Source organism: Podarcis raffonei, chromosome 10 (assembly GCF_027172205.1).
Source record: "Podarcis raffonei isolate rPodRaf1 chromosome 10, rPodRaf1.pri, whole genome shotgun sequence".
NCBI lineage: Eukaryota > Metazoa > Chordata > Lepidosauria > Squamata > Lacertidae > Podarcis > Podarcis raffonei.
This window is the reverse complement of record NC_070611.1, coordinates 40,443,149-40,505,509: the sequence shown is the minus strand read 5'-3', so window position 1 is coordinate 40,505,509 and position 62,361 is coordinate 40,443,149. Positions and strand designations below refer to the sequence as shown.

The 62,361-nt window shown below is 42.2% G+C and overlaps 1 long non-coding RNA gene across 1 annotated transcript; it reads left to right on the top strand.

Moving 5' to 3' along the window:
* Positions 1-13,718: 13,718 nt before the first annotated feature.
* Positions 13,719-56,184, top strand: LOC128422633 (uncharacterized). Its single transcript, XR_008332543.1, has 4 exons — positions 13,719-13,774; positions 36,717-36,885; positions 53,269-53,379; positions 55,834-56,184. It is a non-coding gene; the product is annotated as an uncharacterized LOC128422633 (long non-coding RNA).
* Positions 56,185-62,361: the final 6,177 nt, after the last annotated feature.

The following is a 62,361-nucleotide window of genomic DNA, read 5'->3' as shown; positions in this document are numbered from 1 at the left end:
TTATTGCATGCATATATATATATATATATATATATATATATATATATATGCGCATGCATGCAATAATCATTTCAGCAGGTCCAATAAACAGCAAACTTAACATTTCTGCCATAAGGCAAGCATGCAAAACGACAATGACAAACACTAAAATTTCCAGCGTGACCAAATACCTAGGTAGAACCAAGCACAATACATTTGAACCAGATTAAACAACCAACAGCCTTTAGCTCGTTTTACACTTAGAGCAGCCTACTCATGCTCCTTCTGTCTTTCACACAAAGAGGGCTCCATTTTGTGCCAATGGACTTTCACTCTGGCCTTTGAGTAACTTAACATCTTTTGCCCCACACTCCCCAACCCATCTAGGTGCTCACCCTGAGTGGTATGAATTGTTGCCCACAAGCATCTGATAATATCTTCACTGAAACAGATTGGTATTTTTTCTGTTTTATAAGTTCAAGAAAATTAAAATGCCTAGCGCCATTTTGAGGTTTTCCTGCTTGTGTGTATCTTTGATGCTTCTCTGCTTTATCTACAAGACAGCTGAGAACCTTCACTGTGATAAGACTTCAGAATTTTTTTTGAGGCAAATTGAGAATTTAATATCTGTTAAGAGGAGGCATGCCCCATAAAGAGAGGCAGTTAATAGCACTGTATAAGGCACTAGTAGAGACTCATCTGGAGCACCCATATCTGCACTTGATTCGCATGACTGAAGTAAAGCCTGCCCTTGCCTCGGAGGCACATGTAATGCCCATAACAGCTTGCTGCTCAAATCTGATTGCTCAATTGTGTGGCTTGATTGATTTTGCTGCCCACAATGTGGATGGAAAATGTTACTCACCGCATTAGGTGATAAAAATGGATCTGGCCCTGTGAAAGAGCAATCAGAGAATTATTATTATTTTCCTCGTGGCAGCTCTAATATGCGTTGAACCATATTTCTCTGCAAGCTCCAATTTTTGTTCATGTGACTCACCCTTAGTCACCTGTGTCCTAGAATGGCGCGACCAAACTGCAATATGTGGAGAGAAAGATCCCCTAGAGTGATAAGAGAAATGGTGACCCTGTTCAACAAGACAGAGTAAAAGGAGCTTGACCTACATAGGCTAGCAAACAGAAGCCTGAAAGAAGGCATAATTGGATTCCAGAAATGAATGGGGGAATCAGAGAGTGGAAGTAGCACATCTATTTCAGTTAAAGGAAATCAGAAGAAGAAGAATAAGTGTGCTTGTGTGCGCGTGTGCACATGGTGTTTCTTAATACATTCAATTAGGAGGCCAAAGGAAGGATTTTGACCCCTAGCAATGAAATTCTTGAACTGCCTGTTTTCGAAATTCATTACAAATAGCCGAGTTAACAATTTGGATTTTTTCCACTCTGCTGTTTATATTATTGGGAAGAAAGAAAAATATTCGGTTTGCTGGGTCTGATAATGTAAACTCAAATTACTGTTTAGCTATAGCTGTTCATAACATCAGTGTAAACTAACCAGGGTGGAATGAGGATCAGGAAACCTGTGGGGAGATACCACATATCCTCTTAAAGCAGCAACAGTTGCAGGAAAAACAGGATGTTTGGGTAGCTTTAGGTATGCCCTGGGTTGAAATAGTGTGGTAGCTAGTGAGCTATTTTATGAGGAAATGCTTCAGAAGCAAATAAGAGTATAAATGAAAGGTCAAGATCTGCCCTCCAATATATCAAAAATCCAGTAAAACTCAGATTTCTATGTGGGTAAAGGTAAAGGGACCCCTGACCATTAGGTCCAGTCGCAGACGACTCTGCAGTTGCGGCGCTCATCTCGCTTTACTGGCCGAGAGAGCCGGCGTACAGCTTCCGGGTCATGTCGCCAGCAGAGCAGCGCACAGAAACGCTGTTTACCTTCCCACCAGAGCGGTACTTATTTATCTACTTGCACTTTGACGTGCTTTTGAACTGCTAGGTTGGCAGGAGCAGGGACTGAGTAACGGGAGCTCACCCCGTCGCGGGGATTTGAACTGCCCACCTTCTGATCAGCAAGCCCTAGGCTCTGTGGTTTAACCCACAGCGCCACTTAAAAGAGCAAAGGGTGACATTTTATATGCAAGCAGTGGGTATTATTTCAAACACTTCTATAAAAATCAGCCCATATCATTAAACATACACAAAATAATTCCTTATGATTATGAGAGTATTGCTGATGATTGATAATTACAGGGTTGGATCAAAAGAGATCCTCCGCTTTTCTTTATTCCTGTGCCCAGCTAAATCTGTTCTGAAGGGCTTGAGTGACAGTAGGTCAAGCAGGAGACTGAAGAGGAACCTGGTGAAAATCACTCCCTGCCTTTCTGTGAGTGGGATTGCTAGATTGCCAGCCCTACTGTGAATGGAAAGCATCAAGGGGGATGTGTGTCAAAGGCAGTGTATTAAACAACCATCTAGATTTCATAGACAGGATAATTTCCATCAGGTTTGGAGATAGTTTCTTACACATTCTCACACATCTCTGCATGGAAATTGCTACATGTTTGTTATTATCAATATTATTATTGTTGGTATTATTTCAATATACTAGCCACTTGACACACAAAGGGGTCCCCTATAGAGCCCCTATAGCTAATGATTTACATCAAACTTGCCATATCTGACACTCTCCAACCTAGCCTGTGTTTCTTTCATGTCTTGAGCTCACACCTTGATCTGCCCATCCTTTAATCTCGTTCCCTCATACACTCTCTGGCTACATGACTTCCAATCCCTGAAATCAAACAAGCTGTAGGGTCTTTTTTCAACAGCAGATATTGCCTGTGTGCCATCTGTACCACCCACTTTGATTCCCATGCAGGTCAGGTTTAATAAGTTAACCTCATAGCCCCCAAACAAACCAACATGCAAGATGTATAGTTTTTATCAATAACAACCTGTTTGCTTCACAGCTACTGTTGGGAACAGGACACTGGACTAGATGGACCTCTGGTCTTGATTCAACAGGAATCTTATTATGTTCTTATTATGTCCTTAATGGAATAATGCCTGAGCAGAATTCAGAGTGCCATAGTGATTATTGGTGGGTTGTGAGTAAAGATCCTGCAGTTTATCAGCTTTCTAAACCCCATGGAAAGAACACGAGTTTATTGGTCAGATTCTAAATACTAGTTCATTTAGCACCACTAACAGGAAGCCACTACAGCTTTCAAGGTACCAGTCATGTTTGACCCCACTTTTAAGCTTGAAGGATGATCTGTACAAGAAGTCTTCATCATCCTACCAGGCTAGACTCTTCTGATTCAGAACACTCATTCCTCAGCAGTTTCTGTCTCCCCCACACTGTAAGAGTGTAAAGGAGTGGCTTGCCTTGTGTGTGTGTGTGTGTGTGTGTGTGTGTGTGTGTGTGTGTGAGCTCCAGCGACTGCCACTTTCCAGGAGGGGGGTTAGGTAGTGGTGAGTTTGGGGCTGTGTGGGTGTACCTGCAGAAAGCCAACCCACCACTTCTGCCAGTTTGTGTGGGCAGTCCCAATCTCTCTGCTGCCGTGCCCTCCCACACTTAGGATGCAGCAGAAACACCAGTGCTAGGAGGTTATTACTGCAGCCCCAATCCTTTGGGTGAGCCACTCCTGGTGGCCAGTGGTTGCATAACAAGGCAGTGTTCATCAGTATGCGGCTGATACCCAGCTCTACCTCTCTTTTAAATCAGAACCAATGAAGGTGGTGAAGTGCCTGGAGGCAGTTGGAGGGTGGATGGTGGCTAACAGATTGAGGTCGAATCCTGACGACAGAAGTACTGTTTTGGGGAGGACAGAGGACAGGTGGGTATTGATGACTGCCTGGTCCTGAAAGGGGTAACTGTGTCCCTGAAGGAGCAGGTGTGCAACCTGGGAGTCATTTTGGACTCACAGCTGTCCATGGAGGCGCAGGTCAATTCTGTGTCCAGGGCAGCTGTTTACCAGCTGAAGGAGCGCCTCCACTCCCATCGTTTAGCCCAGACACTGAGGTCCAGCTTTGAGGGCTTTGAGGGCCTTCTGGCGTTTCCCTCACTGAGATAAGTGAGGTTACAGGGCCTTCTCGGTAGTGGCGCCCACCCTGTGGAACGCCCTCCCACCAGATGTCAAGGAAATAAACAACTATCTGAAGGCAGCCCTGTTTAGGGAAGTTTTTAATGTTTGAAGTTTTATTCTGTTTAATATTTTGTTGGAGCCGTCCAGAGTAGCTGGGGAAACCCAGCCAGATTGGGGGTTGTTGTTGTTATTATTATTATTATTGGACCATCAAGGGCACAGGCATATCCTAGCCCACATCCCTGGGAGCTCAAAACCCACTAGTGTGAAGAAGACCTATATAGCAATATCCTCAAGACACCGACAATCAGTGGCGTAGCGTGGGTTGTCAGCACCCGGGGCAAGGCAAGTAATTTGCGCCCCTAACCCGTGGATTTGCGCCCCCTAACCCGTGGATTTGCGCCCCCTAACCCTAACCCCCAGATGTTGCGCCCGGTGCAGCCAGCCCCCCCTGCACCCCCCACGCTACGCCACTGCCGACAATACTGAAATACATTCATATATCCTTGTCATAACCCCTTGCAAAATGGTCTTTCTTTTTTTCTTTTTCATAGCCATCAAAAATTAAATGAGTTTCCTTTATTTCTTTATTTATAGATGCTTAAGCACATGCATGCCTTAAAGATTCTGTCATGTTTGACCTTTCCAGCTAACGCACCCTTTTGCCAAATCATTTTATTATCACATGCTGTAAACTAAATGGTGGGACAGTAAGGTTAATAGCAATGATTCAGACTATTTAAGTGTCCTGGAACTTGGAAGACATGCTGAATGTTACATCTCAGAGTAATTTGAATGGACTAGCACAACGGGGGTTGTGGAGTGATGAAACTTACCGACAGTCCATAATATGAAACCAAAACCATATTCAGAAACTCTCAGATAGGGATCAGCTGAGAGACAGCACTATGGGTCAAGTGGTGCCTCAGTGTGGAGTGTCACAGCTCAGTGACAGAGCATGCAGCAGGGCCCATGATCAATCTCTGGCCTCTTCGGTTAAAAGGGTATCAGGTAGCAGGACTGGGAAAAGCCTCTGCCTATGACCTTGGAGAATCACAGCCTGTCATAGGCAGTACTGGGCAAAGTGAACCAATGATCTGACCTACTATAGTCTCCTGAACGTATTATTCACAAAATGCACAGTTTGCATGCATTGTTACTCAAATAATTCATCTTTAGAGGACATTTGGTACATATTTTTTTAGCTGTACTACAAAATTTCAAGAAGTGCAAAAAATAAAAATAAAGAATTACTGTGTAGTATTCTGCAAAGTGTGAATTGGGTTGGTCACTTAAAAATAAGAACTAGGCAAAATCTTTGAGGATTCCTAGTACTTTATATGCTCCACTGAGGACCAGAGATGCTGCCCTGCAGCCAGGGATGGTGGAGAAATTCAATTCAGTTCATAGTCAAAGGCAAACTTACTTAATTCATGCTTTGCAAAACAAGACGCAAACCAAAACGCAGTCGTTCCTCAAAACTTACCCTTCATTGAATTTTGCAGTGCAGTTCTCCAGCCTAGTAATGTCTACAAAAATGCACAGACTTCATAGACTTCATGTAAATAACATTTAAAAATGTGTTTTCGTAGGGAAAATTGCTTAGAAGAGATTTGCACTAAACGGCTGATGAATTTTCACGATGACTTCTCTTTTAAAAAAATTGGAAACCGATGCAGAAATATGAAGAACTGAACTTAAAATGGAAAATGAAGAAAAAACAAATTCAACACATTCACCAGCATCTATTTTTGTTTCAATAAGCACAGTGGGAACTTTCCCCCCATTGTAAATAGCAGGTGAATAGCGGCCTCTGTTCACACCATAGTCCAGGTCAAACTTGCCCTCAACTGACTACAGTGGTACCTCGGGTTAAGTACTTAATTCGTTCCGGAGGTCTGTTCTTAACCTGAAACTGATCTTAACCTGAGGTACCACTTTAGCTAATGGGGCCTCCTGTTGCCGCTGTGCCGCCGGAGCATGATTTCTGTTTTTATCCTGAAGCAAAGTTCTTAACCTGAAGCACTATTTATGGGTTAGCGGAGTCTGTAACCTGAAGCGTATGTAACCTGAAGCGTATGTAACCTGAGGTACCACTGTATTAGGGCTCATCCACACTTCTGCTTGTCCCATGCTTAGAAAGCAGAGATCTCAGTGGTTTCTCCCTTGCTCTGCTCCTGGATGGAGTATAAATAAATTATTGTTGTTGTTATTATTATTCCCAGGTTAAAGCCACTCTTTAGCTCTAAATTGGAGCAAATGTAAATCCACGGAAAACCCGAATTGCCATTTGCTCCAACTGAGTACCTGGTTTTCTCCAGGGGAAAGCAGCGGAACAAGAGGAGGTGTGGCTAAGCCCTTATTGAAAGACCTCTGTCAAACTATATGACAAATGTCAGATTTGTTGGCCTTCAGAGCCAAGCCCCAAACTCATGTATCTTAAAGGGTGCATACCAATGGCAGGTTTTAATGCTTCCTGTCTTGGTCTCGTTCTGTTCTTCAGGGATGCTTAGCAGGGAGAAACATACTCAGAGAAGTGAGACAGACTTCATGTCCAGTGAGACAGATCTAGTCCAGTGCTATCTGCTCTGATTGTCCAAGGCCTTTTCCATCACCCAAGATCCTTTTAAGTGGAGGTTCTGGGGACTGATGCAGGCATTTCCTGCTTGCAAAGCATTTGCTCTTCCACTGAGTTAGGTCCACTTCCATTTCACCCCGTTCACGGTAATTGAGTCCTATCTGACACCCACCACACTTTTAGTCTAACTCTGATTTTTATTTTTATTTAATGGAAGCAGGATGGAACCAGATGTGGGTAGTGGGTGGGTTGAAATACCACAGCACAGTTGATCACTTTGTTTGAGATCAGGAACCAGCCCTATTTTGCCCCTTGACAGAAAGTGTCCTCTTCTCCTCATCTTGGGGGGAGGCTGACAACGCAGGCCGGTCCTTGAATGCATGGCTTGCGTGACCTTTCCTCACACAGCAAGATAACTTCTCTTCTTCTGTGTTGTCTTTCTACTGAATTTGCCACCAGTCAATCCATTCATTGCTCCCCTGGCACAAGATGTATATTTTCATTGAGGCTGATATCAGGAGTTAAGTAAAGGAACATAATGAGGGAAACAAACTCTTTGAACTCTGCTTTCCTGTTGCGTACTTTGCCCAACACACTGTGGCACCGTATCCCTGGAAGGAAAACTGCCAAGCTCTTTTCATCTCTTAATTGCAACACAGTTGTCCTTTGCATTGGGGTTGCGCTAATGAGAGAACCATTTATCTCACATTTCATGATAGCCGTGTGTGTGTGTGTGTTTTATTTGAAGTGTGAAATGGGAACACTAAGAGTGTTTATTTAGCGGGGAGAAAATGCCAGACGGTTGGACTTTGCTTAAGACAAACTGGGTTCAGCCTGTGATTGCAGGTCGGAATGCCCTGGGCAAAATACCACCCTGTAATGCTAGCCAGCTCATATTTACAAATATCATGTATTTACCTTCACCCTGACCCGATTCTCTGATTTGCAGTGTGGATGGGAGGGGAGGTCTAATTTGTTTGTTTGCTTTGGCTTGGCTCCCAAAGCCTCTACAACAGGCAATTTGAAAGTCTAACAGAAAAGAGGCCCAGATAAAAATAAAAAGGAATTTCTATTAATGGTTGACCATTAACCATTAAGTGAGCCTTTAATACTGACCACGTAATGCCTTCTTTTTTCTGTTCCTCCTTTTTAAGGTCTCTGAAATCCAGTACTGGGTGCCTATAAAGGACAGTAGGTCAATGTGCGTGAGTGCGTGCATGCGTGCGTGCACACACACAGATTGAGAACATGTGGGCAAGTAGTTAATCTACAGCTGCTCCTGAGACTCTGGGCTGTGTCGGTTCTGTCCCAAGAATGCAACTGTTTAAAAAAGAATAACAGTAGCATCATACAACTGAGGCCTGATGTTGCTGTCTGTAGGCATGGATTTATCAGGCTCAGTCTGAGCAACTTTCAACTATATATATACAGTGGTACCTTGGTTTAAGAACAGTTTAGTTTATGAACAACTTGGATTAAGAACGCTGCAATCCCGGAAGTAGGTGTTTTGGTTTGTAAACTTTGCCTTGGCATAAGAACATGTTTTGCTTCCTGTTGAGTGTGTTCCATTTGTAAATTGAGTCCCCCACTAGTATGGGAAAGTACGCCTTGGGTTAAGAACATTTTGGTTTAAGAACAGACTTCTGGAACGGATTAAGTTTGTAAACCAAGGTACCACTGTAATATATATTACAGGATTGCCCCAGCTCAGAATGCCGATGGATGATGATTGTGTGTTTAAATATACCATCCCATCAAACCCTCCTGCATGCAATCTAGCCTGTCAGGGAGGAGGTGATAAGAGACTCTGATGTGCTAATGCTGCAAGGGTAGGGATTTTATTTTATTTTATTTATTTTACATGGAAGGGAGACATTCAAATGTATTCCTCACTTGCATTCTAAAGCGGCAGATTCAGAGAATAACTGCACTGTGTTCAATTTCAGAGTCTTTTGCTGGCATGTTTTTACAGCAGTATGCCAAGGGACCGTCCTGAGGGCCAGACACCCTGCTGGGGTTCCCCACCCCTGCCATAGAGACTAGACCACCTGCCTGGGTACTGAGGCCATTGTCAGAGGCCCGTGCCTCGGTCTCACTGCTATCAAAGGTGCAACTTGTGGTGTCCAGAAAAAGGGCTTCTCCAGTAGTCCTTGGAAATTTTTAGTCTCCAGTGAAGCTTGCCCAACACCATGGCCAATATCTTTTCTTCAGCAAACAGAGATCTACTTATTTTCCCAGGTCTTTTAGATTGTTTGTTTTATGCTGACACTTTCTTTGCTGTTCTGGTTGTTACTTTTTTATTTTATTGGTTCTACCATTCATGGGTTTCTAATCTTTTCCTGTAAGCCACCCTCAGAATTCTTGCTGGATCGAAAATGTCAAATTGCTTATGTACATAAAATGAACTGAAATGTGAAATGGAACAGGAGATAGGGAAGAGGAAAAAGTAAATGGTTGTGTTTCAAAGTAAGTGTAGTATGTTTTAAAGACTGCAATCCTATATATGCTCACGTGAGCTTAAGTCCCCTGCAACTCAATGAAAGGTACTACTGAGTAGACATTTTTAGGATTGTGCTGTAATTAGAATATGCTTTTAGTGCTCTTTTTTTAAAAAAATACAGTAAATAACAGGTAAACATAATAATGGACATGCGAGCTAATGAAAGTGGTATGAAGGTAATTTGTATTTATACCTTGTCTATACAAATAATGGTTTAACTGTGCAATTCTAATCTCCAACAATGAGCGAATATGATCTTTTTAAAATGCTCTGATTGCCTTCTATTTTATGCTAGTTCATAAAGCTCGAATTCCCCAGAGACTTACCCCCAGAGTACAGGGTGGGTGGGATGAATACTTCTCACATATTTATTCCTCTTTCTACTCCTCTGAAGCTGAGATTTTAAAGGTATTTATGCACACTAACAATCGCTTGTTATTCACCTTGCTTTGGTGGTGGATTTCAGTGTGATTTTCTCTTTTCGCAAGCAATGAAAGCATTAAATCAAACACACCTCTCTGGCAGTGTTATTTTCTCCTGCATCTGCTGATAACCGAGCAAACACAGTTTCGAGGCTGTTTTTTTCTCCCAATCTCATTAGAAAGAAAGAGGGCCTCTCCCTCCCCACCCCGATTCCTGGAGTACATTAACTTGACCAACACATCACTATCTTCCCAGCAAATTCCCCAAGAGGCTTCTGAGGATAAAGTTAGCCATTAGTCGTTTCATACTCCCCAGGCTCTCCTTTATGCAGATAGCATGAAAGCTCAGTCAGGCATGAAAGCCTTTATCTGTGCACTAAAATTAAATAGTGTTTCACTTCTTGGGGATATAGCTGGCACTGTACACGATGGCTATTTGCTATGCTGCAGTGGTTGGCTCTGAAAGGGTGGTTGTCCCCTCCATCCCCACCCTGGCCAATGTATAACCTATCTGGCTGGCTGATGCTGTGTCAATCAGTTTTTGATAATGAAGGTTTGTCATCAAGTTAGGTCAGGAGATTGGGTGATAAGTGAGATGCTGCTACAGCATCTCCTGTTCTTTTAAAGTTTACCCTGCCCATCCCCAAGCTCCAAGATGGGAGCTACTTTCCCCTGGAGTGATCCCATGCTGCTCTGGTAAGACTGTGTGCGAGAATTAGACAAGCACATTGTCAGGGACATGAGCATGGATCTTTCCCACCCAATCTCAGCACTCTCCAAAAGTATGCCAGTTGTCTGGGAAAGAGTGGCAGGGTTCTCGTGCTTTGCAGGCAGGAAGTCCCAGATCCAGTCTCTAGAATCTTCAGTTAAAAGGACTGTATAGCAGGAGAACCATTGTTCATCAGAGTAGACAACCCTTGGGCTGGATGAACAAATAGTCTGAGCTGGAACACCACAGTTTCCTCTGCCTGTTCTGTCCATGTGGTCATTTAATTGTGAATGGCAATAAAGAGATGGATGCATGAGTGGATTTAAATGGGACCCAATGCCATTTAAGATCAATTCACAGTTAACATAGACCAGTGATCAAGGAGAACCCCAACAGTCTCTGTGTCCCAAGGCCTGGTGAGGCTGTCCTGCCGAAGGACCTCAGGGCCCACCTCAACAGCAAGCTGCTCAATTCATGGCAAGCCTGCTCAATTCCAGGATGAGCTGAAGAGAGCAGTTGCCCAGGCACTGTTGCTCCAGCAACCACCCCACCAGTACCTAAGGCGGGTGACTGCCTTGGGAGCTGTCTTAACTTCTAGTCTGCCATTTAGCAAAGTTGTTACCTCCCAGACTCTTATACTGTCTAAATGGCTCCTGCTTGATCACTGGCCTACCTGCCAAGGTGTGGCAGATGAGTGAGTCAATTGAAGCCAGATAACACCCACCTACCCAATTTTGCATCTACTTCTGCTTCATTGAGTGTGCAAAAGCCTTTGACTGTTTCGCCCACAGCAAACTATGGCAAGTTCTTAAAGAAATGGGAGTGCCTGATCACCTCATCTGTCTCCTGAGAAATCTCTATGTGGGACAAGAAGCTACAGTTAGAACTGGATATGGAACAACTGATTGGTTCAAATTGGGAAAGGAGTATGACAAGGCTGTATATTGTCCCCCTGCTTATTTAACTTATATACAGAATTCATCATGCGAAAGGCTGGGCTGGATGAATCCCAAGCCGGAATTAAGATTGCTGGAAGAAATATCAACAACCTCAGATATGCAGATGACACAACCTTGATGGCAGAAAGTGAGGAGGAATTAAATAACCTTTTAATGAGGGTGAAAGAGGAGAGTGCAAAATATGGTCTGAAGCTCAACATCAAAAAAACGAAGATCATGGCCACTGGTCCCATCACCTCCTGGCAAATAGAAGGGGAAGAAATGGAGGCAGTGAGAGATTTTACTTTCTTGGGCTCCATGATCACTGCAGATGGTGACAGCAGTCACGAAATTAAAAGACGCTTGCTTCTTGGGAGAAAAGCGATGACAAACCTAGACAGCATCTTAAAAAGCAGAGACATCACCTTGCCAACAAAGGTCCGTATAGTAAAAGCCATGGTTTTCCCAGTAGTGATGTATGGAAGTGAGAACTGGACCATAAAGAAGGCTGATCGCCAAAGAATTGATGCTTTTGAATTATGGTGCTGGAGGAGACTCTTGAGAGTCCCATGGGCTGCAAGAAGATCAAACCTCTCCATTCTTAAGGAAATCAGCCCTGAGTGCTCACTGGAAGGACAGATTGTGAAGCTGAGGCTCCAGTACTTTGGCCACCTCATGAGAAGAGAAGACTCCCTGGAAAAGACCCTCATGTTGAGAAAGATGGAGGGCACAAGGAGAAGGGGACGACAGAGGACGAGATAGTTGGACACTGTTCTCGAAGCTACAAACATGAGTTTGACCAAACTGCGGGAAGCAGTGGAAGACAGGAGTGCCTGGCGTGCTCTGGTCCATGGGGTCATGAAGAGTTGGACACAACTAAATGACTAAATGACTAAACGACTAAACAACAACAACAACACCCAATTTTGCAAAACATGCAATAATTTCTTCCTGGCTTCCACAGGGTGACTCTTAGGGCAACAGCCTTAATAGGAGGGGGCACAAGGTGAAGATGAGCTGCCTATCTAGCCCAAGTGACAGAGAGCAGGACCCTACTTAAATACTCAGTTTCCCTTGTCCTAGTCTCACGAAGGACGCTGGTCCTTGCTATATCCAAGTGGTTTCTATAAACATTAATGCTCATCTGCATGAATCCCATTACTTTTACTGGCTCTCTCTTGGACATTTCAGTGCTCTCACATGCTTATAATGACAGAGGTGAGAGTTCATGGAAGAACACAGAGTAGCTTCTGTGAGTGGCAGTGGGAGTTTATGAATCAAGAAAGCTGCTTTGGCTCACGATTCACTTGCCATATATAGTCAGGCTTTATTGGAAATTGCCATCAGGGCTGGTTGTATGAGCCTGGCCAGTGGGGAAGCTTACTTTCTTCATTTTCTTGAAACTGGCTGCCAATTTGGTCCATTTTTTAAACCCCTCTGTGAATATCTGCTCATGCTTAATTGAATAGCTGGAGCTTTCTCTTGTTTGCCCCCACATGTTTTATAGTCCTTGCTGAGAATGTGATTTTGGCACGCGTAGAACAAGAGGGGACCATATGTAGGCACTCAATGGGGTGCTTGCGTCATCCATTTAAATTAGAAAAGAGATTTGCCCCTGTCATTGTCACGGTAATTCTGTCACTCAGTGGCGCTTTTATCTACAAAAAGGGTCTATAATTAAAACGATGAATTAATCATAATGTAGGCATGTGGTCAAGAAGTCTAATCTTTCCCTGACAGTCACAAAGTGTTTTGACGTTAATACACACACACTGTGAGCACAATTCATACAAAGCTTCACTGAAATGAATGGGCTTGCATGATTGCTCATGGCAAGGCTGCTTGGGCAGGGAAAGTTCCAGAAGGAATATGGGAAAAGTCCTTCAGAAAGATGCTGTGTGCTGCCATTCTCGGAAACTCCAGGTCTTTGTATCGGTCCAGATTTCCAAAGGCTTTTCACATGGCAACCAAACTGAATAAATGATCTGCTAATTTCTCTTGGAGAATTACTAAAGCACGCTTTAAAGGCTTCCCAAATCAGGGCAGGGTTTTTAAAACATGGTCATTATTAGTTTGGCAATCCAAGTGCATTATACCAAATCTTGCTCAGCCACAGGAGCAGCCCTTTGACTGATCTGCCGATACTTCTGGCACTGGATGGTATGAGTCTAGGTTCCAGGATCATCCTTTGAAGGGCAGAAAGGCAGGTGTAACTGCAAGTGGACTCCGAGGCTGGCTAAGTGCCAGCCCAGAGAACATCTGTGGGTTTGGTATGATGCCTGAAAAGGGGCACCTGCACAGCACACTTACAGCTTGTTAGAAAAACACTGGGGGCTAATATGAATAGTAGAATGTCTGTCATCTGGTGGGTGGGGCTTTTGTGTTGTGCTCCGGAATCTGCCCCTCCCTTTGGGTGTTCAGTTTAAGTTCAGTTAGAGAGGCCAACTGTCATTCTTGCCTCATGATGTTGTCTTAGTTTCTGTCAGATAGTATGTTATTGTGTTAGTTTTCTTTATTATTAAAGCTTTGTTTGACATTTACTTTGCTGAAAGTAAAGAAACTCTGCTGAAGAATGGTGGAATATCCTAAACTGGTGAGTAAGGGGATATTCTCAGTCTGACAAGAGGATTTTTTTTTTTAAATCACCCAACCCTCCACAACACAGCTGTCAGATGTCCATTTCAGATGTTGAGCTGATTGTGTGGACCACAGAAGGGCTGAGGTGGCAGGCAGGGAATATGATGTCAGGGGAGGGTCCTACAGGGATGGTCCTGCCACCCCTCCATGGTGTATGTATAAGGTGATCTTCTAAGAAAAAGAGGCTGGTATCATTGATTCACCTTGTGCCCAACATCCAAATTCAGCCTATAGATCAAGGCAGACATGCTTCCGCCATTTCTGTTATTTTGAGATTTGGTTACTGTTTGCTTATTTCTTTATACAATCTCTTACCCAGTCTTCACCAGAAGGTCCCAGAATAAATTATAAAATACATCACAATTATACAATACATAATAAGGTTCCAGATGGAGCAGAACAAATTATTATCATTATTAATCATAATAATAACTACCCACGCTTCACTCTGTGGTCTCAGGGTGGGTTACAACATTAAAACACAACATTAAAAACAGTTTAAAATGACTTACAGTCACAAAAATAAGGTGGTCTCCTAAAACATACACCTCAAGTGTCAAAAGCCAGGGTGAAGAGTTGTGTCTTCAGTGTTGTTCAGGATCTGTACAATGAAGGTACCAGACACATCACCTCTTAAGTGTGAACAAAATCTAGTGTTTTGGCTTTTTCAGATTTCCAACTTGCTACCATTTTGTTTTCCTTCTGTGTACTTCTAGTGGCAATGTGCATGTTACAATGAACCGAAATAGCTCTGCCTTAAGCAAACATTTTACTTCTTATCATGGAGCAAAAAGTATGTGTAGGAAATGGTGTCTGTCAGATAAGAGCTGCTAATTATTAGGAAATGAGTGAGCTCAGGGTTAGTTATCATCAGCGTTATCACTTCCAGTTCACAAGTACATTTTTGAGATATATGTATTTCGACTATCACGTTATGTGAAAGCCCCTCTTTAAAAACATTGGTTCAGGGTTTTAAAGCTAATAAATGTGTGACAGGGCCTATCAAAGCGAAAAGGTTCACTGTGATAGTTCATGAACAATATAAATATTTCTGTATTAAAAAAAATATTTTATTATACAATACAGTCACAGCAATGTAAAGATTATAACGTTTTGTTTATGGCATCATTTTACACGGTCTTAAAACATTGGCAGGCTTTATAGGTTCTCCACAGAAAGGTTTGTGAGGCTGGTAGGAGAGCTTTACTTTCTTTTCCCCTTACGTATGAAAAAAAGGGAGACCAGGTTTCATCAAAGGTATTTTCCTTTATAATTCCATTTGCAACTCTTCTAAGCTCAGTTAGTCACTCTGAACTAACTACGTATATCCCAAGTACTGTTGAACCAAGTCACGAGAGGTAGCTCCACCTTGGCTTTCCAGTGATACACTACCATTAGACGTGTGGCTACCAATAAGAATTAAATCTTTATGCTGGATAGCAGGGTTGGAATGTGAGTTTAGTGAAAGCAGGGCTAAGCCTGGGTTCGGCGAGAGAGGTTGTTTAACAATTTTGGAGTTAATATTGAAGACTGTGGTCCAAAATATATTTTAAAAATTGCATTCCCACCAAGCATGAAAATGTGTTCCATATTTAAGTATTTGTGAAATTTTGTAAGACAAAACCAGAAGGAAATAGTACTTGCAACTGAGACAAAGTAAATAGGATATGTAGTTTTCAGCAAATGGGGGAGCAGCTGAGTTTCCACAATATTCTCTTGGAGAACTCAGGCTTACCGGTTGGTTATATCTGCATTGATTGTAAAGTCAGAAGTCCTCTGGTTTAGTCAATAGTCCAGAGGCAAGTGTTATGTACTGAAGTTTTCACCCTGGGCCAGCAGGGGGATACTGTAGATAGTTTTCACTCAGGTCTACATATGCAAATAAGGGATTGAAAGTGACGTTCAGTGATTGGATAGTTACAGAAAGTGGTTACTGTTGCGTTGTAGTGGAGCTCTATATAAGCAGGCTGGCTGAACCCTTCAGTTCAGTTCTGGCCTGGCCTGTGAATAAACAAGAGCTGTTTGAAGAATCGCTGTGTCGTCTGATATGTTCACCCGCAACTTAACAGCAAGAGCTAAGTTTAATTTGCCACAATTATTAGAATTTTGTCTGAAGTGATCTGGAGTGAAGGAAAGAAGTGTGGCTTGGCTCACCTGCCTGAGGAACTCACTTAACTCCTACACGGGGTAGCTTTGTGTAGTGTACCTCATTAGCATTCTGAACTGTTGTTTGTAGTTTATTCTGAGTATCAGTTATTTAGAAAATGTATAAACCAATTTAACATTTTGGCAAAAATCCCAAAGCAGTTTTCAAAAATTTAAAGACAGTGAGTGCAAATGATCAGAATGCATGGGACTCTCAGTCTCAGGGCCATGGGCTTGAGCTCCATCTTGGGCAGAAAGGCATTGCAGGGGGTTGGACTAGATGACCCTTGTGACCCTTCCAACTCTACTGCCCTATGATTCTATGAAATACATTGCTGAAATTCCGCCATTTAAAACAAGAAATCAGCAACTGAACAGGATAACATTCTCAAGCATAATAATAATAATAATAATAATAATAATAATTCTTTATACCCCACCCATCTGGTTGGGTTTCCACAGCCACTCTGGAAAGCTTACAGCATATCTAAAAGCATAGTAAAAGCATTAAGCATTAAAAACCCTCCCGATACAGGGCTGCCTTCAGATGTCTTCTAAAGTTGTATAATTCTTTATCTCCTTCACATCTGGAGACATCATAGGCCAGGTTAAACAAAATGAGTTTTTAGGAGACATTGAAACATCCAACAGATAGAGCTTCCCAATTCTCTTTTGGGAATGTATTCTGTGAGGCTGGTGTTACAACAGAAAAGGCCGATCTCTTATTTTTATTATTACTTGCAGTTGTAAAAAAAACTCCAGTTGATGATTATGGTTGTTGTTGTTGTTTTTAAAAGCACTATCCTAGGGTTGCCATATTTCAAATAGTGAAAATCTGCACAACTTGCACCAATGTGAGCCTGCCTGGGACCCAAGCTCAGCCTCTGTGACCCTGCTCGTAGACTTGACACAAGCAAAAATTTGATTGGCCGGCCCAAGACACAAGGCCTTTTCAGTGGTGGCCCCATGCACATGAAACCCTAGATTTGCATGCATTGCATAGTTCCTACACTGATGGCTTTTAAATGGACCTTGAAAACTTGCTTTTATATTCCAGATGGCTTTTGTTATTTATATTGGTACTACTGCTAGTCTTTTAATGTGCAGTTTTGCTGTCTGCTTTTACACTTGTATTATTTTACTGTGCTGATACTGTTTTAGCTATACTTGTGGCGATTAGTCCTTGCTCTAGTTTAAAACTGGTTAAGCGCTGCCAAATGATATTTCCCAAACTAAATAAATGTCTGCTGGGCAACATTTTCATGGGCAGAATTATGAACTGGCATGAGAAAATCTCCCTACTTGAGGTCTGGGTTGCAGTTTTCTACTTTAATCACTCCTTTGAACTTCTCATACAGAACTGTAGATGCTATTGCTCAGTATGCTAAGAGCATCCCTTAATTTCCTCCTAGGTAACTATTACTATATGAGGATGCCCAGGAATGTCCAAATTGCCACTGCTAAAAATGAGGGCTATTAGCTGTATTGTCAATATCAGGAGAAAGACGCGGGAGAGTGGATGCAGCAAATGCAATTAAATGGGAAAAGATAGAAGGGGGAAAATCTCTATCCATTATTTAGTTTTAATGAGACAAGAGAAAAATTGAATATAGAATCCATTAGACAATTAGCTTCTTAAAAACTAGGGGTCCATGGTCTATATTTGGCCTAATATAATGCTCATTTTTTGGTGTAAGACAGGAGAAGAGATAATTACTTCAAGTTCTGTCATATTCCATCTGCACAGATCTGCCTAATTTCTCTATTTCTCTTTTTTTCCACATTGATCCTCTCCATCTTTTAAGACTTTGGAGTGAGATGTGAGGAAAGAGACTGAGGAGTGGGAGGGTGAATGGGTATCAAGGGATGGCTAGGGAAAGCAGCTGGAGGTGACATTTATTGTGATGAAAGTGCTTTACGATGAGACACATCAGTACAGAGACAGTGTGGGATGCATGTGTGCAAACGGAATGGCTGCATATGTGTTTTTGTGGGTGGTGTGGCATTAGTAGTCACTAGGGATGTCTGAGAATTCAGATGGAAATGGCAGCAGAAATGGCCTGTGTTCACTTATTTGTCCCACGTCCAAAACAGAAATCCATCCAGCAAAAAGTATTCGTAATCACTGCTGCTGCTTTCAATCCAGTAATGACATATAATCAAGCATTTTCCTTGCACTGAAATGAATGGGGTGGAATAATACAATGACAACACATTTTACACAATTAATAAGCTTCATAATTTCAGTGAGACGAATAATGCCATTCTTGGTGCAAGATGAACTGAAGGAGAATGGAAACAGTGCTGCATGTGACGAACACGGGCTGGAATAGAAAACTATGCCTTCTTACATGCCTAGTACTCATCATTCAGTTCAATAGTCACTGACTGAACCATTCAGAATATATTTTTCAGAAGGAAAAACAAATAAGGTGTTCTCTGGAGGAGGCTGGGCTATCACAGAACATGCCCAAGCATATTTATTTATTTTGCAACATCATGGGAGGAGTGTTTCTACGACTAAGATGAAACTGCAAAGCTCCCTTGTTATTTGTGCTATTTGTGCATGCTGTTTCAGTAATACTGTCATATTTGCGTGTGTAGGTCCCCAGGCCACCCCTCAAATAACTTCACACATAAGACGTAATTTTAGTTTTGGTTTTTGGGCACTATTTTGGCCACAACTTTATTAAAATACAAAATCAGTGAGTGGTTGTTTAGACATTGGTTATGACTATCTGTCCCCCCGCCTGGGACAGAAGTGACATCCCGAGGTCTGATCGGTAGCCAGTAGAAGGGAAAGTCAAACTTGGGGGTCATTTGAGCTAAGTGTCGGACCCACGACGCTCACCCCAGCAGCTCCCCGAAGGCTTGCCGGCCCTGGTCCCATGACAGGGATTGGACGAAATCATGGCAAGCCCCAGGATTCCTTTAACGGAATTCCCTTCAGCGCAATAGGAGGGGCAGGCACAGCCTACCCTGACCCCTCCACCACCAGCATATTATAACCGCAACCTTACAAGTTGTGACGAATTGCTGAGTAGTAGGCAAAAACCAAATGGCACAGCCAATCACCAAATGGCAAAATTCCTACTAGGCCCCTGCGCCAAGGCAGACGACCCCATGAAAGGCAAAGCAAGGTCAACTGGAAAAGAGGGCGGGTGGACGGGTGATCCGATGCACTCTGCAAAGAGAAAGAGAAACCAGAGTGCCCCAATATTTAAAGACTATGGTCCCACCCACCCAATTTGCAACATACAATTTGCCCCAGCAACCCGGTTATCCAATCAAAATGCCAGGCAACAACTATTAACCTGCCTGGCAACAATAGGGCTGGCCTGGCGGCCCACACTGCAACACGCGCTCTCATTTATTGGAGAACACGCTTTATAGTATTGACATATGGGTTTTTTTTCCGTATGTTACTATAGTTTTGTTTTGCTATGTTATTATGAAATTGTTTCGTAGTGCTTGTTTGAAATGCAAACCTGTTTCTTTGTCATTAGCCACTTTGAGCATTTTTTGTGTGTGTGGAAAAGCGGCATACAAATAAACTGAACAAACGAATTTTGCTGCCGCGATTGTAGCCATACAACAATCATAGTCAGCTGGCTATTGCCTATGATGTCATTTATGTCATGTGGTACAACTTCCTTCCTCCCAGTGCCACCTGTGAGGTTTGGAGGAGGACATAGGGTTGTGTTGTTGTTTTTTTAATCATAATCCTATCTCAGAAGAAAGTCCTATAGAGTTCTGCAGGACTTGCTCCCAGTTAAGTATGTATAGGAGTGTAGCCAAAATGTGTCTTGCTGTGCATCCTCCAGACTACAAAAATGGTATTGAAGCACTCAGCTATTGAAATAGAGTCCTGTAGTGATTTCATGCTCTTTATTGGCAGCTTGTAAAACAGTGATTAAATTGCCCCCCAAACCTCAGGCTTTTATATACATTATTTACACAATGAGTCCCGTCTGATTGCCTGATTCTGCTTCCCTCCTGGAGCCTGATTGGTCTTTTCCTGCAGGCCAATCAGTTGTTGCATTCTAGAGTCCTACTTGCCTATTGTTCTAGGATCCAAGCTTAGTACATAACAGCTATTTTATTACAAAATATACTTTGGCAAAGAACCATTGTTTTATTTCCTCTTCTACTGTCCTGGATTTTATTTTAGGCTACACATCCCTCTTCAAGTGTGCTGGAGAACACATCTATCCAGAGTTAAAGAAATGAGAAAGAGAAGAAGAGTGACCCATTATATAGCTTCTCTGGTATCACAAAGCTACCCAACCCCCCTCCATTTATCTTTTATGTTAGGGCAGAACCTATCACTACTGATACCAGACTGAGACTTGCAGAAGTATCATTTGGGATTAGTTCCATCTGAAGAAAGCTTTGTTTAGTTTTCCAGAAAGGTCCAGTGTGGCGATATTGCAGATGCTGGCACAGCAAGAGAGATTAGATTGTATGTGACAATGCTGAGTCAATGCAAAAGCTAGAGTATATTTGTAGCAGGTTCATCTCTAATGCAGTGCACTTTGTAGGTGAACCCACAAGCCCTCTCCTGGTGCCCTTCTGTCTGCCATTTATTATACTGCTTAGAGATGAAAAACTGGGCATTTTAAGAGAACAATTTGACTTAAAATGGTACGTTTTATCTGTGCCATAAAACACAATAGCACAGATAATGGGATTGAAGGGAATGCTTTGTTGCCGATAATAGATGTATTCCAAAATAATCTTTCTGGTCATGTGATGGAAATGCTTAATTTCAGGGAATTTTAATACTGGATCCCATTTTATCAAATAAGAAGAGTCCACCAGATGATAATGTAACTGACATGTAATTGCAGTTTTACTACAAAAGTAGGTATTGTTATACCTGATAAAGGCATTCTTATTTATTTTATTTATATACCACCATTATTTCCAAAGGATTTCAAGGTGGTGTACATGGCTCTCCCCCTCCACATTTAATTCTCACAACAATCCTGTGAGGTAGGTTAGACTAAGACAGGGGTTGGCAACCTAAGACCCATGGGCTGGAAACAGCCCACAGAGACCGTTTAACTGACCCATGAGCTGCCCCCAAACTGAGCTGCCCACTTGGCAAGTCCCCGCGTGCTGCGCTAAACCGGCGCAGCACAGCGCGGGGACTCTCTTCCGCGGCTCCGGAAATCGCTTCTGTGCATGCCCAAACACCGGAAATCGCTTCTGCACGTGCCCAGACGCTAAAAATCGTTTCTGTGCAGGCATGATTTTCGGCATCTGGGCATGCGCAGAGGCGATTTCCAGCATTGTGTTGCGCTGTGCCGGCTGGCCCATGGAGGATCTCCGTGGGAGTGATCCAGCCCATGCCCAGTAAGCCTTGCTGACCCCTGGGCTAAGAGACGGAGATTGGTCCAAGGTCGCTCATGGCTGAGTGGGGATTTGAACCCTGCTCTCCCAAGTCCTAGTCCATCCCTCTAACCATTATGCCACACTGGCCCACTTCATACTCACCTTTCCTTAATCCTCAAAGCCTGGTTACTTGGGCCTATTTCAGTGCCTGCCATACAACTGGAGACAGTTTAGCACAAAAACTTGCTTTCCAAAAAGGCACCTTTCAGGTGCAGCAGCCTTCTTCAACCTGGTTCTTCAACCCTATGCTGCCTGGTTGCTGTAGTCCAAAACATCTGGAGAGCACCAGGCTGGGGAAAGCTGAGATACAGCCTCTTCTCTATACTCAAAGTCTGTGCCTTAGAATAAAACACATAAAGGATACAGGGGTTGTATGTAACATGCCGACCTAGTGATAATTGCAAGCAACACTTCTATCAGCCTGCCTTGCTCTTTTCTCCTGGTGGTGATCTTGTACACAGCATCAGTACACAGCCAAAGATATGTGACATTTCCCTGCTGGGTCACAAGAATGCAGCTCAGCATTCTCCTTATTGGAGTCCTCTCCTCACCATTTCCTCTTTGTTCCCCCTGTAAACAACTATTGTTAAGTTGTTGGTTGGTTGGTTATTTTTTCTTTCTTTTAAGGATGATTGCGATTTGGACATTTACTGCAGCAGTCCCCCTCCCCTGGTACAGAGGCGGTTTGCAGGTGCTCATTTTACCTCCACCATAAAGTAATGTATGATTTGAGTGCACTTTGTAGAAGACTTAAAGTATGGTTGCCCCGTCTCTTTTTCTAAGATCAGAGAGGAAAGAACCATTCAAAACCAGCAGCTTTGCCTACAGATGTGCTGCAAGAGGATCACCAACAGTGTATATCAGTATATATACAGTATATACTAACTTTACTTTATGCTTGTGAAACACAGACCACTTATAAACGCCATCTCCAACTCCTCAAAAGATTCCATCAACGGTGTCTCTGAAAAAATTTACATATCACTTAGGAAGATAGGTGAACTAATGTCAGTGTACTGAAAGAAGCAAGATCACCAGTGTCAAAGCAATGATTCTTCAACATCAACTTTGTTGGACTGGGCATGTTGTTTGGATGCCTGATTATTGTCTTCCAAAGCGCAACTCCTCTATTCCTAATTTAAGAATAGAAAGTGAAATGCCGGTGAACAACAAAAGAGGTTTAAAGACGCTCTCAAAAAATCTAAAAAAATGCACTATAAGCACGGATAATTGGGAAACACAGGCCTGTGAGCACTCCAGTTGGAGAATAGCCTGCCTCTACCAAAGTCATCATGGAATTTGAAGAAGCACGAACTCAGGACGAAAGGGAGAAGTGAGCTAAGATGAAGGCACATTTTGCAAATCCTCACTGTGATTAACTCCCGCCTGGAAACCTATGTCCCCACTGTGGAAGGATGTGTGGATCCAGAATTGGCCTCCACAGTCACCTACAGACACACCGTTACAACCATATTTATGGAAGACAATCTTACTTGGCCAAGAGTGATTACCAAATAAAATAAAATAAAAGAGGTGGCCAACAGGGGTGGCCAGCAGAGCACTCTCTAGATGTTGTTGGATTGTAGCTCTCATCATTCCTGACCATGCTGGCTGGGGTTGATGGGAGTTGGAGTCTGACAGCATCAGGATGGCACCACATTGCTTTCCCTGACCTATTTTAAACATTACTTTGAGTCTTGCATAGCAGAGGGGAAGGGTACCTTGCTATACCTCTACCACACAAAGCTTTTATTGCCTGGTAAAAATCTGAGCCAGGGCTTAGGAATTGGCTGGGTTTGTGGCAGCATGAGCTTTTATAGGCAATGTATGTACCCCATAGGGACACGGGTGGTGCTGTGGTCTAAACCACAGAGCCTAGGGCTTGCTGATCAGAAGGTTGGCAGTTCAAATCCCCACGACGGGGTGAGCTCCCATTGCTCGGTCCCAGCTCCTGCCCACCTAACAGTTCAAAAACACATCAAGTGCAAGTAGATAAATAGGTACTGCTCCGGCAGGAAGGTAAAAGGTGTTTCCGTGCACTGCTCTGGTTCGCCACAAGCGGTTTAGTCATGCTGGCCACATGACCCGGAAGCTGTACTCTGGATCCCTTGGCCAGTAAAGCGAGATGAGCGCCGCAACCCCAGAGTCATTCGCAACTGGACCTAACTACCTAACGGTCAGGGGTCCCTTTACCTTTATGTACCCTATAAGGTACATATATGAAATGCACTCCCCAACCATATTCCTTTCCTATAAACAATTATTTCTGTCTACCGTCCATTAGCAATTTGCAGAGTGTAATCTACCAAGGGCATAATGCAACTGCATATGCCTTACTTTCAGGACCAAGTGGTGAAGAAGACCTGTGTGGGCTTTCTACATCTTTTAATGCATTTGATTCCACATTTGTTTGAATGAAAATCTGCAGCAGCACAGAAGATCTTTCTTTATACAGAGCCAATCAGAGAAGCTGAGAGTGCTCTTAAAGGAAAAGGGGAGAACGGATGTGGTTTAGTCTAAACAGGATTTATTTAAGGTTTAAGCAGACTTTTCTCCCTGGGGGAATTAAGCTGCCATTTAAATGTTTATTTCCGAATATTTTACACATCACTGCAATCACTTTCAGATAACTTAAACATATGCATGGTATTATTGTTTATGCCTTCTGTCATCTCATACATTTTTCTTCAGCTGTTCTTTATTTCGAAAGTACTTTGATGTCTCATGATTTAGGACTTGCCAAGATGGGAAATCTTAATCAAGGGAGCCACTGCTTCAGAAGGGTTTTTTGGCATTCAATCACAGATTTATTTCTTTTTAAAAATAAGGACGGGTATGAGAATATAAACACTGATCTCAGCTGTAGGATTATTTGATCTTTCTAATACTGCACCAATTAACATATATGCATTCCGGTAGATTCACTCCTAGAAATCCCTGATCTTTTGGTGCATTTCTTGCTGTTATCTTCTTCTAACATGTGTCATCCTTCTGAAAACTCAATGGAGAAGACTCCTTCAATATTCCTTTTCACTAACAATGCATTCTGTATTGCTTTCCAACGAATTTGTCTCATTATATGGAGGTTGCTAAAATCATGCAAATTGTTGGGAACCTGTTTTGCAGACTTCCAGTAAGTCATAAGCTTGTATGGGTGGCATGAGAAAATATCACTTCCTTGAAATATATGCAAATTTCCAATTGTTTCTCAGTTATCGTGGCCTTTCTAAACTATGATTTTTCCACATACTAAAACTGCAGTTGTTATTCATTCATTGCAAGGCAGCCAGATGTATTTACTCACAGAACGATTTATGTTGCTAAGAAATCACATTTCCCCCATACTCAAGCCACAGTATTTTGTCAATGAAAAAATGTCATTCTTTTTCCACCTTGAATGTCAATAGAATGCAACCTTTTCAGATGTGGGGCCCACCAGTAACAGCAAGCTGCAAAAGAGAACTCGGTTGTTTTCTTTAAAAAAATCTATTAAATCTACTGAATACTTTGAAAATGGCTATAGTACAAATGGTATAACATACCATTGAATATGCCCCCAGAACCACTGGCCACAGCTGCAGGATCATCAGGTGATAGATTGATGTCTTTATCTTTAAGCACCAGGGGATGGTAGTGGAGGCTGGTGCACTGTGGAAGCAGTGCTATTTTTCTTTAAAAAATAATTTTAAAAAGAGGTGCCAGAACTCACCATGAACACCTCCCTTGTTCTCTTATACCGGCAATGACACTCATCTGAGAGGTGCCGGAACTGAGTTCCAGCGAGTTCCAGCTGAAAAAAGCCCTGCATACAACCAGTCCAAGCAGTGGGTCTGGTCGTCAGCACTGTCCTCTTTACTCTGTGTTGCCCTTGTAGAACACAGCAGGGAGGAGGATGAAGACAAAACTAAAGTTTGTTGGCTCTGTCGCTACCTGCCATTGGCTCTGGCTCCACCCAGTTTTGGTCTCCCTGCCTTCTGCCCTTCCAGCCGCAATGGGCACCAACTACCACTGATGCACTGAGGACAAAAACAAAGTTTTGCTCTACTGAGCGACTTGACGAGGAAATACTACATTTCCATAGAGTCAATATGAGTACAATGCATGGGAAGCTCAAAGTGGTTTTTGCTTAAATGGCTGGAGATCATTCAAGGATGAATTTGAAAACTTCAACTCTAAAGTAGGACTCCTGTCGTGGTGAGGAGGGAGATGTCATTTTGTGGTTCACCTCAGGTGCAGTAAGATCATTCAGTGTCAGTTCTGACAGTTATTGGCAGCCATTGTCTTATAGGTGTGTGTTTTAAGTTCACTTGTCTACTGAGATGTAAGTCGCAACTAAATGTGCACAGGAATGCAAACTAAGTACACATTTTGGCACCCTTTCCCCGAGGCAAGAATTGTACTCCAAACTTTGGAGTAATGCAAGAAAACTGAAAGGCCACTGCATTCTGACCCATGTATTCGCTCAGGAAGTATATGTATCAGGCTGATTCACTTCACCTGGAAATTAGACAAAAGTCTCAATCATCCCTAATTTAAGCTCATCACAGCAAGCTTTCCCCACTTCTCACCATTGATGAAGTACTTGATAACACACAATGAAAGTGACTATCATGGGCAAGCAAACATGAGATGGAAGCTTCAGATGATAACTAAAATGACCGTGGTAAAATTGTTTGTTTTCAAAGAATCACATGAGAGCAAAGGCCTTAGTTTACCATCAGCCCATTGGTTTATCCAGCACCACAGAATGCTCTCAGCTGGATAAATGGGCAAAGTAAAGACTTATGAAAATCCCATCCGTTAATCTCCCTATGCCTTAATACCCCATCTGTAGAAAGGGGGATAAGTCTACTCTACCTCACAGTGGGTGTCTGGAGGATAAGCATAATGAAGGATATCCAAACTCACTGTTATCATGATGGTGGAGGGAGCATATAAATTATTTAGACAAATGCGATTCATGAAATGGATAATGCAGTGAGCATTGGATCTCACATTTTTAATTTCATGAATCTCCAATAAAAAACCAGTGACAATTTTTAACCTTGCTCTTCTGAGCAGGTTGAATGGCCCTGCTTTTGACTTGCTTGCCTCATTATAGAGACCCTCTGATATACTGGCTTCAATGTGACTTCCCTCTACCTCCATTATTCCAAACTTCACCTTTTGGAAGGAGCAGGTTTCCAGGCTCTTTTGAAATGGGAGTTCAGAGAAGTCTGCTCCAAAAAGCCAGTGTAGGGATTCAGTGTTTGCATTAAACATGTACAGAAGCTGCCGGTATCTGAAGATGTCCATGGATCTCTTTGCACTGCCTTTAGGCAGCCGACAGACTGGATTATGGGAATGAAGTGGTTTGTGAGTCAGATTCAGTGGCACACTCCAGTTCTGTTGTGTCACTCTGATATCGTCAAGCACTTTAACTGGTGGTGGAAGCCAAATTTGTAGTTCATAGAAGCAGAAACCAGAAAAAATTGCCTCACAGGAGTGTAGACAAGCAGCCTGGGCGTACTTGCAGATGTTACAATAATTAAAACCTTAAAATCTTTCCACCAATGGTGCCAGGTTTCTCCCCTTCCCCTCTGTCCCTTCAAACTAAGGTGCTGATAACTCACTCTATTCATATTCTTCCACACGGACCTTTAAATATTATTTCATGCATTCCTTATTCCTGGAAAATATATATTCACATTGCCTCATAATATTAAATCCTGCCTATATGCAGCTAATTAGCTATATGTGCTTCAACACCTCAGCACCACAGCTGCTCCTTTTCCACCTCCCTGAGGTAGCTGCCTCACTTTGCCTCATGATAGGGTTACATGCCCTGGGTATTGTGTTCTATGGACATTTCAATCTACAGTATTTTTATTACAGGCAATGACCGATTAACAAGCACCCAAAAGATGAGTGATTTGCACACATGCGCATGGAGTTGAACCCAGAAGTGACCCAAAAGTGTCACTCAACACATTATGAAATAGGCAGAATGGGGGCGGGGGATAACAAGGTGGGACACGCTGATACACACTCCAGCGATGCACACAGGGACCATAGCAGAATACCTGATCTGGACCTTGTGTCAAAATGAATTCTCTCCACCACAAAAATGAGTTCCAAAGCTTTACTGCCAAACAGTCTTAAATACTAGTTACAATAAGATAAGTGTTATAAAATGGCCAAGTAGCACATTGCAAACAAGAAATGGGGTTCAGTCCTTTATGCTGTTCAATAAACTTTCCACCATCTGGCCCCAGAGGGAGATGCTAAAATTGTTAATCATTGCAGAACTTCTCTTCAACAGCTGCTGCTCCCAGTACTAGCCATCTCCAATAAAGCACAGGCTGCCTTCTCATGTTTCAGCTTCCTGCTGTGAGAGCTCACAACTTCCTGTTTCTGGTGATGAGTCATCAGGTAGTTTAGTGCACTGAAATGGCAAAATAGCAGCCTTCATTGACGCTTTTGACAAAGTGCAACTTTTTGCCTATAGTAAACTGCCTTTACAGCATTTTCAATACAATGCATTAAAACACAGCATTTTATGTACATTAAACTTATAACTTTAATATGGAGCACATGAAGGCCCCACCTTTTAAAGTTTTATTTCAGAGGACAGTTGCCGGTGATGTAAAAGATCTCTGCCTGAGTACCTGGAAAGCTGGTATGAGTCACAGTAGATATTATTGAGCTAGATGGACAAATTGTCTGATGTGTTATATAAGCTTCCTCTGTTCCTGTGTAACAGAGTGGTCACAGCATAGAGAATGGAAGGCTTCCTGCTAATAATGACAGCACCTGAGACTGAACTTCAGGTGAGATGAATGGACGAGAAGATTGATTCTTAACTTATAGAAGAAGGTGCCTAGGAAACACCTACCCTTCTCTTCCTTCGTCTGATGCAGACACCAGGAAGACTTCTATTTCCAATTGTTTCTTTGCAGGGGTAGGAAGAAGAGGATCAGTGAATGGGTAGGAACTGTGGGTTCTAGTGTTGGGATCCATGGGCTGTACTATCCTTGTAGCCCTACATTAAAAAATAAATTAAAACTCCAGCTTCGCTTAAAGGATGAACACCTATCAGAGCTATCCAACACCTCAAAGCAGTAAATGAATAGACTTTGAAAATGTCTTTGAATCAGGTGTGTGTTTGAATTTTCACACTTCTTGTTTTCTTCCCCGTCTCAGAAAAAGTGGACCTGAAGAAAAATCTCTCAATGTATGTTTATTTATTTTAAGGCACAGCTGTCAAGTTCTGGCCTGACATATTTCTCTAAGATCATTTTACTTAGTACAGCAATGTGCTTTTTTTCTTTTTGCCTGAAGGTGACAGATGATACTTTATGAGTTTCAAAAATATTACCAATATTCAGTGTGCTAAACCAGAGAGTAGTCATTAAGCTCCTTGTCTCCTGGTGCAGTGTTTGAAGTCATGTGCTGATATCGCTGGAATGGTGTCAGGTTAGATCTGCGAAACCTTGAGCTACTTTGTTGATGCTATGAGGCAGCTTCTTCACTGTTATTAATGTGCTTCATAGGCTGTAGGTAGCATTTTGTGTCTCTTTCTCCATCTCCCTTGGGCTCTTTGCTGTAAGCATTTTCATGCTGGTGATGACTTAATGCTGTACTTTCCATCAGTTTTCTCTCTGTCTGCCATTGTGACTCTTTTCCATTTTCTGCTCCTGAAGAGGAGACAGATCCAGTCATAAATGTTTAAATGCTTGTAGTAAAAACCCCCTGAAAGAATGACTATATACAGAAGACACTGCACATAATTTGTAATTTTCTAAAGTGCATTGAGAAAAAGACTTAGCTTTTTCTGGGAACTGCCCTGAGACCAGTATATAAATTCAATAAATAATAATAATCTCACAAATCTTGCCTTGCCCATCCTATTTGGATTCTAAATGAAATACTGCTGAGACCCAAGTGTGTTAAAATGATTATCTGGTGATAATTTACACAAAATAGAAGCCCCAGAGATCTCTGATCCAGCATGTGAGGAGGGGGTGTTACTCCCCCCATGCTGTTTTCCTCCCCAGAATACCCCAATCTGCTATTTTTCTCTGACTTGTCCATTGCTTCTGAGTGTGGGATGGTGATGATGCTTCAGATGATGTGTGTGAGAAGAATCAGACCCCTTCCCCACACACCATGGTCCTAATCCAGATCTTCATCTGTGGTTGCTTAAAACACAATTAAAACAATCCAGGGCCTAAATCATGGTCAATATGTCGACCATTTCGGGTCTTAGATCATTTCATTGGTTGTTGTTTCATATTTGCAAACCCCTTCCACAGCCTAGTTCTGAGGTAGTAAACCTGGACCTGTTCTGTACCACTTCAGGTGACAGCTTTTGTGACCTAATGTCTTTTCATACAAATAAATAAATAAATAAATCCTCCAGATAAAAAAACAAGATATTTGTGAGAGGGTTAGGCTGGATTGGGGTAGTCAGTGTGGTGGTTCCAGATGTTTTAAGATGCTTTTAAATGTCATTACTGTATCCATCTCATGAGTTACCCAAGAGATGGAATTCCAGAGTACAGTGAGTATAACGGCCAAAAAGACCACTTCTACATTGTGATTAAGAAACAGTCTGCTGGTCATAGAGTGGCCAATAGAGTCTCCTTAGAAGATCTTAAACAGCAGGTTCTCGTTTGCCAGGGAGAAGCAGTCCATAAGATATTTAAGTTTGTGACTTTAAATATCAGCAACGAAACTTTGGACTTGTCCTAGTGGCTAATGTGTAGTCAGTTCAGATCTTTCAACACTGGGATAATATGTGTAAAACTGAATGACCCAACTAAGCAACCTAGCTCCTCCAGCTTACGCAGCTTTCAAACCAGGCCTAAGGGTAGCACCACATATAGCACATCGGAGTGGTGAGGTTAATAATGTATGGAACACCATGACAAGGCTCTTCCTGTCCAGGAACAGCCATAGTTGGCACACCAACCAAAGTTGAGTAATGAACACTCCAAACCGCTGAGTTCACCTGGACATTTGGTGACAGTGAGGGATCCAGCTGCAACTCCACACATTGCACCTACTCCTTCAGAGAATGGAATTCTGTGTGGAGGGAATTGTTTATATGGTGGCAGAGATATGGAAAGAAGCTACTGTGGGGACATACTGCTGCAGTCATGAGCAAAGGCTCCCAGAATGAACACATCATTGTGCAAGTTGAGCCCTCTCCAAGGGAATGTACAAGTGGGATGTCCTATGTCTGGAACCTGATATCAGTGTACCCCTCTAGTCCACATCCCTGATACTCTGGAACCCTGTGAGATTGAGGTTCCCAACTGCACAGAAAGCCCCACATGCATACAGCTGTACATGCATAGAGGCCTCTTTCATGCATTGAATTGAACACATCATGCTTGGGCAGAGAAGAAATGTTATGACCAGTGAATGGCGCCCAGTATTGAGAGCATGGCTAGCCAGCACAGCCAAGCTCATCCTTCTGCTGAGCACCTGAGTGGTTTTTTCTGAAGAGGGCTTTAATGAGCAAAAGTTCCTTTCTTCTGTTTCCCAGAAGTTTTCTTAGATGCATGTTGATATTGGTTTAGGCTTGCCAGGCATTGTATTTAGACATGTTACAGTTCAGCCTGCACTGATGTACTTGAAGTGAAGGCCAGCGTTGCACAACTGTCAGGTGCTGCTCAGATACACCCACTGTTGTGCCAGCTGATAGACAGACAGATCAGCACATTTGGGTGTTTTTTAAAATCTATCCCCAGGCAACATCTTGTTTATGTGTTCTGAGAAAAAAACGTATTAGCATGTTTTCAGTGAGACAACAAAGGCACACTATAAAATACCAGGTATGAGCTGTGTGCTTGTTGCTGAGGCTGGCACTTCAGTGTTCCTGTTTCCAGGGTTACAGCTGATCTTTTTTTATGCCAGTTGTTCTCATCAGTAGTGATTTGGCTTTCTCCAAGGTCCACTATTTAAGCCTACATTTTTAACTGTCAAGCCCTTTCCCTTCAAATAAAGTTCATTACTCATTGTTCAGGGCACTGGCACGCACAGGAAGGAGGCTAAATTAGTGGCAGCTCTCTTAACATTTAGCATAAAATGTGCAAACCCCCATGAGAGTAGATGTTTCATTTATATTAAAATAAAAAATAAAAAATGGGGTTCTATTCATACAGAGGCATCTTCTGAAACTGCCGACTGGTTTATGACTTGTGAAATTCACAGTGCTTTTGAAAAATCACCTATGTGCTGAGCTAGGAAGTAGTCTATTGTTTTAGCACTACTGCAAGACTGAGAAACAAGTGCCAGCTGTAGGGAAAATGACTATGAGTGTCGTCCTAAGACTATAAAATATATGATGCAGTGCAACTGTAGGAAAGCTAGAAATGCCATTTTGGGAAGAGGCCATAGGTGAACGGCAGATAATGCAAAGGTAGAGTATGTGTTTCATATGCTTAAGGGCTCACATTCAGCCACTGGGGTCACTAGTTAGAAAGGAGATTGAGCAAACCTATGAAAGATCTCTGAACAAATCCCTAATTGATAGTAGCCAGCTAGATGCTTCTGAGAATATAGTGGAACTTCATATATTCATATGCAAGAATGAATAATTTTGCATACAAATCTGTGTATGAAAACACTTGGAGAATATGTTGAAGGCAGCAGTTGTTGATAATAGACATTCTGACTGCAAATGGAATCAGCTGAAATTTGATAGGACAGGTGATTTTACCATGGAAACGCATGGTTCTGGAATAGGGTGACCTCTATTTGAGAGAATGGTCATCTATTTGAAGAGCTCCCCAATCCCAATTAGAGAACCCTAAGAACAGGGGGAGCCTCAAACTCTCCCATCAACAGCTAGCGCTTGGAGAGCCATCTGAACAGTCACACAAGTCACCTGATAACATTCCTCCTTACCCCACTATGGTGAAACATATTCTATTTCTATTTAAATTGTGGTGATCTCTTCAAAATGTGCATCTATGCATACAAATAAGACATGCAGCTGTAAGACATGCACTACATGGAGGTGCTGAGTTATGCAACTGGCACCTCCATTCAATCCCTGCTAGGTCTGAATGTGTGAACCAGGGCACAGAGTCAAGGAAAGCAGGATCCAGTGAGAAAGTTTGACATATGGGCGGTGTGCTGGTGGTGGGAAGGGAGCAGACAGGTGAGCTTTGGATTCCCCAAAAAGGAAGCCAAAGAGAACAAGGAGGTAGTCTCAGTCTCTCTCTCTCTCTCTCTCTCTCTCTCTCTCTCTCTCTCTCTCTCTCTCTCTCTCTCTCTTATTTATTAAATTTGTATACCACCCTTCATCCAAAGAAAACAGGGCAATTCACAATATAAAAATACAAAATAAGAACATATTGTATTAGCAATCTGACCTAATCAGCCAAGCATCTCTAGGGTTATAATCTGAAAAATTTCCTCACTAGTTCATGATGCAGTTCACATTCCATAGTACATTACTACGTATGTTGGAATATTTTGTGCAGAATCATTTTGAGCAAGGATGCATTATTCTGAAAAATAATGAAATATTTTTGCTGAATGCTTTGTTGAGTGCTCATTCTACAGAATACTGGGCTGTGTTTTGTAGCACAGTTTGAATGCACAATTGAATATTTTCCTTTGTACATTCTTGAGCTACTACTACATAGAACATGAGCATCTTTCTTAGTTTATTTTCAGCTGCCACACCTGAAAGTAACAACATAGCCTGGGACTCTCTCCTACTGAAACCTGTAAGATAGAAATTTTTTTTAATGAGTTTGGCTGAATTATTATTTATTACATTTTTATGCAATCTTTGCTTTTCCTTCCATCCTTACAGTGACCCTGTGAAATAGATTAGGCTGAAAAAGAGTGACTGGATCACGGTCACCCAGTAATCTCCTTGGCTGAATGAAGGGTTGAACCTGGGTCTCCCCAGTCCTACATGCTGACCCCCACTTGCTGGATCATCACCTTGTCGTGGTGAGTGGGCTTGCATGTTCCTATGACCCTTGTGAGGGAAGTCGTCGGGAATCTTGTACTCCCAGCAGGGTCACCCAAGGCGGTAAGGTCAAAGGGAAGGAGCTAGACAAAGAATGATCCAAGAAGTCCTCAACGGCAGAACAGGCGGATGATAACAAACAGTCATATATGTTACATCATATATGTTACAATGGCTGTGAAGGCCATGATCCTACACTTTGTCAAAGGGAAACTCCCCACTGGAGAAGAAATCATATATCGAAAAGATGGAAAGCTCTTCAATCTGAGCAGGCTGAAAGCAAAGAGTAAGGTTACCTTAACTTCTGTCATAGAGCTTCAGTATGCTGATGACAACGTAGTGTGCGCACGCTCAGAGCATGATCTTCAAACCATCCTAAATATCTTTGCAGAAGCTTATGAAAAGCTTGGCCTATCACTCAACATCCAAAAAACCAAAGTGCTGCACCAACAAGTACAAAATAACCCCTCTGCAGCGCCACAAATCCAACTCAATGGTGTAACGTTGGAAAATGTCAATCACTTCTCCTACCTAGGCAGTTATCTTTCCACAAGAGCCAACATTGATGCCAAAATCCAGCATCGCCTGAGCAATGCGAGTGGGGCTTTCTCCCGATTGAAGTGCAGAGTGTTTGAGGACTGGGACATTTGCAGGGAAACCAAAATGCTTGTTTACAAAGCTATTGTACTATCAACCTTACTATATGCTTGTGAAACATGGACCACTTATAAATGCCATCTCCAACTCCTCAAAAGATTCCATCAACGGTGTCTCTGAAAAATTTTACACATCACTTGGGAAGATAGACAAACAAAAATCAGTGTACTGGAAGACTCAAAGATCACCAGTGTTGAAGCAATGATTCTTCAGCATCAACTTCGTTGGACTTGGTCATGTTGTGCAGATGCCTGATGATCGTCTTCCAAAGCAAATGCTCTATTCCGAACTACAAAATGGAAAGCGTAATGCTGGTGGTCAACAAAAGAGGTTTAAAGACTCTCTCAAGGCAAACCTTAAAAAATGTAGTACTGACAACTGGGAAACACTGACCTGTGAGCGCTCCAGTTGGAGAACAGCCTTTACCAAAGGTGTCATGGGCTTTGAAGACACCCGAACTCAGAACGCAAGGGAGAAACATGCTAAGAGGAAGGCATGCTTGGCAAATCCACACTGTGATCAACTCCCGCCCAGAAACCAATGTCCCTACTGTGGAAGGATGTGTGGATCCAGAATTGGCCTCCACAGTCACTTACGGACTCATTGTTAAAACCGTGTTTATGGAAGACAATCTTACTTGGCCAAGAGTGGTTGCCAAAGAAGAAGAAGACATGCTAACCACCACACCAAGCACCACTTTGGCTCTGACTCACGTCCCACTGCAACAATCTTAGACCACAGGGTCTCCTCGGACCAAATTAATGCAGCTAACTCAGAAAAAGAGACTTCAGGATTGCATCCTCTAGCTAAAATAAATAAATATAGTTTTAACTGTATGAGCTAGACTCTTTTGTAAACATTGGCTATTCCTGGACTCCCAAGTGGCTAGCTTGGTGAAATAAAATGAAAGCTCTGTTACTTTTAAATATTAGGTGGAACAATCCAGAAACATTGCTGTTGTAGCAAAACATAACAACACGCTTTATTTTCTGGGAATTGCACAAATTTAAAAAAAGAAACATACACTACTGTGGTTCAGTACATGGCTTTGGCAATAAGGCAGAATGCTTGATGGTTGACCAGCCAAGTGAGTCAGGGGCAGAAGGTCATATTTACTGTGGTAGATTTTTTATTTTAATTTTAAATGTGGTTTCTCATCTGATCGGTGCCCCTCCTATTCTCCTTAAAGCAAAAGCCTGAATTTTGATTCCCCTCTTCCAGTGTGAAATTTACGTGTGAAGTTTATCCTGTTTTTACACACAAGGGGCCTGATCAAGACATGCTTGTGAACAGCGTGGTATGCTGCACAGCCATTCTTTGTCCAAAGGTCCCCATTTCTATATTCAGATAGGTGGTGGGGCAAGGAAGCTTGACAACTTGCTGAAAGGTTCTTTCTTTCTTTCTTTCTTTCTTTCTTTCTTTCTTTCTTTCTTTCTTTCTTTCTTTCTTTCTTTCTTTCTCCCTCCTCCTCCTCCTACTGCAGCATTATTGGGAAACATGCCAGAGTCTGGCTTGCTATGGCAGCTGAACCTGAGCTCATGGCTTTTTGTTCTCCAAACCCACAAACCCAGGTTCAAACATTGCAATAAGCCAGACTCTGCAGCAGGAGTAGGAGCAGGGCCACTGTGGACCTGTAAACTGATGTTGCCTGCAGTGGCCAGCTCTTCCTCTGCTCTTCCTTCACTAGCCACAAAGGACCTTTACTGCATATTTCCCCCACACTCCTTTGAGTAAAATGGAAACTTTATAATACACCATCATTAAAACCACACAAGTAATTTTTCCTGGATTAGCGAAAAGCAAATACACAAAGGCAACTGTAAGGTATGTATTTACTGGGCAAAAATGATCCAAAGCGAAAGACTTTTCCAGGCACAATTTTTATTCACTCGTTTCAAATCTTACATTTGGACCAGCTGTGGACCTCCGTTTCTGGGGCCCTTAAGCTTGAGCTGCTATGTGGGCCCTTTCACAAGCCGCAATGAGGTCTAGGTAACCACTATTATCTTCTTCAATGGGGCTGTGCCATGACAGATCACCGCCCTTTTACAACATTACAACCCAGTGCTATTTTTCCTAGAAAAAGGGGTGCCGGAAGTCACCATGAACTCCTCCCTTGTTCTCTTGCACCCACCTGAATGGTGTCAGAATTGAGTTCCAGCTGGAAAAAAAACCTGGTGCTACTGACTGTCAAACTTTGGGATTGTTGAAATATATACAACTAAATATTAATCAATACTAGACCCATTTTTTTTTAAAGCAATGTGAACTAAAGTTGCTTCTGGAGCCACTCTGGGTTTAGAGCCCCTGTTATTACTTTCCTAGCAGATCTGTCCCTCATTTGGACATCTTGTTTGCCATACCAAGAGGGTTCAAAATCCTAGATTTCACATTGATAGGTCACATTATATTGATGCTATCTAAATAACGGTGCCTTTTCCCAAACTGTATAGTAGTAAGGTGCTAAAAATTTGCTCTGCCATATGTGGAAAGGTTTTACCCAATGGTCTATGATCACGAGAGTCCTGTGGATTGCAGTGGTTTTCCTACATTTCAGGGAATTCACATATAGTTATAAACTAAGTTTAAGCATCTTACACCAAAGATAATTTAAATATGCAGTTGGGTTTGTTTGTTTTTTTAGTCCCAAACACTGTGTTGTTCAGAGATCAATTTAATAATGTGTCCTCCTAATGTTTTTGCTGCTTCTGCTTCTTATTAGGTTTTGAAGACATCTCTGGTTACACGTGTACAGACACATGAATCGTATCTCTAAATAGCTCTGATTAGACTGTGTGGAAATGCCTCAGAGATGCCTTCTTCCTTTCCCACAATAACTTTCCAGAAGACAGAACATCTTGCTGTCTGGACACGTTAAACCTTTGGATGAGGTAATATGAAAATTCTTCTACTGCTCTTATTTCCACTTGTGTATGTTTTTCCTGGCTCAGAATCAGTGACCCAGTTATTGTAGCTCCTTAGTTCTTGTACTTATTCCAAAGTATTTTGTTTATCTTTGAGCCTGCGAGCTCATGTGTGTGCACACACGTTTTTCCTTTCCTGCCCTTTTGCCTCTTCCTCACAGTAGATCTGAGAGGTGTGGGAGGTTGACAGCAATTACCGTACGCTAATGCTGCACTTTGTGCAAAAGAGTGAACTGTGGGAAAGGGCAATGAATGCAAGGAGTGAGGAAACAGGTCCACCAGATACCATGGGCCCATCTCCGTTGCTGTGTTTGGGTCAATATGTGGGAGCTCTTGTACCTAAGACTGAACTTAGGCTTAGGAGGCAGGTAGATTTTAAGGGGTCCCACTACTTTCCCATTTGTCAGACTTGAGATAGACTCAGTGGTGTAGCGTGGGGGTGTATGGGGGCAGTGGCCCTGGGCATGAAATTGTTAGGAGCACAACATTTCAGCACCTGGTGCTGTCTTAATACAGCTGTGTGCTTCCATCGCTGGGCTCTGTTAAAAATGGCTTTTCCAAGCCAGTCAGGAATTAACCTCCACAGACAAAAGAACGACTCTTCTTCTTCTTCTTCTTCTTCTTCTTCTTCTTCTTCTTCTTCTTCTTCATCTCTCCAGCTGCAATCTCCAGAGTGACACAGACACTATTTCATACATACCCCCTCCATTTCCCACCCATCCCCAACTCTGTGCAGCCTCGGGTGATGGCAACCCAAGCTACACCACTGGATAGACTTACTGCAGGAAGCATGCACCATCTGGAGAGGATGTTTGAACTTCTCCGTGACTTCTCCCCAAATTCAATGTTCTGTGTTCCTCTTTTGTGTGGAGTAGAAGATAGAAGCAATGTGGGCTCTGGTCTCTTTGTGGCATTGGCTGACAACAGAACTAGTAGAAGTCAACTTGTTTATCTGCATTCCCATTTGTGTTAACAAATAAGCCCTGTGCATCTTATGGACTCTGAGGACATATCATGTCCACATCTATGCTTATCATTTCTTGAGGTGCACTGACAATATTGTGCAGAAGACAAAGCGATACTTTTGCAGCGATGCCCATTTCCCATAATAATTTTTCAGACTCTTTGCTGGCCTAGCACTTGAAAGCCTGCACTTGAAAGGTTTCTAATAGCCTCTCAGGCACAATTAAAGCTTCTTCTTCTTCTTTAAAGCCTAAGTGGTTTTGGTCCACTGGCTTCAAAGAGCCAGCATGTCCCATCACGTTCTTGCTGATCCGTTGAGAAGGTCCTCTTGATCATGCCACACATCATATGCACCAAATCCATACGCAGACACAATTTTTTTACACAAATAAGGAATAACCTTTCTTTGGAGACTTGCAAATATTTGGGGAGGGCTTTACAGTCTTTTTTGCAGCATGGGATGGGTAAATAGGTGGCTGACGTTGCAATCACTTACCTGAGAAGTCCCAAGGAACAGAATGAGCTTATTTCTGAGTAAACGTGCATAGGATTGCACTGAAAGAATATTTGGAAGGACTAGAAAAGCATGGCATCATTTATTATATAATGAAAAATGCTAATATGTGCTATCAAAACCAAATCTTGCATGCATACCCTTCCAAGTGTCCCAAAGCCAAAGCTCTAGTACTGCCCATTACTGGCTTTGGTCCCACCAAAAGCTACCCCACAGCCCCACGATAGGTTATCCCTGAAGGAAGGTGGCCCTAGGAAGAAAATATTGCCCACCCCATTCTTCTATGGTTAGCAAAACAGGGGCATCTTATGAAGATAATAGGTGTAATTGCCCCATTCTCTTCTGAATGGACTCTCATGTTTTTAGCAGCTGCATTAGCATAATTGCAGCACAATGTACAGCCAAGGATTCAGCCCCACATTCCTGCCCCCATGATCCTCTTTCTTTCTCTCTGCAGCACCCCTGCTGCTACTGCTACGGTCACCACCATTTCCCCCTGGTGTTGATACTGCGCTTGTAACAAACAGCAGTGCAACAGGCAGAAATCTCATGAGAAGACAAGAAGTACTAGTTGAATGTTGGTCTGCCATGCTGTTGCTACAAGCCAGAGGAGCTGCCAGGTGTCAGAGGGCGGGGACAGTGAGATGGTAACTCATAATAATAATAATAATAATAATAATAATAATAATAATAATATTTTTGCAAGGAAGGAATTTCTCAACAGCAGACAAAGATGCTGGGTGACTCTTTAGCTGTGTAAAATATGTGCAGCATGTCATTCCTAAACTTTGGAACTTAATTCAGGGTTTTGGTACCCCCTGAATTAGACACTCTTGGTGCTAGACAGGAAATTAGCTGGAGACAGCAATCTCTTGGAATGAAGGAAGACTAAAAATTAAAGGTATTCTGGAGTTCCCCCTTCCTCTTTCTTTCTTTTAGAGAATGCATACCTTAATCTATTCAGTGATGGCAGGAGGGATAGATTTTGACTCTACACAAATATCAGATGGTTAAAGCTCCCTGTTTTTCATAAGCAAGACATTCCAGGACTAGTAGGTACATGTCGCCTATTCTAAAGTAGAACATGCTTGGGCCAGTAACAGATAGACAAAGGATAATCTCGGCAGGGAATTTCCTCCTCTGCCTTTTATATTTTTTTCAATCGTTTTGTTCAAGTATATGTATGAGGAAACCTATTGAAATGTATCTGGGTTGTTGTTATTGTTGTTGTTTAAAAACAGACCTCATGGAAAGAGCTTGTGAATGGTTCATCCATAGATTCCCCCAGTGCCACATTGCAGCTCCAGTCATTGCATGATGGGCAGTACAGAGTTGTGCGGGGTTGTGCGGTTCAACCTCCTTGCTCAGAAGCAGAGTGATCCAGCTACAAACACATGCACGCCCCAACCAAGCAAGCTGTGCAAACCAAACCACAGTGCGCCACAAGCCAAGAGCAGGTCACTGCAGTGAAGTTTAGGCAACCCAAATGGCTCACAAAGCAAGCCAAGACACACAGCTACCGTGTTCCTCTCGCATCAGGACCGCTGTGGCATGGAACTGGGAGCAACATAGCATGCATGGCTACATTGGTGCTCAGTCTGCCATCTGGATTCTCTGGCTTGCCAGCACATATTTGCATTACTGAAGAGGGGAGCTGTTACAGGCGGGTTACAGCCAGTTTTAGGCTTATTCATATACTTAACTAATAACCAGGGAGAAATTAATGCAAAGGCATGCCTGGGTGAACAGCAGCATTTCCATCACACCAAAGTGTCTCCATCATTTTGCTTTTTACATTTTGCTGCTGCTGTTCTTTGAGGTTTGTGTGCTCTCTTTTCTGGGGCTGGAGGACAAATCTATCCTAATTTCTTAATGAGGCTAGCAGCAGTATGACTGCCAATATACTCCCTCCCCACCAGTGTTGCATTATCACACTATAGAATTTTGAATGTTTTCCCACCTTGTGATGTTTTATAGGAAAGTGCAGTCTAGAAATGCTGGAATTATGAGCAAAAACATAAGATGTAATTGAGGCATGCATTCATTAGTCCTTGGGAGAAGCCTCATCACTTTGCAGCAGCGCGATAAAAGACATTTATTTGTTTATATAAGAGACCCGTTGTGGTGTGGTGGTTAGAGTGTTGGGCTAGGACCTTGGAGGCTAGAGTTTAAATTCCTGCTCAACCATAAAGCTCACTGGTTGACCTTGGTCCAGTCACCATCTCTCAGCCTAAACTGACAGGGTTATTTTGAGTGTAGAATGGGAGAGAGGGGAGAACCATCATGTAAACCACTGTGAGCTCCTTGGAGGAAAGGAGTGGTAGAAATTTAGTAGTAGTAATATATGAAATCACATCCACCCAATGCATGCTGGCTGGAGCTGATGGGAGCTGGAGTTCAACATCTGGAAGCAGGTTCCCTACTGCTGATGTTCAGTGCAGATGAGTTACATTCTTAATGTCCTTCTCTTAAACGAAACAAAACCTTCAGACAGAAACAGAGAGGTGCTTTGCAAAAACGAGAATGGAACAGGAGCCTGGAATTATGCTGGATCACTATATTATAGGCTGTAAAGGAGGATTTGGGGGGAGGGGAAGCCCCCCCAGTGCAACTGCCCCCACTAGGCTCTTCATCTGAATTTGATTTTGCATTTATGCACTTCAGCTCTTTCATGCATTGTATAATAGAGAAATGACAAATTAATTGCATGCTTCTCCCTCCCTTCTGTGGATCTATTTATTAAAACATGTGATGCCAACTCAGCTCTTTGGAATAGATGGTGCAAAGGCACTTTAATAATTACTATCATTCTGGGAAGCCAGCCATCTCTTGGTGATTTTAGCTTTCATTTCATCTAGTCCCTTTTGCCACTGAATAATTCCTTTCCCCGAACCCCTAAGAGACCACAGTAAAAAGGATATGTGGTTCCTATTTTCTCACCAAGTATAAAATGAGTTTTTAGCACATCCTTTCTGCCCTGGAAAGGCGCATGCATTGTTTAGAGAGCATCCGACCTGTGCTACATTCGGTGGAAACCATAGTAACAGTATTGCCAGAAAATGGCAAATAATTATTTGGGTCATGCTAGTACATCAAGGAACATAGTAGATGTTAGCTGTATTTCCATTAAAGTTCATTGATCTATTATATCAATAGTGTTGCCATAGAGTGGGGGGAAAGAGGACAGCGAGTTGACCTTTTTAACAATTGCAGTGCTCTGCTTTCACCCATAGTGCAACATTCACTATCATAATAACTTTTTGCCAGTGCAGTACTTTCTTTGGGTTGTAGCCACTGGACAAGGACAGGAGGGCCACTCAGTTCTGTTGTGTCAGCAGAACACAAAGATATGCAGGCATAGTGGATTTACACGGCTATTGTTGCACCATTGCACTAGCATGCCGATGCCAAGATAACAAGGGGCAAAACATAAGCAGAGTTTGGGGGTAGAATGGGGCAGGAGAGTGAATTGCATGGTTGCTCAGAGGCTGGCTCCATCTGGAATGCTTGTGTCACATTTAGCAACCACAAAAAAGTGCGGATTAATAAGAATAATTTTACAACAAAATAGACAAAATATCATTACAACTGCAATATGTAAATTTCAGCAACGATTACAGAGAATCATATTGCAAAACAGTGATGATTATGGCATTAAATGATGCTCTAAGCAGCTGACAACAACAGACAGATTTCTGGGTAAGGTCCTGTTTTGAAGATCTTCCACAGGTGATAACACACACACACACACTCCCATGAGAAACTGACAAACAACCATACTCCCAAATTAGTTGCAAAGGGTGGCATCCACATGTCAACCAAATACTTGGCCCCTCTCAAGCATTTTAAGGTCCTTATTGCAGTTTTCACAACTGGGAGGACTTCAGGAACATTTTCTCTCCAAAAAGGTTATTAAGCATAACAGAAACAAAACTAAGATTATCTTACCCTGAAGTGTATTCAGAGTCAATAATGACAAACCACCAGCAACGGGACAGTCAAAGCATGGCTGTGTTGGCTGGGGCTGGTGAGAGTGGTAGTTCAAAACATCTAGAGGGCCCCAAGTTGGGGAAGGATGCCCTGCAGGTACCCCGGCACAGGTGGAAGCAGTCTTTCTCAAGTATTCACCTGCCACCCCCTCATCTCCAGCTTGTTATAGGGACCATCTCTCTTGCAGCTGCCAACTATGGCTCATCACCACCCCCAGGTTTGTATTGTCTCCCTGCAGCCATTCAGTCTGTGCTACTGCAGGGACCACTGTAATAGCAGGTGTATGAAAATGTTGCATGGCAGACCCAATGAAACAACAGGAAGTAACTTTTCTTACTACCATATTTCCATACTGCTTTGCCTGTTAAATGACTGCCTGTCATGCCCTGTAGAAAGGCACCACTAAAATGATGATGATGATGATGGCAGTAACGTTAGTCACGGGTGTTGCTTTCAGAACTCACTCCACTAATGTTGTTCAATAATATCTTAATCCTTTCTTCTGTGCTTCATCTGATTTAGTTACAGTTGGGCACAAGTGGCCTGTCAAAATGCACCTCCCTGTTTTTGTGAGCAGAGAAATTGGAGGGACACTTTCCATGAATTTTCAGGGGAAAGGAGATATTCTTCAACAGCTTTTGTGGGGGGGGGGCTCACCATTAGCAGTGGCAGCAGCAGGGAAATCCAATTCTATTGTGTGGTGGGGCAGATTTGAGAGTAACTCACGTGTGGTGAGGTTTTGTTTTGTTTTTTTACCTCTGGTTTATTGCATTATTTGCAGATAATCTTGCTAGAGATCTAGCTGTTCCCAGAAACACACCCTGAAATCATCCCAGACTCAGAGGTAACACCGGTCCACTCACATAAAGAACATACACAAGCTCTTTCACAAGCTCCTCTGTGACCTTTTCACATCTAGAGTTCATCTTCTAATGTTGTAATTTGTGAGGTGGGTGTGAATTGGGGTTGTGTAAATCTGCCATACTGCTGAACATTATGAATTCCAGTGAAATGTTCCATCTTTAATTTCAGACTATTGCAGTTTCATTTGGACACGTGTTTCTTAATTCTACAATGTTACAAAAAAGGATAACCGTTCCTGGGAATTTATCCCAGAAGTTGCCAGTTGTACTTATAGCCATCAAATGTCACTACTCATTTTCCGCAACCCGTTTGTATGTGTTTTTTTAATGCCTCATAATGGCTTTCTGAGCCACCTTTGTGCAAACTACAGCTAGGAGAGGTTGCTAGCTGACCATGAATATTGTGCATTATTTTAGTGTGTTACACAAAAATCCATACAGTTGCAGTTCAGATCTTGTGATGTGGGTGACATGCAAGAAAATCCAACCTATTTGTGTTATGTTTTAAACGAACAACCAACAACTACTTGAAGCATGGCAGGATTTTAGTTTTCTAAACTCTTGATGACACACTTTGAAAATCATGCTGCCCTGTGATATTACATTGCAATCACTATTTGATTGATTGATGAGACCCTAATATGCAGGGAGGAGTGAAATGCATGAACCAATCACAGAGAGAGTGCATGCAAAAGGTCAGAGTGGAGGAGCCCTTCACTTTGTTTCCTGAAAGATATTGGATATTAAATGTCAGATACAATCTTTGTCATGAAAATGAGGTAACAAGGCACGGGTGTAACCCTACTCTTCGAACGACAGTCGTGTCATTTGCTGTTGTTAGGGCTCAAATAGAGCAGGGGGAGGGGAGAGAAATGTATCACACTTCATTCAAACATTTAAATTAAGACATTAATTTAGGAATGGGAAACAGAGGCATAGAATCCAGCTGAGGGAGACTGCTTACAAATATGGTTTGTAAGCACAAATACGGTATTACACATACTATACAGTATGTATTCTTGTTTCTCTCCTAATCCTTGGGAAGGCGTTTGAGCCTAAATATTTTAGGGGGATAGTGGGCATTTATCCCCCTCCCTGAAAACCTCCAAACCTACAATTAATTAACTTCTGTGGTTCTGCAGGACCAGAAGTTAGTTGCAGAGGAGGTTCAGAAGGGAGGGTCACCTAATTGCTTAGGCAATCTGGCAATTTTCCCTATATGTATTCCTGCACCAAGCTGCTGAAACACAGAGCAGGATGGTAGGGAGAGTTGCCTAGTTGTTGTCAGGACCCGAGTCAGGAGTAGGTCAACAATAAAACACCCACTGTCGGTGAAGTTAACTGTTTTTTCAAAGAAACCAAAACAGCGAAGGGCTAGTGATCACAGCAACTCTTCCCCATTGAGGTCTTGCCCCAATGAGAGAGTTGCCAGGACTGAAGGTCCCCACTTTCCCACTGCTCTATCAGACTCCTCCTCCCCCACGTGGTTCCCAAGCAATTTCAGGCTCCTTTGTCTAATCCAGGCACTGGCAAACTCGGCCCTCCAGATGTTTTGGGACTACAGCTCCTATCATCCCTGAGCACTGGTCCTGTTAGCTAGGGAACACTCCCCTGTTAGTGGGAGTTGTAGTCCCAAAACATCTGGAGGGCAGAGTTTCCCAGTGCCTGGTCGAGTCTCTCTTCATTTCTCTTCATGCAACAGGAGCTCACCCCGTCGCGGGGATTCGAACCACCGACCTTCTGATCAGCAAGTCCTAGGCTCTGTGGTTTAACCCACAGCGCCACCCGCATCCCATTCTTTACATATTTTAACCCAAAATATGTATTTTAACCTAAAATATACATTTTGGCATATTGACTTTTTTGAGCTAAGGACACAAAAACCAGAGTTCAAGAAACAGAAGGGTAAATGTGTTCCAATCCACATATTAGCCCGGGCCAGCAAATCAAGCCACTTCACTTCAAAATGCAGTCTGAACAAAATGCTTGAGCATCCCTACCACAACTAACCATCAGTGAAAGGCTGGGGGTGGGGTTCCGCTTTGTAGCCCATGAAATTAGGGGGTTGTGTTTTGGCTCAGGCCTAACTATACTGGGCATGAGAAGAGTTGGCTTTTCAGTCAAACAAATAGGAGAAATAAAGTTACTTCTGGGAAAGAAAGTGAGGAAAGAGATTTGCTAACCTTTACACACACAAAAAGACAGCCTCTGAATTTGTACATAAATCCACCCACTGTGCTCAGCAACTTTTGTCACTCTCACAGGAGAACCCAGTATGCTTTTTTTACTCTGACTGTCACCTTTTCATTGTCTGCTTCTTAAGCATTTCTGGAGGTGAAAAAGGCCCCAATTCTCCCCTGCATTTCTCACCATTCAGACTGTGAAACATTTTGCAGTTATATCAGAGAGGTGTAAATAACAACTCAAAGAACACTGCAGTCCAGGAGCTACAAACTTTAAAAATAACCATAACAGGGGGCCAAACAGATTCTGAGCAGCAGCTATCTATACCAAGAGGTAAAAATTAAAACAAAATAAAATGCAAGGAGCAAAACAGTCCTGCTGGCACTACAGGAATCTGTGTGTGAATCTAGGGACACAGCAGTCAAAGTTGAAAAACAATTTCGCCTTTCCCTGAAACTGATGCTTTTTTTCAGGCTCTAAAATATCTCCCAAAAAGCCAGTAATAAGAAAATCGAGATTGCTGGGATATGATGTCAACCCCACTTGCCATGCCACCCACCTAAAACCAATTTGCCTTGCAGATGCAGATGCAATCAAAAGCAGTTTAGACTTCAGATGTGGAGGGCATAGTAAGTACAAGGGCTTTCCTGTCTCCTCTGCCACATCTTCAACATGAGGGAGGAAAAGAATGAGACAGTATAGAAACAGAAGGCATGAGCCATTTGTTTTTCCTATTCTGCCCCTCTCCCCCAGGCCTCTGATACTTTCAGACTGTTTCCACAGAACAAGATTTGATGCCCATTTTGGTTGCTTGTCCCCTCATGGGTGTCTTGGCATGTACACCTCATGGGGGCACATTTATTTATTTCATTTATATCCTGACTTTCCTCTAAGGAGCTCAAGTGAGTTTCATGGTTGAGTGGGAACTAGAACCCCTGTCTCCCAAGTCTTAGTCCAACACTCTGACCGTACACAAGGCGCCACACTTGCTGTAACTTCAGCAGCTATGGGATCTCCTGAGATAATTAATGCTAGAACCTTCCTCTGCTGCTGATCCAATCAATGCCTCGCTGTACACCTATTGCCTGGCCATGAAAAACTGAAAAATTCAGGTGCTTCCTCCCTTCCCTCCTCCAAAGCTCAACTGTGCCACAAACTTACCCTCAGTCTTTGCTTCTCTTCCTCTCTCCCTTCCTGGAAAGCCTTCAAGAGTTATCCATTTAATTACTATTTCCCTATGTTTTCTCAATAAACCTTTGCTTCTGGAAGAGTGTCTCCCTTAAATACTTCACTCTGCCATCCTGACTATAAAATAAAAATCAGATAGGCGTCCTTGGCTCCCCTGTCTTTTGGCTAGAGTGCTAGCTTCAAAGCCAGCTCTACTGGAGAGTTAGCAGTCTGTTCACCAGCAGTAGAGAGCCAGGGTCTAGCAGTGGAAAGTGGTTCCTTTAGCACAGCCTACCCCAACCTGGGGTAGTTTTCAACTACAACTCCCATCTGCCCCAGCCAGCACACCCATACTTCCATCAGCCCTAAGGTGCTGGACCTGATAGGAGTTGTAGTTGAAAGCATCTGAAGGTCACCTGGCTGAGGAATGCCAAACCAGAACTTCTTTGAACACCCAGAACACTGAAGTATCCTGCAGACATGTTCAGAGGCATGTGTCCTCCTGCTCTTTGGTTTTTTTAGTGCTCTTGTCTCCTTAAGCAACTTCTGTTAGGAGCTTGGCTTCTTCTTGAAGCAAGGTGGGACAGCAGTACCCTGATTTTTGGGTGGGAATGGTGGAAGCAACCATAACAGTGCTGGGCCTCTAAGAAAAAAAAGGGAAAAGATTACAATGGCCAGATGGGAACAATGGACTCCTGCACCTTTAATAGCTGTGTGAAAGAGGGAATTTCAGCAGGTGTAGTTTGTCATTGAATAATTAAAGGTGCAGGAGCCCTGTCTTCTTAACATAAGAAGAGAACTGCTGGATCATGAAGCCAATGGTCTATCTAGTCCAGTGTTTCCCAAGTTTTGTTCTCCAGCTTTTTTGGGGACTACAGTTCCCACCATCCCTGACCACAGGTCTTGCTAGTTAGGGATGATGGGAGTTGAAGAACAGCTGGGGACCCAAGTTTGGGAAACCTTGATCTAGTCCAACACCTTATTCTCACAATATCCATCCAGGTGTCTGTGGAAAACTCTCAAGCAGGACTCATGAACAAGAACACTCCCGCCCCCCTGGGTGGCTTCCAGCAAGTGGTATTCTTTTCTGAGAGCATTACCTCCCCACCCCACCCTTTATATCCTCACATTGGCATTTATTAGCCAAGTCCAGGTGCTCTGAAAGTGAGCCTTGTGCCTTCTGAATCCCAAGTGAAACCGTTTCCAAGAGCTCCCTGCTGGCAGTTATGGGAGACCTGCCAACCCAGACAGTAGCCAACGCTGGAACACTGAAACAGGCACGGCTGCTGTTCCACTGCCTCTCGCCCGTCCTGAATTCCAGCCATCGCTTTCTTATTACTAAGAATTCCTTAGTGCTGCACAAGCATTTGTTTAATGAGAACCAGATTTGGGTCATAAACCTTAAGCGTATCAAGCCTTTTTTTGTTAGCTAATGTTTACCTTCTAAGTGAGGGTTCTCTCCCCCCCTCCCACGGCTGCCTGCTCTCTCCCTGCCCTTTTTTGTTTGAGTAAAAGGGCACTGCTATAAAAGGCATGCATGGAAGCAAAGGAACCAGAAAATACTCTAAACTGCATGTGACTTGCAGCTGCAGGGTTTCCCACAATATCGAGGGCTGCCTCAACAAAGTGGCTTATGTGCTTTAACAAATATCAGCTGTTTGTCGGGGTGTAATGAACAAACTCGGGCTAGAGCGACAACTGCTTCAAGTAATTATGAAGACAGCTTGCAAACTATAGCCCCGCTTGTTTTGAGCCCCCAGTGACGGCAGCCTGAATGCTGTTCCTGCCAGCTTGATTTCAAAGCATGTTTCTTTCCATATTTCAAAGGTCAGTGTGCGTGGTGGTGGCCAGCAAGAGGCTGTGGGTGTCAGGGAGACAAAGGAAGCCCTCTGAGGGTGTCCAGAATTCTGCTCCGTTATTAGCAGCCTGATAATGTTAACAGTGACTATTTTGTCTTCATTATGACTAAAGCTGAGAATGGTGTCCCTTGTGCGAGGTGCTAGGCAGATGCACTGGCTTGATTCAGATATAATAAAAAGCCACCATTTCCTGCTATATGAGCCATGGTGAGCCTTGGGTCACACACTCTTCACACACCAGAAGATATTGCAAGCATTTGCTTCCAGATTTAAATTAACCAAGGTTTCTCCATGAAATGTGAACTTGGGGAACCATAGTTTGTTTGAATGATGGTTTCAGAAAAAGTCAAGTTCTGAAAGCACGTGGCATATTCAGCTACGTTTTACTCAGCATAGAACCACTGAAATTAATTAACCTAATGAATACCACTCATGGGCTTCATATGACTACTTCTCACTAACTATAGTTTAAGCAAACAACAGTTCCCTGAGTTTGGACTACAGGTGAACTGTGGTTTACAATGACCTTCCAATGTCCTCTTCTGGGGTGAAAAGAGGAGAGGGGGGAGCATGCAAACCTGAGACTTGTCACAACTTATTCACATGGTTTTCCTGTTATGTTTCAACTCTGTCACTGAGTTGTAGGGCTCACAATCTAAATGAACAACACATTGCCTATGAAATGGGAACAGTATTTCTTTCCTTGGGCAAAGTAACATGCATTCCCCAATGAATTCATCATTTGAAACTATCTCCTTCCAAGCTGTTCCAAACATAAAAGCCAATAATAGTGAACAGTTATAGAGTTAAGTTAGAAAGACAAAATAAGGGTTGACCAAGGGCCTCCAGATATTGTTGGACTTCACTCCCATGCACCTCAGTCAGTCTGGCCAATGGTCAGGGGGAGTTGTAGTCCCTGGTCGCATATGGAGAACCACAAGTTCCCCATCCCTGAAGTAAATGAAATGCAGATGTAAGACATGGCAGAACAAAGGCTTTTCCTGAGTAGAGAATGGAGGACAGTTGACACTCAGGAGATGGAGACTTAACCATGAAGCATATGAAAAATAAGAAAACAGTTCATAGCTTAAGTTTGCTAAGCGGCATCAAGGCAGATCATGACAGCCCCACCTGAAGTCTTTGCAAGACATCCCACAAGAATGCTGCTGTGCTTACAGTTGCTAATGTCTGACCTTACCAAAGTTATCTGCTGTTATCTGCTGGGTCACTTGGCTAAATGGCTGGGCAATGCTTTCAAAGCTGCTCTAACCCTGCCTGCCTCCCTTCCTAGTGCAAAGACTTATTCCCGACCTCCTGCTGGAAGGAAACACATATGCGCCATGAAAAGAACACAGTGCCCAAAGCATGCCACAAAATGACAGCGGGGAGCACTACATGAAAGGCCAGGCCAGATGTTGCAAAGAAATAACTGTGCAGAACGGCTGCCATGTGTCCTCGCAGTGAAGACTAAGGGCTGGTGGGGAGGATGTATATTTGCAAACACATGGCAAACATGTGACCGGAAATCTCAGTCAGTTGCTTGCATCCATATTGTTAAAGTAGAGGATGTTCTTTAAGTACTGGTTGTCTAATGAAGCTTCCAGCTGCCACTTCTGGTGGCAACAGCCCCAAGCCAGATGTGGGGGAAGTAAGACAGCCAAAGAAGAGGAACTTCCTAGTGTGATACTTTTGCTCTGCGATTATTTTGCTTCCCTGTCCTCCATCTCTGCTCATCCATGCTGATTTGCTGTTAGTCTGAATGGGCAACATTGCCTCTGTGTGGTTAATTCAGTGTACCCAACAGTTACAAAAGCCTCTGTGTAAAGAAACATTCTACTAATGATTCTTCTTTAGGAATTTTATAATTCCCTTTGAGACGAAAATCACTCTGGCTGAATGTGTTGCTGGTCTTCTTCATATTGTTACAGTGAAGTATTGCCATCTCTTAGGCTTCTCTTGCTGCCGTGCTATTTAGAAATATTTATGAGAAGCAAGTGAGCATTGCCTTAATTTTCAGCATTCACTAGCCATGTACAACTACTGCACAGAGAAATCTAATGCAATATGAATTTAATCACTTTCATTAACTTTAATGGGGAAAGCCAGCTTGGTTTTCTAGTTATAGAAGTCATTTTGTGCTGACTGCTTTCAGGCTCTTGGCTGAAATTGAAATCTATATCTGGATAGGAATTTCATATATTAATTTCTAACCATGGACATCTCAAGCTTCCGTGAGGGAAGCAGCATTAATTTAGACCACTAACAATGGGGGAACTGTTGGAGGCTCTGTGTTGAATTAGCAGAGCGGTAGGAATGAAAGGAACTGTTTTGTAGAACCCTATGCAATTCTATGGAGAGATCTATGGAGAGATCCATTATGTTTAATGAAGTGTGCATGCATGAAACTCTTATAAATATAGAATAGCAGGCTATCTGTTGGTGAAAAAAGGGCTAAATGAGCTATGTCTCCTTTTTCTAGGGCTTTTTGCATTCCATACATTTAAAGCTTATTTCCCCCCATCCCCATCCTGAGAATTATGGGAACTGTAGTTTAGTCCCTCAAGTTACAATTTCATGCACATGTAACAAACTACAGTACCATTTCCAGGTTTCATTTTTTTGGGGGGGGGGAATGCTTTAAATGCATGGTGTGCACACAGCCAAGGGCAGAGGGCTTTCTGTTTGATGGCTTCATGTTCAGTTTGACCTTGATATTAACATTTTTGGTTTAATCTACATGTCTTTATACAATTATGCTCTGCTCAGGCCTACACGTTGCTTTCAACCCATCTAGGTTTCCCTCCTGGTCTGTATCTTATTTGCCAACTCACTCAGGGCCAAACTGAAATACACATGAATATATCTCAGCCTCTTTAAAACAGATAGCAGGTGCAGAAAGGCCCAGGCTAGATCTGGACTGCAGGGGAGATGTGTGAGAGTTAACACTTCCCTCCATTTGCCTCAATGAAAATCACTCTCCCACCCAAGCGGCTGTTTGCTCCAGGAGGAAAGACGTATGTAAACAAATAGCAACCAACTGGTGGGAAGGGAGGCAGATTTTCATTGGGCAAAATAACCCAGGTATAAGGGTTAATCCCTTCTTTCCTCACACCATCATGATTGTGCCCCTCATCAGGCAGGTGCTATGATTCAGAGATTGAGATGGATTCCCATTATTCCATCATCATGACTAGATTGGTCTTAATCCTTCACCATATAATTTGTTCATAGAAGAGAGGAAATCAGTTTGATACCATGTTCTTGTGAGACAGTGAATTAGCGTGCAAGTGAATGAGGAAGCATCAGTTTGGGAAATGGAAAAAATCAAAGTGATTTGCCCTCTCATCCAAAGGTCTCTTTGGTAATTAGGCAGAAACCTATTTTATGTCCAGTTTCTTAACTTCAATTTTACCGTGGCCAAACTGTCTCTTTTTAAATTTAGAATGCATTTTACTGACATTTTTATCATCCTCTCACTTTAGTCTTGAAATGAATTCATAAATAATGCAATAAATACCTAGAGATCATGCCAGTATATTAAGCTATAGGTGAGATATATTAAATGTGTATTACAAGAAAATTGTTTTGTTTCCTCACCACTTTCATCAGGTTTGCTTGATGTAAATTTCACTGAGATCAAAGAAATTTGCCTCCATATAAATATGGTTTCAAGATTCACTAAGAAAAGGTTATTATCCTATCATCCCATCCCATCATTATTCTATAAATAAATTTATTTCCATATGTTTATAGAAGAATGGTCAGCTGTGTAGGTTGTTAATGCATCTGTTCAGCTCAAATTTTTGTTTCTATGGATGGCATCAGACTTATGCAAAATAGACCCACTGAAATCAATAGTCTGAGTCAGATCCCATCCTATGAATTTTGGACCACTTTTTCATACCACACTAAAATAAATAAACAAGAGGTGCAAGGGAGGAAGAGGCTAAAAAGTGGTTGAATCAATTTGCCAAATTGAAGAGTATTTCCTTGTAAGTTTTCAGATACTTGCTTTCTTTTGAGTGCTAGCAAAAATTCATATGCCTGCTTCATTTGTCTTTGGATCTCAATGATATAATTGGGACTGACGAGCACCATAAATATGACCAACCTGAATGCAAGGCTGCAAAAAGGAAGGAAAGAAGGAAGGAAAATGATGAAGTTCCTGCACACCAAAAAACAAAACAAAAAAAATCCACAACAAATTACCGTATTGGCCTGAATATAAGCCTCACTTTCCCCCCAAATTCCGACCATGAAATGTTAAAGTGCAGCTTATATTTGCGACCTTGCGGTATGCAGCCAGGAGCGTGGGGCAAACAGCGCCAGGAGCACAGCAAAGCAGCGCCTGCCCAGCACATGGTCCCCCATTCTCTCCCCCAAGGCTAGGAAGGGAGAGAGCAAGGAAGGGGAAAGGCCGCCAGCAAAGCAGCACTGCTCCCCCTCCCCCCAGTATGCAGCCAGGAGCAGCAAGGAATGCAGCAGCTTATATTTGGGTATTTTTTCTTTTTAACCCTCTCCCCCCTCCAATTTTAAAGGTGCAACTTATATTTGGGTGCAGCTTATATTTGGGCCAATACGGTATGTCTGTTATGTGAATCACTGAACTCATAAGCATTACATGTTTTCTGGACGAATTTTTCAATTTGATTTTTGTGCTGCAAGATAAAGCAGCACAAGACATCTTTGGGTACTTTTGTCTTGTGTCTTAAACATGTTTTCTTAACATTAATTCAAAGGAAATGTTTCTTGGAAGATAAGTCATGCTGCCATTTTTCTGGATTTCAGACCATTTCTCTCTTATATTCAGAATAGGTTGGCAAGATCCAGAAGAAAATGAACTGGCCAAAACTCTGAATGATATTCCAGCTTTCCCTCCATTATGATGTCTGGTTGATGATTCAATACTGCCATTTAAGAGGTATGGGTAGACAAAATTCAGACAAGCTGAGCATTGGATAAGTCTGGTGGAACATGGAAAGTTACACTGACAGCGTAAATACTTATTTCACTGTACTATAATTAAAGCTGTCACTCAGTGTAATTAGTTAATCCTGATATTTTATAAATAAAGGGATTAAATCTTAGTTCCAGATTCTGCAATCAACATTTTGAACATATACCATCCAGCAGGAAAACGCTGTCCAACAAGCAACTGTCTAATGTCTCTCTGTGTGTCTTAACTGTGTTAATTAGATTGCAGAGGTCCTTAAATGGGATTTATTTATTAGGTTGATCACAATGCACTATGCTCCTTTTCATTCAGTAAATGCCTTTATGTAATTATGGTCCTCCCAAGGGACTGTGGAAAGGAGTAATCTTAACTATCCCACATGGAGAAGAGACAGCATAGATAATGTGGGTCTTCTGTAGAACCTGTTGCCTCATTCCTTTGAAACCGCCCCCCTATCAAATTATCTCACTGAGGGTGAATAAGAGTGAAAAGGAATGGCAGAAAGGGTGAGGCCCAGTGAACATGGTCTCACTGTGTCCCTCATGCAAATGAAGTCACGATTTGAATTGTGTGAAGACAATGAAGGCCAAATATGGCTACTGTCATTCTGTTATTTGGCCGAATCAGTGATGTTAAGCTTGCCCTTTGGTTAAGCTGAATATTGCAGGTGGTCTGACACCACAAACAGGTTTTGCTTAGAGCAACCATCATGCAGAAACCTTTCAAGCTGCTTCCTGCGGGGTTCTTGAAATATAAACATTAGCTATGAATAGTCCTGTCTTTGTTGTCAAACATCAGTGGAAGCACTGTATGTGAAAACCTTCCAGTGCCTACTGCTGACATTCGTTTTATGAAATGCAATATATGTGAGTATAGCTGAATAGGGTTGTATTTTCCAGTTGGAAGCCTTTCAAGTAGCCTCTTATGTGGTGCCATAAAGGTAAGAAAATAAGGTAGTTTTAAAAATCCTAGCCAAGGAAACCAGAATAGTGGTCCAAAAGAAAGCAGGGTGCTTTAATCACTTAATAAAAAATCATATATGCGCCTTCAGTTATGAAGGGAACAATGAACAGACTGCTTTGGTTTCTTATGAGGTGGCTGCAAGATTCTTTTGGGGTTACACCTTAACAAAAGGTGTAACAAAGTTTACCTGTAATACTTCTGTTGGACTATGGACATATTTTATTAAGCCGCAGAAAGATGAGGATTTCCGCCTTTCAGATTTCCTGATCATGAATTGCTGTGAATAGTTAAAATGTGTAGAAGAACTCTGTTTTCTCCATCTGATCAATATGCTTGTTTGTCTCCAGCACATACAAGAGTGGGAGGTGTGGCATTTTTCAGCTCCTCAGAAACCACATATAGAGAAACAGGAAATACAGACGGCGAACTGTTAAAAATAACCGTAGTACGTAAATTGACCTTTTAAACAGAGCTGCAGAGATCTGCTTTATAAGGCCAAAGACAAACAAACATACATCTCTGAGGAAAATTCTGGGCTGTACAAGTTTGTAAGTCACATTGAGTCATTTTATGAGTGAAGCAACCAATACATATAAATAACAACAACAAACGAGTCAAGATACAGGGCTGCTGTGTGAAGGGCATTGGAGTGGCTAATGTTCAGTTGCGTCTTCTTAATCCCTAATCATCCAACCTTTGGTGAATTTTAAGTTGTGTTTCAAATCTTTCGGAATTAAAAACAAACAAACACCACAGTCTGAACTGCTGGAGAAATGTTGTAAGGCTTCAAGAGGCCAAGGATGTATGCTGATTTTTGCATTCCTGTCTACTAAATGGCTAACTATAGACAGTGAAATGGGGTTAGATACGCAGGAGCACTAATACCTTTCCTGGGCTTATGTTTTATTTGTGTTGCTATAGTTCATATGTGGAATATAATAATTTTAAAGGAGAAATAAAAAAGCAACAAATGCTCTTTAAATGTGTTTGGGTGTGTGTGCCTGTGTGTGCAGTTTGCCTCTTAGAGCCAATGCACACCCTTAGCATTTATTCAGAGACTAGCTAGCTTGCACTGATTTGTAATGTGGGAACCCGGCTGTTGAAGAATTAAACAAGAACCATGTAAATATTAGCCATGGAATTCAACATTTCTGCTTGCCCGATGGAATGATCTCCTCACTCTCCTCCATGCATGCTGTTCTGGAAGGTTCTCTTGGCATTCCAGAGCAGATTTGGATGAGAATAAAATTTCAGAAAAGAAATTAAAGCACAGAGGAAGAGTTGAGCATGGTGTTATGGAAATGATGGGGGGGCACATCTTTAAAGTTGTTACAGTGTTAAAAAAGTTGTGCCTAAACGTATCCTTTCAACTTGACAGCTCAGGAAAGATACCTAGCTTTATAAATTCATGTAAAATTAGTAGTTTGACCAATTCTCTTCATTCCAATGCCATTTTAGCCTTAGAGGAAAGGAATCCTTTACCTTTCTCTCCCACCATAATCCCGCAAGAGTGAGGGCATGTGCACAACACCCCACCCAGGCAGTGACTTCTGATCCACCCTAAACCACTGAAACGAATAGTATGCAACCCCCATGTGAAACAGTTTGGAGCCTGTTTTCTCCTAATGTATTGGAATATCCCTGTATCAGGCAAACCCAAATTTTAGGGGGAAAGCATTGAAACTGGTGTTGTTGCAGGTTAACATCATGTGAACTACACAATTTAAATAGAAATGAAAAAAGTCTAATACTGGATTGGGCAAGGCATCTATGACATACGTCCCTTACCCTTTTACTAGATAGATAGATAGATAGATAGATAGATAGATTTCATCTTTTCTCTGTTCTTTACTTTGGGACACCATCTGCTCCCACAGTTTCAAGCCTATAAGTATAGAATAATAAACTAGGCCAGGAAATGAGTTTCCAAAGCACCATAAATGTTTAAGACAAGTACCATTGTCTGCCACTAGACTTCTTAGTATATTTGTACTAGAACAAAGCACTTGCTTAGACTTATATTGGTTTGCACAGTCACACTTTTGTGCATTCAAACAAAATCAAGAGTAGTCAATCAGTAGTGTATGTGATACTCAGATTAGTATGTAAGACCTTCTGCTGGGTAGACATATGGATAAACTAAGCAGAGATTAACCAGGTCTGAGTTGGCATTAAAATCCTGATGTCAAATTCTAGCGCTTAATGATATAAAAACAAAACAAGACTAGGACAAAAGTAATCCAGTCTGATTGTGGTTTCATTTTTCAAGATTACGATATTGTGGCCCTTCAGGAATGGCTGCAGTGATTACCCAGAAATGATACTCAGTTGTCTACAGATGATGTGAGGGACCCTCCATTGTTTTCCTTTTGTTCTTTGTAGTTAGATTTGCATTTGTCTGTGGATCCCAAGCAAGAACGTAACATTTGAACACATAGGAATTTACTTCTGAGTAAACATGCATAGGTGTCATGTGACACTTGGGCCACACTAACCTATTTGAAACACACAAAAATGTACGGTAGTTCTCGATCCAGTATTATTCATGCCCATCCTCAACATGTTGCTTTCAATCTAGATTGATTCTAGATCCCACTGTCCACAAAACTGGGTGTGGTTACTTGATGCATGTTTGAAAATCCTCTCCTTGACTAGGGTTATCCATGCCTTTTCCTTCCTGCACATGCCCCAGGTGAATGAAGGAGGAAGTGGTGATTGTGATCTTGGTCTATGCCCACCCACAACACAGCTGGGAAGGCGTGGATATACTCAATCCATTGCCAGGACTGGCTACACCTGTTTTTTAAAACTCTTTTCAGATGGATGCACTATAGGATAATGCAGAATCCATCTGCAATTAGCATTTGTTTTTAGAATGAAACTTGTTTCTCGATAATGTTTTTTATGAACAAAAAACATGCAACAGTCTTTTGAAGCCTGAGCATTTCTATAGGACCAACTGCATTTGAAGAGGGAGGCGTTGGTGGTTTACCTTGGATCTCACATCACACATATTGTTGCAGGGATGAACAAGACAATGCTTTTTTTTAAAAAAAGAAAAAGCATATAATTAATAATACTATACACTCGGAAGAGCTCTTTCTGACATCATTCTCCAATTCATTTCCATTTTACTCTCTTCAACATAGGACATCACAGCAGGTCCAGACTTTTGGTACATGTGCTTAGCCAAGAAGCCAAAGACTCTCCTCCTGAAAGAGAGGGGAGTGGCTGTGGGCGGGAGCCCGAGCCCCGCCTCTAGCAGGGGGCGTTAGCCTCCCACTCACCCGGCTGGCGCCCACGCCCATCGGCAGGCACCCAACCAGGTGCCTCCGAGGGGGCGTGTACAGCAGCCTTAGTACTGCGGCGCCAGCCCCTCCTCGGCCTCACTCTTCGTTGTCCCGTCACGATAACCTTACATCACGTGTCCTTGTGTATTCATTCCACTTTGGGGGGATCGGGTCCTTGAACCACAATGGAAGGAAATGACATGGCAACTTCAGAGGTTTCAATGTGGATCTGATGATTTCAGGCATTCAGGCAAACAGCTTCCCATCTGAAACTGAGCTCTATGAGGTATATTCTTACCCTGAAAAAATTACTGTGTGAATTGGCTGTACTGTATATCTCCTACTGTATACCTCTCCCTTTCTCTAGTTCTCTAAAAAATAATCTGTACTCTCCCTCTATGGTTTCAGAAAATAAACTGTATAAAGTCCAGAAGCAAAACCCCTAAAGTAAGTGGCAGGAAGCAATGTTGGCATGTCAGGGGAAATTTCAGAGGACTGAAGTCAATGTTCAAAATAACTTTGCCTTTTGTTGAATGGGAAGTGATCATGGCTTGCTTGTTATCTTCCTCGGGTTCCACTAATTTGTGTTATTCTGCTAACACAGGAAAACAACATATGTTTCAGATTTCTACAGGACTGAAACATCCAGCCATCTACTTCCCCATCCCCACCCTATGAGATTATAAACAGAAAAAACCTTGCTTATCCAGACATCTCTAATCCAAATACTTTATTTTTTCTGAACATACTTTATGGTTCACTCATATGCCTTCCATATACATGCCATCCCCCATTAAGTAAATATTTTTCCACAGTGTCAGTACTTTCCATTCCTGCCACTTTCACATGGATATCGTTATCAGGGTGCTTCCAAACAGACATGAAACTGGCTGGCAGTCTTTCCTTTACAAACAGGGCACCAGCTTGCTGAAAAGCAAGATCGTATAAATCTTTTTTTCCTATGGCATAACTATACAATGAAATTGCCATCCTGCTCACTTTGGCAGGCAGGAGCAGTGGGCAGGAAGAGGACAATTGGAACATTAGCGGGAAAGCAATGTACACTCTGACATACATTGCCATTGGCCTGCAGTGTGTTTGTTTTCTATATGTTTATTAAAGCTTTACAAATGCACAACATTGAAAAATTGTAACAACAAAAGAGATTACTGAGTGCAACTTGAAGTCACAAAAGTTTTTGTGCTTTTTGTTCTGGCGTGTCCAAGCAGAATAAAGCATCTGCAAGGCCACTTCTAGGAACAGAGGGACAATTATTCATAAAGCGATACTGAGTTGTACAGAAGTCATCAGGGTGTGTTACATTTCTTGATGAGTTCAATAAAGTTAAATCCCATGCAGAAGTCTATCACTTCTCCAAAGAGCCTATGTTAGAGTCCTTACAACAGTGCAGCTTCTAAGCAAGCTATGGCCATCAAGGCAATTATCATTATAGTATCTTTATTTAAAAAACATGTTTATGCTAATCAGTGAATAGCATTAACACCATTAATCTGGGTTCAAGCTCCACGATCTGCCTAGTAATCCAAGATATCTCAATGAAATCCCCCCCCTCCAAAAATGTCTCATATATTCCCATGACATGTGCCACCAGCACAGTGGAGACATCCCTCTGGGACTGAGTCTTGCACAGTTATTTTGTTTATTAAAACCTCCTTCACAGTCCTATAGCCATTTACCTGGCGGTAGAACGTGTTGTTTATTGGTTATGTACACTGCTTAGAGAGTTTGTGATTAAGCAATCTATAATTTTTTCTAAATAAATAATAATAATAATTTACATTTTCCACATTCACTATTAAACTGGAAGATTAATTACAATGGCTAGTAGTCTTGAAGACACAATGGAGTGAATCTGAAGTACATATGAGTTCTTTTCCAAGGCCACTGCAACTTGCTGGCATCACCCATTGAGTTGGGTAGATTTTGAAGGCCTATATTGCTGACTGATCAGAGTGTCTCCAAGTGAGTAGCAGTGCACACAGAAAGTATTTCAAATTTGCCTTGATCATAGAGAATGAGGCACTATGAAAAAAAGGGGGAAAGTTTAATGCAGTAATAAAGCCAGGCAAATAAACTGCATAATCAAATCAGAACCATAAATTGTTAAGGAAAATGAGCTCAGTCTTATTAGATTCTTATGGCAAATTCAATCAGTGATTTATAATCTCACCTGCTCCACATTCAAAATGCTGAGTTATGTTACTGTATCTGTAGGGAAAATTACTTCACATAATAATAAGGCTCCATCTATTTCAAGTATCAACTTGATTAAAGTAACATCTGGGAAAGACGGAAAAAAAATAAGCTGCTGAGCATCTCACTCTGCAAATTTGTTATATTTGATAGCCCTCATAAATGTACTGTTAGTAACATTATCTTTTTATTTGAATCCCAGGCCTTGCCTTATATCTTTTTCAATACGTTGTATTATGCTTTTAAACTTTGTGATAAAAGCAATTTGTGATGCACTACTTCTAAAAGAGGTTTATTTACTTAAAAGGCAGATTGCCACTGGCTAGGGTAGAAATCTCTCTCTCTCCCCCTCGCCACGTGCAATCCGAAATGATTTCTGCTTCATAATAGCAAAGCTACTGTTAAATGAGTCCTGCTGAAGAAAAAATGGCTTTAATCTCAGAGTCAACATTCAGAATACAGAGGGAAAAATCAATGAAGGTGAAGGTTATAGAAAGAAATGATTTGAATGTACAATGAGGCAGTCTCCCACACAATAAAGGTAGAAAATAATTAGGTCTATTGGAATATACAAAGCACAAACACCCTATAAGTGTGTTCTGAAACCACCGCATCATTTTATTGACTTCAGTCGTGTAAATGACTGTGGTAGATAAGTGGATGATGGGCAAAGAGACCCATAAATTCAGAAGTGCTAAGAATATCTTTCCCAGCAAAGCGCTAGGCATTTTTACTTAGATGTGAGGATCGCTGCGTTCAGTGGGGCTTACTTCCTTTCAAGTATGTTCTTGATGATATGAAATGTGTAAAATACACTGAATTCGAGGACAATGTTAATATATTCCAGTTTGGATAAAGAAACCATATACCCAGAATAAATCCCAGCTGAAGCACTGCTTTTGTTAAGTGTGGCAAATGTTTAGAGTGCTGATGACTGAAAACTAGGGATTAATTACCAGATGGGGTTAATGGACTAGGGTGATTAACTGATTCTAGCCAGTTGTTAATCCCAAGGAAATACACTGTTTTCAATGTTATCAGTTAAAAACGACACCCTGGAGTCCTGCTATTATTCTTTGCTCATTTATTTTCCAAAAATATTTGTCAAAAGCAGAGGCAGGGTAATCAAAATGAATGCAAGCAATAAAATGTCATCTTCGTGACTTTGACTATTTATATAATTTAAGATTATTCAAAAGAGATTTCCTGGGCCTCAGGCTTCAAAGAGGGATATGTCAAGTTAGGCCTTGAACTCCTCAATGCTAAAGACGCGTGTAACTGTGACAACGGAACACACACCTGTGCTGATAGCAGAACAGTAACATTAGCCCCATTCACACATTACCACATGCAGAGCAATGGCATGTTGACTTGTGCATTGCATGTGGTTGTCTGTAAGGAAACCCCAACAACAGAAATCCTGCTTGTGTAGTCAGGACACCTGGTCTTGTGGGTGCCCCACAAATCCCTAAACAATGGGGGCCCAAAGTACTTTAGGCTCAAAGTACCTGATTCCTTCTGCTTCACCTCAGTAGCTGAGGTCTTCTGATGGGGCACTTTTGGTGGTCCCATATGCCCCAAATATTTGGCTGGTGAAGCCATTAGTGTGGCAGCCCTGCCCTGTGGATCTCCTCACCAACAGAGGTTTGGCAGAAGCCAGCCCTGCTCATTTTTAGGTGTCTTCAAAAAACCTCTTTTATTCAGGCAGGCCTTTCAAACCCAATATTTGTTGCCAACCAGCTTTTACTGATGATGTGTTGAAAATTTTATATTGTTTTTACTGTGATACCGTGTTTTTAGTTTGTATACCACCTTATGTTATTTTATACAACAGTGCAGGTCAGAAATATTTAGCAGAGAACAGTAGTGGTGCCATAGTGTAAGGCTTGGGTGGTCCATAGCACTATGCAGGCAACACATTTTCTAGTAGGCTTCCCAGACCTGGAAGAACAGTCGTCACTCTCCAAATGCATGCTGATTCTCTCAAAGTTCAGGGACACGAACCTCAAATGCTGTGTGTTTATGTCAAGATGGTGGTGAATGTGTGGAGACGTTTGCCATGTGATTAGTGAGGAGACTGAGCACAGGTGCCCTAGGAAGGAATGTGTGTTGAGCCAATGTAAATCTGTTTATCTTTAGTCACATCACACCATTTTAGAAAGGATACAGCAATAGGTCTATATAAAACCTGGTTTCACCTTTTAAGCTGAGTTTACTGAAGGAATAGAATGAGAAGCAGGCTCGTATCTGTATCTACTGCCCTTTGCCACAAACTCTGTAAGTACAGCAGAAGCTGTGACGGGGCTCTACACAAAAGTCTAGGCATAACTGGAGTGAATTTGGATCATAAGCTTCCAATTTCCATCAGCCCCAGCAAACATAACTAATAGTCGAGGATGATGAGAGTTGGAGTTCAACAACATCTGGAGGGCCACATGTTCCCCACCTTTGACCTATGCACACAGTAATCTCTCCCAACTGT